This window comes from Bidens hawaiensis, unplaced genomic scaffold (assembly GCF_021521415.1).
Source record: "Bidens hawaiensis isolate Kalapana, Puna unplaced genomic scaffold, B.hawaiensis_p1.1 tig00032167_1, whole genome shotgun sequence".
Classification (NCBI taxonomy): domain Eukaryota; kingdom Viridiplantae; phylum Streptophyta; class Magnoliopsida; order Asterales; family Asteraceae; genus Bidens; species Bidens hawaiensis.
Window position 1 is genome coordinate 74049 of NW_027495472.1, and position 72089 is coordinate 146137.

Here is a 72089-nt window from a genome sequence, read left to right on the forward strand (position 1 = left end):
AATCTCCCGAAACGACTCGACAACATAATGCAATTTGGGTAATAGTGGATAGGCTAACAAAGTCCACTCACTTCATACCCATCAATGAATCGTACTCAATGGATAGATTAGCGCGTATCTATGTGAACAACATTGTTGCTTAACATGGAGTACCGTCGTCTATAATATCTGATCGAGACAGCTGATTCACGTCTCACTTCTGGAAAAGCTTCCAACAAGCATTAGGTATAAAGTTAAACCTTAGCACCGCCTATCATCCACAAACTGATGGGCAAAGTGAAAGGACAATTCAAATGTTGGAAGACATGTTTCGCGCTTGTGTGGTAGACTTAGGTGGAAGTTGGGATAACCACTTACCCCTAATAGAATTCTCGTATAATAATAGCTATCACAAGAGTATTCAATCCGCACCGTTAGAAGCGTTGTATGGTCGTAAATGTAGAACGTCCGTGTGCTGGTCTGAAACTGGAGATAATCAATTATTTGGACCCGAGATAGTCCAAGAAACCACTGACAAAATCTTACAAATCCGAGAACGACTTAAGACGGCATGTGATCGCCAAAAGAGTTATGCCGATGTCCGTCATAAGCCGTTGGAATTCAATATTGGTGACAAAGTTCTATTGAAAGCCTCTCCATGAAAAGACGTAGTTCACTTAGGCAAGAAAGAAAAGCTAAGTCCTCGATTCGTTGGACCTTTCGAGGTACTTGAAAGAATTGGTACCGTTGCATACCGTTTGAGACTTCCCGAGGAAATGCAAAGGATACACGATGTATTCCACTTCCCTAATCTGCGAAGGTGTTTAGCTGACGAATCTTTATCAATGCACTTAAAAGATGTAGAAATTAATGAGAACTTAAAATTTGTTGAAAAACCAATTCAAATATAAGATACAAAGACAAAGAAATTAAAAAAACGAACATTGAAAATCGTGAAAGTAAAGTGGGACTTACGAAGAGGCCCTGAGTACACTTTGAAACTCGAATCCGAAATGAAAAAGAAACACCCTCACTTATTCTAAAGAAGCAATCTCGAGGACGAGATTTATTTCAAGGTGGAAAGGATGTAATAACGTGAAAACATCGGATCGAAATTACCAAGTTTCCAAAGTCAAGGGACCAAAAATATCAATTCTAAACCTTAGGGTTAAAAATAAAAATTTTGTCTCCTTGGCCGATCGCGATACGTGACGGCCTTAGTGCCAAAGTCATCGCGTATCGCGATGACTCAATCTGACACGAGAGACACGTGTCGCCACGTGTCAAACGGTGGCATAATGTCTCGCCACGTGTCACCATGTGCCAACACGTCCGCCACGTGTCAACACGTGGCACAACGCCTGCCACGTGGCAGGTATATTGGTGACGACGCAAGCCTACGAAGCGATACGCGACGGGCTGACCAATGGCCATCGCGTATCGCGATGACCCTGCTGGTTTTGTCTATAAATAGCGGCTAAGGGCATCTCATTTCTCTCATCCCATAATCAGCTCTCATCTCTCTCTCTCTCTCTAAAAATCTCTCTATGCATCATAAACTATACTTTCATTTACCTTGAAAAACGTGCCCATATTCCTAGATTTCCGTGCCCATTTCCTCGATATTCGTGCCACATCCTGATGACGTTCCAAGGTGTTACCATCCCGACGTCCCCCTCGTAAAGCGTGCTGAAGTGTGGGAAAGATTGGAGTGCATCGTTTTGCGTGCCAAGGAATAAGTTTCAAGAGGAATGGTTGATCAAGAAGATAAAGAAGGCAAAGCGGTGTTGAAGTGCTGCTTGATCGTTTAATGTTATTATAATCCAACAAAGGTAGACATAATGCCTGAATAAAATAATAATAAAATTTTGAAAAGGCTTAAAACTTAGAGTCGAGGAAATACTTGATACCTCGATAAAATAAAAAGAGAATCTAACAAAGAAAAGAAAAGAAAGAAATATCAAATATATATATAAATATATGTATATCAATATGATTATATATATAATTCTTTGTTATAGATATTATTTAAGTAATAATGAATATTCTTAAATAATAAAGAAAAGAAAAGTATACGTTCTTTAGAGAAGAATAAACGTAGGGTTTTAAGGAAATAAGATTTAACTAAGGTTATCTTATAAGAAAATATAAGTTAAAAGAAAGAAAGAAAACTTTTTAACCAAGGTTTTAAAGTCGAGGTAAAGATTATAAAAGACTAAAGGTCTTAAGCCGGATTGTATATCCGACTAACAAAAGGTTATACTCGTACTATAGGTGCGAGATAGCAATGGGAACGACCCTCGGACAGTGTTCGAGGGGTAATCAAGTAAAAGAAAATATTTTAGCGTCAGCATATTCACCAGCATGTGTTGCTGATGTATTTTCTAAACATTTTGCAGGTGATAAAAGTTAGGGTTTGGGATGACGAAGTGGTCAAAATATATGATGGCTTGGATCTTTTTGTTAAACTTAATATAATATGAATGGTGGTTTTGTAATTAAACAAGTAACCTTAAAACATTTAAACAGGAACTTTTAATCCCGTCTTTTGTGAATGTAAATATTATAATTTAAATCCACATGATTTTAAAAACTTCCGCTTTTAACACGTAACTTTGATATAATTACAAATGTGATACCAGTTGTTGGTCATACGCCCAACCCTAAGATGGGGGTGTGACAATATATATATATATATATATTCTAGTGGAAACCCGTGCGATACAGCGGGACTCAATAGTGTCTCGCATTTAGCTGATGTTATCTTAGTGATTCGTCATAAAATATAATCCATATAATACTGCTTCAAAGAAGCAAGCATATGTAATCTACTAAAGTATTCCATTAATTGCAGTGACTCATGAGCATGACTGTTGACAACACAGATAGTTTGTAAAAGAAAAAAATAAATAATAAATAAATTAATGCTACTACCAATAGTAGTATCAAGTTTAGTAGTTTACTCATGTTGAACCTTCAAATGAAAATATAAACAAAAATGCCATCAAACTGGTAAACAATAAAGCTTAGTGCAAATTTGAGTTAAAAATACAACATAGATATATATCATAATACTTATAGTGCAAATTTCATTTATCAAGCTCGGCTGGCTCGTGAGCCCAAACGAGCTTACTATTTATAATTTTTATTTTTATATTATTTTTTAACATAATTTATAATATAATACTTAATATATATAAAATTTAAATAAACATAACTAAAAAATATATGTTATGTTATATATAAAAACCATAAATTATTCATTCAAATAACTAAGCCCGAGCTAGAGTTAAAAAAAACGGCTCACGAGCCATAAATATATTATCTTTACAATGTCAAATACGCCATAAATTAATGATGGAATAAACAAAATCAATTAGTTTTGAAGTTTAAGTACCTGTAATTCAGTTTCTTCTGACATTATAATTTCAATCGTTTATCGGGGTTCAATTTCTGTCTTAACATATATGTGACTCCTAATGTTCAGATTCACAGCAATCACTAAATAAATTTCTGCAAATGTATGTTTATGCAATTAGCAAGTATTTAATCATGCTTAGTTCCATTTATCCAAATTGGTAAGACCAAAACTTGTTGTTCATCAAAAAATGTATATTTTGGGTTAATTTTGCTCATAACCTGTTTAATAAACAAACGAACATGAACATGAAACCCGTTGAATTAATTATATAAACAAACATTTAACATAGGCTGTGTTCAGTCAATTGTGTTGGTGAACATTCGGTAATGTGTTCGTCACATAGTTCGGTACTGTGTTCGTTTATGTGTTCGTTAGTGTCCGTTTATAAAATTAAGAAACAAACATACACGAACACGAACAAAAAAATCCATTTGAAATATAAAGATATTAGGTAAATAAGATAACTATCGTACAAAAAAAAAACGAAAAAAAACAATGGCAAAAGTCCATCAAACTTAAGCTTCCAATAGCTATTTAGCTATTTGCAGCAAAATATCATCTTTAAGCTACTACAACATAAAAGGAACAGCATCAGAGTTGACCAAGAATTATATAATGCAAACTTTATTACCTTATCCCAATCTAATAATTTGACCAAATAGTCAAACCTGATCAACACCCCTTTCAGTAATGAGTTCCTCATTTACTAATAAATGTGACAGTTCAGCTTAATGAATCCATCCAAAGTGTAATATTTCTTTTTGAAACATGTTATTTTGTAATAAAAAAATGAATTGAAATGAAAACAAGTATTTTGGTGAAATTGTCTTCTGATGGGTCAACAAAACCATCATTTATTAAGAATTTATCAGTTTTGAGAAAAAAACAATATATTTGACTTTAATACCATATACAAACCTGAACTCGGTTATCAAATGTTAAATAGAATTAGCAAAATCTAACCTGTTTATGAACCAAAAATCAGCTTTTACGAAAACATGAAACCAAACCGTCGGTTCAGTTAGTTTGGTTTCAATAGTGAACACCGTTCTTATGTATACGCACATGATGCCAATCCCATACATGATCTTTACGTGCTTTCGGATGCCGGGGGCCGAGACCCTCCCATTTAAAACCACCCTTCAAACAAAATAAAGAAAAATACTTAAGAAGAACTGACATCTCAAAAACATAATACCTTAAACGCCTTACATATGCCACTGGTATTTGTCATTGGTCAACTCAAGCACGCAAAAATCAACCGTCAAATGCCCAGCCGGACCCATCACCCCCTACAAATATATTAAAAGCAAAATCATAAATTATGCATACATTTTCACAGTAAATTGTAAAAGTTATGAAATGCATTATATTTAACTGTGTAATCTAATACATTTTTAGTTCGGTTTCAGATTTAATACTAATCTTTTTCAATGAACTAAATTTGAAATCACCGCAAAATTAATACTCGCAGACATATGTATTGTAACTGCATATCCTTTTTCAAATCCGATTTTTTAAGAGTATAAACCACCAAACTAAGCTAAATCATGGAATAGTTTCACATAAAAAAATGTTTAATCATCAGCATATAATTGTTTCTCTACTTCATATTACCAAAATATTCAAAAATATAAAGAGTTTGAAAATAAGCAAGCCGAAGCTTGAGTACAGTTCTTCAAATGGCATTGACTTGATTGACGATTCGTCATCACATTCTTTGTGCCATATATTATATTAAAATTTCAATTTTATATGCAATAACAATACCAATATTTTACTGAAACAAATTTATGAGTTTGTCTAAAATTATATGCAATAGCAATATCAATATTTGACTGAAACTGACTTATGAATTTGTCTGGTGATTTAGCTCATTTGAAAAACCATAACCCTAAGTGACGCATTCATAAGTAAACTCATATTGAAAACTTACATGGAAGTAAATTCGTAGTCTTCATATTCATCAAATATACTGCCAAACATGTTGAAACAATAACAAATTAAAAAATAATAATAAACAAATGACTATTCAATTCATTGTCACATGAATTATAATGTGTGTTTGTAGTAAAGCTCTTTCGGGAGCCTGTTTTAGCCCTACTTGCACCGTATATTCCAGCAGCAACACACAATCTACCACCATCTTCATGTTGCAAGCAAATTTCATCAGATAATACACATAAATAATGTAATTTGGGGAAAGAGAAAAGGAATTACCTCCGGACATTCAGAGAAGCCAACGGTTTGTTTGGAATCTCCGGCGACTTGTAGATCAACTTGTTGTGACGCAGCCCGACACCACCAACAAACCCAGCTATTGTTTGATGGTATTGATCAGAGAGAGAGAGAGAGAGAGAGCGCGACATGTTTGATTGTAGAGATTGAAAGAGAGTAGCGGCGGGAAGATTTTAGGGTTTTGTGTGTTCCTACATTGTGAAGCCAGGAAACGAGGGAAATTGAGATGTTTTGAAATATGAATTTGATTTTATGCCTACAGAGTTGTACATTATGCTTCTAAATATATAAAACTCTTAATTTTAAGAGTTTTATGTGAAATGACTTCTTTTTCCTTCTTATATACATTTTAATATAGTATAGATATATGTATATATATATATATGTAACATCCTAAATTCCGTAATAATAAAGAAATAAAGTTTATGTAGCGTGGGTTAATATTTAATTAAGATTAAATAAAAGAAAAGCGTATGGACTTGGATAGTTAAAAATGGAAAAAAAGGATGGGTTGGGCCTTAGGTCCATGGGCTTAAGTGAGTATAAATACTCCCTTAAACCTCCCTAAAACCCTAAATCCTCATTTCCATCTTTCCATAATCTCTACACACTCAAACCACACACACACACACACTTGCTACGGCCGAGAGAGAGAGAGATAAGGAGAAGCGAGATCAAACGAACATTGATTCTTGGTAGATCTTTGGTGTACAAGAGAGATACAAGATTTAAAGTTCATAACCAAGCTAACCGTGACCTACCGAACACATAAAGGTATGTTATTTATTTTAAAGTTTACGTTTTATGAACGGTTGGCCTTGAAACTTAAACCTAGAGTAGATAGGGTATAAACGAACTATAAAGTAGCAAACTTGATGTTAAAATGGACGTAACGAACTAATGGATAAATACGGCCCGTTTAAAATAAACCTTACATCTAGTTTTGAACGTTTTACCATAAAGGTTCATGCTTTATGTTATTACCGGGTCAAGTATAAACAAAAACGACAAAGGATACGTCTATGAGTCCATACCGAGTCATAACGAGGTGTTAGGGTTAAAACGAGTGGATATATCGTTGATAATGGACCAAGCCGTTACTTAATAATTAAATAAAGTGCAGCTCAGTCGCTTACACTGATGTCACTCGCTTACAACTTGTAGACTCGCTTACAATCTTGAAATCGCATACATGTGGGTCGATTACAATGGTATTCGCTTACTTTGATAGTCGATTACTAACTGAACTCGATTACACACATTATGATCGATTACTTTTTGAGTTACATAAAAATGACTCGATTACATTAACTTGATTCGCTTACAACTTATAAAATCGATCACACTAGTACACACGCATACAAATATTTTACTCACATACATATACCCAATTACAATAATGAATTCGCTTACAACACTGCGATCGATTACATAGAGACACTCGCATACTTTAGACTCGGTTACTTGAGGGTTCGATTACATGCATTCGCTTGTATACACGGGACTCGCTTACAATACTACACCTCGCTTACAAGGCCAAAGTCGCTTACATGGTCGAGATCGAATACATTGTGTATATACCCGCATACATGGGTACTCGCTTACTTGTGTAATTTGCTTACATGATGAACCCGATTACACTGCTAACTCGATTACTTGGCCAGTCAATCACATTGAGAACCCGCATACACGTTAAGACTTGTATACATGTATAGCTCGCTTACAACACCTTGGTCCGATTACATTGTAATCAATCACAATAAGGACCCGATTACAAAGGGGGACTCGATTACAAGGTGATGCTCAGATACATTATACGTATATATATATAATCGCTTACATACTCACGATGGAATACACTTGGAGGCCCGCAGGCATGGTGAAACCCGTTCGTTATATATATATATATATATATATATATATATATATATATATATATATATATATATATATATATATATATATATATATATATATATATATATACGTGTACCCACGTCGTAACGCATTAAAAGAATAATCAGGGATAGGGTTAAAAAGGAAAAGAAAGAAAAGAATATTAAAATAATTAAATGCCTTGTACATTAGGGTTTATTGAATAAATATTAGACAGAATTACAGATATTGACCTTTATGTTTACACTGAATTTCATTGCTTGTCCTTTATCTTCAAAATTGATATGTTTTATCCTTTACGTTTCAAAATCCAACATTGTTTGTCCTTTGACACTAACCCAGTTAGTTTTTGTCGTTAAGTCAGGTCATGTGCAAGGCATGCAGGGGTACTTTTGTAATTTTACTTGATTAATGAAAAATATATATTAATGAAAAAACTAAAACATATATTATCTCTGTAACTCTTTCTCTCTCAACTCTCTCTCTCTCTCTCTCAAGACCACCACCGTCCAGCCGCCATCACTGTCCACGGAACATCGGTACGCCACCACCGTTCTAGCCACCGTCAAAAACCTCGATGCTTTTTTCATATCTAAAGTTTCGTGGTTATGGTTGGTGTTAAAAAACCGAAATCGCATATCTGAAAGATGATTGTGGTTAGGGTAACAGCCTCCGGCATAAAAATTGTTCATGGCTACTGTCATCTACTTCCCTGGAATCAACCCTCACCATCTCCCTCACAATAGGTTTTCCAGCACCAGTATCATGGCGACAAACATCCGACATCCACCGCCACCATCAACATCTCCGCCCCTACACCCTTCTAGAGGCCTTTTTCTTCATCAACTATAGAAATAACCAACAACCCATATTCACTACCTTATCTCTCTCTCTCATGGTAGGTCTCTCTCTCATCGATCCTTTAAATCTTCTCTCTCTCTCTCTCTCTCTCTCTCTCTCTCTATTAACGGATGGACCTGTTAACTCTAGGGTTCAATTTTTGGCTTCCGTTGTTTTAATCTCGATGGATCCATGAATCATGTTTACCCCTAATTAGGGTTAATTAAGGAATTAGGGAGAGAGTTAGAAGATTTGTGTTTCCTTGAATCAGTGGATGGATTTTGCTAATTGGACACAGGTTGGGTTTTCAACAGCCATTGTTAAGGTTTGTTATGGTCGCCGGTGGTGGTGGAACTCTGTAGCTGCAGTAGTTGTAAAGGGTTTTTAAGAGAGATGGAGACAGTTTTTAAAGGTGTTTTGGTTGCAGTGAAAGTGAGCGTTTGTGTGAGACGGTGAAGGCGATTGAGGGGGGAGACGGTGGCTATGGGAGGTTGGAGACAGTGTGGGTTGGGCTATATAATATTGGCGGAGGTGGCAGTTGGTGTTGGTGGGTGGATGAAAAGAGAGAGAGAGAGAGAGAGAGACGGTGATATATATTTTAATTAAGTCTTTTTGTTATTAAATAATGTTTTTAATTAAACAAGTAAAATAACCATTTTACCCTCATGTGCAACGTACATGACCAGATTTAACAAGAAAAACTAACTGAATTAGGCCAAAAGGACAAAATGTGTAACATTTAGAAACGTAAAGTACAAATTATGTAACTTTTAAAGATAAAGGACAACCACTGAAATTTGATACAAACATAAAGGACAATTTCTGTAATTCTGTCTAAATATTATAAGTAAAAGTAATCGAATATAAGGCCATTAGATTAGACCAGACTTAGCCATTTTTGGTTGCAATACAAATAGAACAAGTATTGATACGTGTAACTCATATATAGTTAGCAGAGCTCAATTAAAGAAGGGATTAACAGTTAACAGAGAAAGAAACAGGATCCAGGTGAGTTTCTAGCCCCATTTCCTTGTTATGTTTTAGGGGCTGTGTGCATACTAAATGTGAATGTTAATACACTTACCTTCAATGGTAAGTGTATGTCTTAATGATGAATGCGATAGTTATGTTTCAATTATAAATGCATGCTTGACAGTACATGAACAACCTTCGGGTATTACACATAATGTTAAGGAAAGTATAGTGTCGTGTGTATGATATGAGTATGTGAATAAGGAAGTATGTATGACTATGATATGTATGATATTATGTATGATATGAATGAATGTGATAATGGAGATGATAATGAAAGGTAAGGTAAAGTTAAAGGGTTACATACCCTAATAATAAATGCGAAGGATAAAGGGTTTCATACCCTAATAATATATGCGAAGGTTAAAGGGTTGCATACCTTAATAATACATGCGAATGATAAAAGGTTGCATACCCTACTAATTTATGCGAAGGTTAAAGGGTTGCATACCCTAATAATATTGCGAAGGTTATAGGGTGTAATGCTCTTTAAAACGTAAGGTATATGAAAGAAAGAAATAATGAAGGTAAGTAAGTATATTATAAACGTAAGTATGAAAGTATGAAGTATGTAAGAAAGTATGTAGTTATGAATGTGTGGTATGTTGTATAATTAACTAGAACTCACTCAGCGTAGCTGAATTTTAGTATGCACGCAGGTGAGTAGGATGTAGTAGTTAGTTTGAGCGGGGCACGTGGTAGAAGAATAAGAGGCTGGCATCTGAAGACCCAAGATGTTTTATGTTTAATGTTTTTTATTTGAAAGACAAGAATGTTTGTTTAAGACAAGTTATGAATTTAATATGTAATGTTTTATGAAAGTTTTAATATTCCGTGAAAGTTTTAATTAACTCTGATATTTAGAACTGTGTTAATGAGTAAATCCAACGTCCAAAGTAGGGCACCGGTAACGGGGCCTTACAAGTTGGTATCAGAGCAAAGTTCGAGAGATTTAAGCATCCTACATGCTTATACTCGAACAGAGAATGGGATTTAAGTAAGAAAAGAAAGAAGATGCCAGCTCAAGAAAGCCATGTGTCACTCAAGCAAGCTCAGTAAGGCTAAAGGTATGATTGAATAATGTATGTTAATGATGGGAATATGTGAATGTTTGAGATAGGAATAATTGATTATCTGATTGATTAACTGTTCAAAGGTAGAACTTAGCACAAATAGAATCATAAAGGGAAGTGTATAGGACACGGAAAGTAACGTGATCAGCTAATCACAGCTGGCCACTGTTATTACCTGTTATACTTACTATCCTTGTACTAAATATTTCCTTGAGTGATGACGTTTGTTTTTCCCCTTCCAGAATACGATGGTTGGATCTAGGGCAGTTTTTCGAACAGGAGGTCGCACTGGACGTCGTGGCAGGCCACGTACTGTCCGACCACCTTCTGTAGAAACAGCATCCAACACGGAAGACGAAGGAAGCGCCTCTGGACGAAACCCAAGAAACAACGACGGGTATCAACTTGACCCTGCAGTTCAAGCAGCCATTGTCCAAACTGTAGCCACTGCTATGAAGAACTTGACTCCTGAAGGGTTTGCTAGAAGCTAGGGAAGAGCTGAGAAGTTTGGGGAGAAAAGTAAGAAGGATGATGAGAAAGATAAGGAAGAATCAAGTGTGGCGAAGTCTGTGAAGGTTGATGATAGGAAAAGAGGCCGAGGTGGGTGAAACTATAAGTCCTTCAAAGGATGTGACCCGCCAAAGCTAACCGGTTTGGGAGACGCAATCGCTACTCTTCAATGGATAACCACCATGGACAAGGTTATCCGAATTAGCGAGTGTCGTCCGACCAAGCAGTAGGTTATGCCACTCAGTCATTTGGTGAGGAAGCTAGGTATTGGTGGGAAAGTGTGGAGCAAAGGAAGAGTCAGGAAGAGATTAAGGCAACGAGGTGGGATGATCTGAAAGAGTTGGTGGTGAAAAGGTTATGTGCTGACGCCGAAGTTGAGAAGGCGGAGATGAAGTTCCTGAAAAAGCGGGAAGGATGACACACCGGGAGTATACCACAGAGTTCAGCCGAATTTCTAGGTTGGTGCCCGATATGGTTAACACTGAGGCTAAAAGAATCAAGTGCTATGTGAGAGGATTGCCACAGAATGTTCACATACTAGTCAGGGCGAATAAACCTGGTACTTTTGACTCTACTGTCGAGCTCGTGGAGATGGTTTATGAAGACCGGTTGTGGATGATGTTGTGGTGGGAGAAGAGAGGAAAGATAAGAAGTGGGTCGCTCCTGTTAAACGACCTGGTACTCAGTTGTGGAACCCTAGGAACAAGCAGCCGAGAGTTTGGGAGAAGAGGTCGTGTAAGACGCATGGTGGTGAGTGCAAGTGGGGTAAATGATCTGATGTATGTTATAAATGTGGAAAGGCGCATGGAGGAGAGTGCAGAGTAGGGTCAAACTCCTGTTATAAGTGTGGAAAGGTGGGGCACTATGCTCATGAGTGCAGTGAGAAGCCGGCATGTTTCCGGTGCGGTAACACGGGCCACATGGCTAGAGAGTGTACTGAAGCTGGAGGAAGCGGGAAGAAGGATGTTGAACCATCAAGACCAAAGACCAGGGCCTACAAGTTAACCCAAGAGCAAGCCAAGTAGATTCCAGGTGTCGTGATAGGTACGTTTCTAGTAAACGGTATTTCCGCTTCAGTATTATTTGATTCAGGTGCAAACAAAAGTTTCGTAGCCATGCCATTTAGTAAATTAGCTAAAATGAAATGTTGCCGAGTGTCTGAAACTTTTATAGTAGAAACCGCTAGTGACACTTCGGTTAAAATATTGAAAATGGTTAAGGACTGTAAGATAGAGTTAGAGGGACATGAGTTCCCTAATACTTTGTATGTTATGACCTTAGAAGGGTTCGATGTGCTTTTGGGAATGGATTGGTTGTCTGAGTATGAAGCTCAGATAGTGTGTAAAAGTAGGATGATAAGGTTAAAGTACTCGGATGCTAGTGTGGTGACGGTTTTTGGTGATAAGGAATGTGTTGGGCTTAATGTCATTTCGATGATAAAAGACGAGGGTTTGTTAAGGCGAGGGTGCGGTGCCTACCTAGCGTATGTTGTAAACGCTACGTCCGAGACGAAAGAAATGAAAGATGTTCCTATCGTGCGTGACTACCCAGAAGTATTCCCTGAGGATTTTCTGGGGTTGCCACCAGAGCGAGAAATATAATTCCAGATAGATTTAGTACCAGGAGCCCAACCCGTCGCGAAAGCGCCTTATCGTCTAGCGCCGTCCAAAATGAAAGAACTGATGTCCCAACTGCAGGAACTCCTCGACAAGGGTTTTATTAGACCAAGTGTTTCCCCGTGGGGCGCACCAGTGTTATTCGTGAAGAAAAAGGATGAAAGTATGAGGATGTGCATAGACTATCGCGAGTTGAATAAGCTTATGGTGAAGAATAGATATCCTCTTCCAAGGATTGATGATCTGTTTGACCAACTGCAAGGTTCAAGTTGGTTCTCACAGATAGATCTGAGATCAGGCTATCATCAATTGAAAGTGAAAGAGGCGGACATTCCTAAAACAGCGTTTCGGATGCGGTATGGACTCTACGAGTTCCTCGTGATGTCGTTCGGTCTAACGAATGCTCCTGCAGCATTTATGGACATGATGAATAGGGTGTGTCGGCCGATGTTAGATAAGTCAGTTATCGTCTTCATCGATGATATTGATTTATTCAAAAAGTGAGTCTGATCATGCCGAACATCTGAGGGATGTGTTAGAAGTTCTAAAGGAAGAGAAGTTTTATGCTAAGTTCTCGAAATGTGCGTTCAAGTTGCGAGAAATGCAATTTCTAGGTCACGTGATTAATCCTGAAGGAATCACCGTGGACCCAGCTAAGATTGAGGCGATAACAACTTCGAAGACTCAGCAGAATCCGACTAATATACGAGGCTTCTTAGGGTTAGCTGGATACAATAGGAGATTCATCGAAGGTTTCTCCAAGATAGCTGCACCGTTGACTGGTATGACCCAAAAGTCGGTAGTATTCAGTTGGGGGAAGTTCCAAGAAGAAGCTTCTGAGTAATTAAAGAAAAGTCTCACGCAAGCTCCAATCCTTGCTTTACCCGATGGTGACGAGGATTTGGTTGTTTGTACTGATGCTTCGCATCGTGGGTTAGGTTGCGTGTTGATGCAACGAGGAACAGTGATAGCCTATTCGTCTAGACAGTTGAAAGTCCATGAAAGTACTTATCTGACGCATGATTTAGAGCTAGTGGCAGTAGTTCATGCTCTTAAGATATGGAGGCATTATCTGTATGGTACTAAGTGTACCATTTACACATATCATAAAAGTTTAAAGTACTTCTTCGAGCAGAAAGAATTGAACATGAGTCAGAGAAGGTGGTTAGAATTAATAAAGGATTACGATTGCGACATTAAGTACTATCCTGGTAAAGCTAATGTGGTCACCGACGCGCTAAGCCGTAAGAATGAGGAAGTCATTGCAACAGTGAAGTCATACCAGTTGATCATGAACTCAAGTCTATTTGAAGAAATCATCAAGGTGCAGTCAGAAGTGCTGGTAGATGAAGGGCTAATAAAGAAAGAAAGGATTTTCGGTCAGCAAGACGAGTTGATGGAAAAAACTCATGGTGTTAAGACTAGGTTTGACCGTATGTGGATTCCACGTCATGGAGATCTTAGAGGTCGAATATTAGATGAAGCTCATAAGTCAAGATATTCGATTCATCCAGGAACTACAAAGATGTATCAAGATCTGAAAAGAGATTACTGGTGGCCAGGAATGAAGAATGATGTGGTAGACTATGATAGTAAGTGCTTAACTTGTTTACAAGTCAAAGCCGAACATCAGAAGCCTTATGGGAAGATGCAACCACTTGAGATACCTAAATGGAAATGGGAACACATAACCATGGATTTCATAAATAAGCTACCTCGTACAGCTAAGCATCATGATACCATCTGGGTGATTGTGGACCGTTTCACCAAGAGTGCTCACTTTCTGCCTAGACTAGAGGCCATCTCGTCAGAAACGTTGGCAATTTTGTTCATTAAGGAGGTTGTGTCTAAGCATGGAGTAGCGTTATCAATCGTGTCTGATAGAGATACTCGATTTACTTCAAGATTCTGGAAGAAGTTCCATGAAGCTATGGGAACGAGACTGAACATTAGTAAAGCGTATCATCCTCAAACAGATGGACAGTCTGAAAGGACGATCCAGAACTTTGAGGATATGCTACGTGCTTGTGTTTTGGACTTTGGAGGAAGTTGGGATGATCATCTGCATCTGGCAGAGTTCTCCTATAACAACAGTTACCATTCAAGTATTGGTATGGCACCATTTGAAATGCCTTATGGTAGACGATGCAAAACCCCGGTATGTTGGGGAGAGATAGGTCAAAAAGAAATGGGAAGTTTGGAAGTAGTGCAAGAAACTTCTTCAAAGTTTGATTAGATCAAGGCAAGAATGAAAGTTGCTCAAGACAGACAGAATTCGTATGCTGATAAGTGGCGACGACTGATTAAGTTTAACGTTGTTGACAATGTGATGCTCAAGGTCTCGCCTTGGAAAGGAATCATTCGTTTCAGGAAGAGGGGAAAGTTGAGTCAGAGGTACATTGGACCGTTTAACATTATGGATCGTGTGGGTGAAGTAGCTTACAAGCTGGATTTACCCGATGAGTTAGAAGGAATTCATTCAACCTTCCATGTTTCTCATCTGAGAAAATGTCTAGCTGATGAAATGTCTCACGTGCCATTGATGGACTTCGAGGTTGATGAACAGTTGAACTACATTGAGAAACCGATAGAGATTGTTGACCGCAAGGAGAAGCAACTTCGTCACAAGATTATACCCTTAGTGAAAGTAATATGGAAACATTCCAAAGGGTCAGATGCTACTTGGGAAGCTGAGGATGAGATGCGCAAGTTTTACCCTAATCTGTTTAAGTAATAGTTAGGTTTCGGGGATGAAACCTCTTTAAGGAGGGAAGACTTGTAACATCCTAAATTTCATAACAATAAATAAAGAAAGTTTATGTTTGAAGCGTGGATTAATATTTAATTAAGATTAAATAAAAGAAAAGTGTATGGACTTCGATAGTTAAAAATGGAATAAAAGATGGGATGGGCCTTAGGTCCATGGGCTTAAGTGAGCATAAATACTCCCTTAAACCTCCCTAAAACCCTAGATCCTCATTTCCATAATCTCTACACACTCAAAACACACACACACACACTTGCTATTTACAGCCGAGAGAGAGAGAGAGAAGGAGAAGCGAGATCAAACGAACATTGATTCTTGGTAGATCTTTGGTATACAAGATAGATACAATATTTAAAGTTCATAACCAAGCCAACTGTGACCTAATGAACACATAAAGGTGTGTTCTTTATATTAAAGTTTACGTTTTTATGAACGGTTGGCCTTGAAACTTAAACCTAGAGTAGATCGGGTATAAACGAACCATAAAGTAAACTTGATGTCAAAATGGACGTAATGAACTAATGGATAAATACGGCTCGTTTAAAATAAACCCTAGATCTAGTTTTTAACTTTTTACCATAAAGGTTCATGCCTTATGTTATAAACGGGTCAAGTATGAACAAAAACGATTAAGGAAACGCCTATTAGTCCATACCAAGCCATAACGAGGTGTTAGGGTTAAAACGAGTGGATATAACGGTGATAATGGACCAAGCCATGACTTAATAATTAAATAAAGTGCAGCTCAGTCGCTTACACTGATGTCACTCGCTTAAAACTTGTAGACTCGCTTACAATCTTGAAATCGCATACATGTGGGTAGATTAAAATGGTATTCGCTTACTTGGATAGTCGATTACTAACTGAACTCGATTACACACATTATGATCGATTACTTTTTGAGTCGCATACAAATGACTCGATTACATTAACTTGATTCGCTTACAACTTATAAAATCGATCACGCTAGTACACACGCATACAAATACTGTACTCACATAAATATACCCTATTACAATAAATAATTCACTTACATCAATGCGATCGTTTACAATGGGCATATCGAGTACATAGAGACACTCGTTTACTTTAGACTCGGTTACTTGAGGGTTCGATTACATGAATTCTCTTGTATACACGGGACTCGCTTACAATAATACACCTCTCTTACAAGGCCAAAGTCGCTTACATGGTCCAGATCGAATACATTATGTATATACCCGCATACATGGGTACTCGCTTACTTGTGTAATTCGCTTACATGATCAACCCGATTACACTGCTAACTCGATTACTTGGCCAGTCAATCACATTGAGAACCCGCATACACGTTAAGACTTGGATACATGTATAGCTCGCTTACAACACCTTGGTTCGATTAAATTGTAATCAATCACAATAAGGACCCGATTACAAAGGGGACTCGATTACAAGGTGATGCTCAAATACATTATACGTATATATATAATCGCTTACATACACACGACGGGGTTAAAAAGGAAAAGAAAGAAAAGAATATTAGAATAATTAAATGCCTTGTACATTAGGGTTTATTGAATAAATATTATAAGTAAAAGTAATCTAATATAAGGCCATTAGATTAGACCAGACTTAGCCATTTTTGGCTGCAATACAAATAAAACAAGTATTGATACGTGTAACTCATATACAGTTAGCAGAGCTCAATTAAAGAAGGGATTAACAATTAACGGAGAAAGAATCAGGATCCAGGTGAGTTTCTAGCCCCATTTCGTTGTTATGTTTTCGGGGATGTGTGCATACTCAATGTGAATGTTAATACGCTTACCTTAAATGGTAAGTGTATGTCTTAATGATGAATGTGATAGTTATGTTTAAATTATGAATGCATGCTTAACAGTACGTGAACGACCTTCGGGTATTGCACGTAATGTTAAGGAAAGTATAGTGTAGTGTGTATGATATGAGTATGTGAATAAGGAAGTATGTATGACTATGATATGTATGATATTATCTACGATATGTATGAATATGATAATGGAGATGATAATGAATGGTAAGGTAAGGTTAAAGGGTTGCATACCCTAATAATATATGTGAAGGATACCCTAATAATATATGCGAAGGTTAAAGGGTTGCATACCCTAATAATATATGCGAATGATAAAGGGTTGCATACCCTACTAATTTATGCGAAGGTTAAAGGGTTGCATACCCTACTAATTTATGCGAAGGTTAAAGGGTTGCATACCCTAATAATATATGCGAAGGTTATAGGGCGTAATGCTCTTAAAACGTAAGGTGTGAATATGAAAGAAAGAAAGTATGAAGGTAAGTAAGTAAATTATAAACGAAAGTATGAAAGTTTGAAGTATGTATGAAAGTATGTAGTTGTGAATGTGTGGTATGTTGTATGATTAACTAGAACTCACTCAGCGTAGCTGAATTTTAGTATGCACGCAGGTGAGTAGAATGTAGCAGTTAGCTTTGAGCGGGGCACGTGGCATAAGAATAAAAGGCTGGCATCTGAAGACCTAAGATGTTTTATGTTTAATGTTTATTGTTTTTGATTTGAAAGACAAGAATGTTTGTTTAAGACAAGTTATGAATTTAATATCTAATGTTTTATGAAAGTTTTAATATTCCACGAAAGTTTTAATTAACTCTGATATTTAGAACTGTGTTAATGAGTAAATCCAATGTCCAAAGTAGGGCACCGGTAACGGGGCCTTACAAGTTAATCTGTAACATCCCAACTACCACCGCACCATAATATTGTCCGCTTTAGCCGGGATGTACCACCATCGCCTCACAGATTTGCTTTTGGTTGCCCAGGTGGTCACTCATCCTCATACTACTCCCACCTGAGCACGCTTAACTGTGGAATTCTCCTCACATCCACTACCATTAAGCGCCCAAAACGTGTTATGATGGGGAAGGTATCCACCTCGTTATAAAGAAGGATTAGCTCTCATACCCAACCGAGGTTGGATGTCACAATCCACCCCCTTAGGGGCTCAACGTCCTCGCGGGACCTGACACCACCGGCTCAGCCCTGGCTCTAATACCATTGTAAGAGCCCAACTACCACCGCACCATAATAGGCCGGGACGTACCACCATTGCCTAACGGATTTGCTTTTGGTTGCCCAGGTGGTCACCCATCCTCATACTACTCCCATCTGAGCACGCTTAACTGTGGAATTCTTCTCTCATCCACTACCATTAAGCGCCCAAAACGAGTTATGATGGGGGATGTATCCACCTCCTTATAAAGAAGGCATAGTTCTCCCCCCCAACTGATGTGGGTGTCACAATATATATATATATATATATATATATATATATATATATATATATATATATATATATATTAAATAATTATAATAGAAATGTTCAAATATATAATTCATAAAATACACATTTTGGAATCTTTAAGGAAAATCAGATGGTAAAAATATAGTTAATATGTTTAACATGTTTATTATATTTTTTAAAAAATAATATATAAATATATATATATGTACACGAAACTGATTAAGAGATTGATTGACAAGAAAAAGTCAACTTAAAGATGTCGGTTTAATATAATAATGTTTATTTCATATTTAATATTACTTATCATTAATTTATAAATCATGTAAATAATCAAAACATATAACAAAACTAAATTAGCCAAAACTGGGTTGACGGCTTGAAGTTGCGCCTTAGCCGGCTTAATGTCTAGAACACACACACACACCAGCCAACTGGGCTGGTGTGTTGTAACATCCCGAAATTTCCATGAGTAATAATAATAAAATATTATTTTCGTTGGAGAATTAAATTGAGTTAGTAGAATAATAATAAAATAATAAAGATAGAAAGATGGTAGGCTAATTAGATGGAATTAATTATGGACTTAAAGAGGAAGATAGGCCTAAGGTCCATGAGCTTAGGGAGTATAAATACCCCCTTAAATCCTAATACTTTCCATCTCCATCCATTTTACACCTTAGCCTCCACCATCAAAAACACACTTAAGCCAACCACTCTCTACTATATTCTATTCAATGATCCAAGGCCAACCGAAGGTAAGAAACCATTTTGTCTCAGCTGACACAACATAGTAGAACCCGACACCGCATCCCCGGGATGCTGAATGTTCCGTTTGAATCTAGATCTAGATTTATTCATGTGTTTAATCAACCAAAAACGAGCTTACGGGCCACCTTAGCTCAGATCTGGACACCCCGAAGCTACCTAAGTCATAAACGATCAAACTCCGGCCCACCTTGGTGGTTAACGGTGGCTGACGGCGCCGGAATCAAAGATAAACCCCTAAAACGCGAATAAAGGAGCTGAACTGGACTTATACAGGCGTATAAGTATATATACACTGTATAAGTCTGAGCAACGCATATGTATGCCCATATATGTATGCAGCGTGTAAGTATGCATGAAGCGTGTAAATATGCATGCGGCGTGTAAGTATGCATGCAGCGTGTAAGTATGTATGCAGTGTGTAAGTCTGTAACAGCGTGTAAGTATGTATGTAACGTGTAAGTATGTAACACATATGTACGCCGTATATGTATATATAACGAATATGTATATGTATGGCGTATATGTATGACTTATGCGCTAGAAGGACTTATGCGTTCGAACGACTTATACGCTGGAACATCTTATACGTTGGGAACAACTTATATGCCAGAAATGTCCTATGCGCTAGATGATTTTCCAAAATAAACGAAAGATAAATAATGTATACATACACAGCGATAGATATGGACTTATATGATGGTTAAGATAAGAATAAGTAAAGAATTGATAAGGAAAGGTAACGTACAAACGGTAAATGACCTAGAAAGAAAGACCGAACTTCAGTTTCTGATGAGGTTTTAGTAAAGACTTATTAATGAAAGACAGAACTTCAGCTTAACCCCAGCCAGGGGCTCTGCCCCTTGGACCCTTCTAGGGGCTTCCGCCCCTAGAACCCCGCTACCAGTGGCACTGCCCCCAGACCCTCGTAGCTTGGGGTTACAATAACTTAGAAGTATGGTATAGCTAGAAGTAGTTAATTGATACTATGATTATTGCACAGTTAGCCGTACACAACTTAAGAAGGGCGTTACTATAAATTCAGAAAGGAATCGCTTGCAGGTGAGTTTCTGTCCCCATTTCCTTGTTATGTTTTCGGGGCTGTGTGCATACTCGATGTGATTAGTTAATACACTTACCTTAAGTGGTAAGTGTATGTCTTATATGATTTATGTGACAGTTATTTAGGATATGAATGAATGCTTGTCGGTACGTGAATGATCTTAGGATATTGCACGTATCTCCAGGGAATGTGATCGTTAGAATATGTGATTGTTTTATATATGATGTATTAATGATATACGTATTTTATTTGAAAGATTGAAAGTATGTATGAAACTTTATAAATATAAATATAAAGAAAGGTATGGTATGGTTGTAAGGTAGAAGAGGACTGAGCCCTAATAATACTCGAGCAACAAGGGACCGGGCCCTAATAATATCCAAGGTAGAAAGGGACCGAGCTCTAATAATACTCGAAGAAGAAAGCAGGGCCGACCATAAGGTGTGGCCGGGTAGTCGACGGCCACAGGCCCGACACCCTGCTAGGCCCGAATATTTATTTTTATTTTTTAAATTATATGCATTTTTATTAAAACAATATGTATACTTAGTGTTTAAACTCAATTACATAACCATTAGCTTGGTTTAATGGCAAATGGGTACTACTCCCAACCCAAAGGTTATGGGTTCTACTCTCATTTGAAAAATGTTTAATCCAATTTTTATACAAAATTTTTTTACACAGCCAAATTATAACCAAGTAAACCCAAATAAAATTAAATTGTTTAAACCCAACAAAAAAAAACTCCTTTTACTAAAGGCGCAAAAAAAATTTCGCCTTTGGCCCAATTTTTTTTTTCTTTCTCGGACTGACCCTGGAAGAAAGGACCGGACCCTAATAATATCCGAGGAAGAAAAGGGACCGAGCGCTACTAATACTCGAGGAAGTAGGGCATAATGTTCTTTAAAACCGATAAGTATGTAAAGTAAGATTATATATAAAAGAACGAAAGAAAGAAAGAAAGAAATAAGGTATATATTTATGTATGAATGAAAGAAAGGTAAGCAGGTTAAATAATATGTATCCTCGGATGCGTATATATAAGTATGTGAATGTATTGTATGTTACCTGATTAACTAGAAATCACTTAGCGTAGCTGACTTTTAGTATGCACGCAGGTTAATAGATGGAAACAGCTGACTTGAGAGAGAGACACACATGACATGATTTGAAGGGACTGGCATCCAAAGAAGATTTGTCATGATGTTTTAATAAGCTACTTTATGCTATGTTTTAAAGACAAGTATTGAATGTTCGTAATGAATGGTTGACTTTTATTATTTCCGCGAAAGTTTAAATTAACTCTTTTATTTAGAACTGTGTTTATGAGTAAATCCAACACCAATGTAGGGCACCGGAACGAGGCCTTATATGTGTCAGTTGATTAAATTATGAAAACGAAAAACTTAAATACAGAAACTGATTAAACCCCACATTTATTATAAACCCTAGAATCTACAATCCATCAATCCGCTATGTGTTTGTTTAATTAATTTTAAGGTCATTGTTATATGGACTAAAACGAACATGATACATAGTTCAATTACCTGAAAGGATGATGAATTAAGGGATAATGACGAAGTGACACCGGTGGCCTAATACGAGTTGGTTGTGATGATTGCAGAAGGTTTTAAAAAATTACTCTTAGGGTTTTGGTCGCGAGGTCAAGAAGAAGATGCAGGCGAGTTTAATTAAATTGTTATGATTTCTAAATGGTATAATACTAATTTAGTAAAGACGGTTTGTTATTCTCGTAAATCTGTATCAAATTGATCTCGTTTTCCAAATTAGTTGTGCCAGTGTAGTTGTAATATACGTATAAATGATCTTCCAAGATAAATTTTGATTAAGCAACGAAGATTAAGGATCAAGTGTAACATTCCCAAAATTTCGATCCAAATTTGACAACTTAGGAAAGTTGAGGGATCAAAAATAATATCAAGACAAGGCATGAGAAAATATTAACTAAGGAAATATAAGAAAAATAAAGAAATAAAAATATTTCCTAAGTTAAGTTTTTCCATATTAAGAAAATGGGAAGGGAAACTCCATCCCACATGGAAGGATGTAAGAAATTGGAAGCACTTTACTTGGGTATAAATAAGGAATATAAATCTCATCCCACATGGAAAGTGGTAAAGAAATGGAAGCTCTTTATAAGGAAGAGATTTTCCATAGAAATATTCTTTTATGAATATCATGCATCAAGTAGTCCTAGTGGAGGGTGCGTAGCACCCGACGCGCACGAGCACGCGCTCGGGCTCGGGCAAGGACGAGGACGAGGACGATGGCGATGGCGAAGGCGACGGAGAAGGGCGTTGAGCGCAATGTGACGCTTTGATGGCGCACTTTGCACTTCGCACGCTTGAGAGCCGCCTTAGTATTTTTGGACAATGAGAACTAGACCTAGATATGACAAGCTATCAAAAGACAAGGGACTGAAAATGAAAATTTGTATACAGGGACCCATCGCGATACGCGATGAGTCCAAGGAGACGGCCATCGCGTAGTGTGATGGGCCATGATGACGCATCACACACGTGTCACACTCTGGTGACACGTGGCAACAGGGCAGGACACGTGGCAGACGTGTAAGACCATGTGGCAGACGTGTCAGGCCACGTGGCGACACGTGGCGCGAGCTCAAAAAGGTGGGCCGCGACGCCGTTGAAAAAGGGGCCCATCGCGTACCGCGATGGGACACGAAATCAGCTATAAATAGGGGAGGCTACGGCTCATTTGCACACACACCTCCCATACTCTCTCTAACAACTTTCTCTCTCTACCTCGTTTTACGTGACGAAACCGAACCGGCAATCATTATCTCGTAATCCGTGCCAATTACCCGGTGTTTTCCTCGAAGTGCGTGCCACCCAAAAGGTAACCCGACATTCCGCCTCGAAGTACGTGCACGACCCGACGACACGTGAACATCGCTTCGATTTGCGTGCCAAGAAAGGTTGATCAAGAACGCGTCGATAAACGTGCATATAGAGTAGAAGTGTTGCCCGCATAAACTTAGGAATATCTAACTCCAAATATCGTGCGAGGTAAGGGGTTCTGCCTAAGTTATTATTTTATTGTTATAAATGGCTTAGACCATAGTCAAGGGTATAGCCCAAACCTTGATTACGATTAGGAATAATATAACTATTCTTAACGAAAAAATTATAGTTAAAATAGTATTTCTTTTGATTAAGAAATGTAATAATTATACAAGAGATTAATGCTAAGAAATTAATGTTTCTTCTTGAAGAAGAAACTCAGTATAGACGTTCCTTCTTGAAGAAGAAACGTAGCATATAATTGGTAAATGAAGAAAAGGACTAAAGGTCCAAATGTTTTATATAAACAAATGATTTTATCAAGGTTGAAGTTATACCAAAATAGACTAAAGTTCTAAAGCTAGATCGATGATCTAGTTATTTATACAAATGTTATTCTCGTACTATAGGTCCGAGGTAACAAAACAAGAAGAAGAGAACAGAAAACAGGAATCAGTATCAGAAACTGATTATAAACCGAAAAGGTGAATACGCCCTAAACCTTTTATATTGAGTCAGAATGTTTACATAGGATTTACGAATCCTTAAAAACTTTGTGTACAATAATAAGAAACGGACACTCTTATTAAGAGTATACATGTGTCTGGATCCAAACATACATGGTGACTCGGCATTTCCCCGAGGCCATGCATATCATTAACATGCCTCTGAAGGTCTACGGGACTGTTCAAAGAAATGATATTGTGTATATAATTAATTGTACGTGGTACTTAGGGTAATTTGATCCCAATTTAGTTGGGTGCCTAATGAGTAGTCACAAAGGTATTATTGTTGGTTTCACAAAGGTATTGGAAAGATATTTTTAGAGTCAGCGTCATTCACCAGCTGTGTGCTGACGTATTTTCTAACCATTTTACACGAAAACAAGAAAGGTTAGAACAGACAAACAAGAAGGAATAGAAGATTGGAGTTATAGTCATTAGATGCTATTTGATGGCTCAGATATTTTTATTTCAAAATATTATAAAGAGTTATGTTTTATAAAGAAATGTATTTGAAATATCAAACGGGTATTTAAACCCGAGTTTTTAATAAGTTTTCAACATAATAATATTTAACTAAAGACTTCCGCTAAAATGAAACCCGCAACTCTGATTTATATACAAAACAGGTACCAACTATTGGCCACACGCCTAGGCCCTAAGATCGGGGTGTGACATCAAGAAAACCAAACGGGTTTACAGGTTGATTCTAATACATTTTTTGGTTATGGGTTTGGATTTATAATATAATATATATTATTAATCAGATTTGCAATAAGGTCCTTGAAGTTCTTAGGTGGATACAATATGGGATAAAACTAAGGTTTATGATGAAAATTGTATATAATTTAAAGATATAATAATAAATAAAGAAAAAGGAAATATAATGTAAATAATTTGAATATTTTTATTGATCACACTACCCGAAAACGAAACGTGTCGGGTATTTGATGCTTATATAATAAACGAAAAACCAAGTTGTTACAGGCTCTAACCACACGTCAAGGCCTTTTAAAGTGGTTGTATGGAAGTGTAGTCTTTTATCCATCACACCCACTTGGTCTTGTTGGGACCTCACAGACTATGAGTAGTCTTAGATGGTTAGAGGTAATATTGTACGAGTCAAAGTCAATCCTTTTTTACTTTGACTGAATTGGTCTGTAAACGAATCGAATGAACACAAACATGGAAATGTTCGTGTTCACTCATTTTATTTTAAACGAACATGTACACAAACAGTTAATTGAACAAACATTTGTTTTCGCTTGTGTTAGTTAGTTCGTTCGCTTAAAAAATGCACATTTCGTATTCACTTGTGTTAGTTAGTTAAAAATCTAAATGAACGGTACGTAAACGAACAAAATGAACATAGGTAAACAAACATAAATGAACAAATGTAAACAAGCACAAACAAACATAAACTAACACAAATGAACAAATATAAAATATTAACTACATGATTAAAATATATGTGTTCTTACTTAACATAATTATTTATTTTAAAATTTTACATGGATAAATGAACATAAACAACCTGCCTCAAATGAACGAATATAAACCAACGTTCACGAGCGTAAATTAACGAACAAAACATGGTGTTTATGTTCGCTCGTTTAATTAAATAAATAAAAATTGTTTGTCTTCATTCGTTTATTTAATAAATGAATAAAAAAGGATGTTGCCAAATGGTTCGCAAACAGTTAACCAAAATTTTGGTTTGTTTACATGCCTAATTTTGAAGATAAATAGAATAATGCAAGTTAAATTTATATAAGTTCATGGTTTTTATAGGTTTAGTTGATAGTGTTGAAGGTTTAATTATGGCTAAACCCCTTTCTAAGATCTTTGTTAAGCAGTCAACACCCTAAAAACTCTAGATAAATTATTTTAATGTTTAAAACTAATCAAGGAATCTAACACAGAATGCTTTAGTATATCTAATCTAACCTCTCTAATAAAATTGTACACGTATCCTTTTAATAATCACCCATTTTTTTTTCCCGCCCATGTCTTGTTCTCCACGGGTGATTAATATTGAAAATTGTTTCTATTCTCTAACACCGTCTTTTTCACAATTAGGGGTTCATTCACAAATCAATCTTTGATTCTTCATCATCGTTTTCAATTTCAAGATCAAGCCCTAATTCTTCTATATGCTTTTTTTCTCCGGATTCATAATATCGGAAGGATAAGTTCGGTTCAATTCAACTAATGAACACACAATAGCCGAAGGTATGTTATTTACTCTGCAATTTTGTTAGTTAAGATGATTTCATTCAATAGTGTTTCACCGATTTTCCCTGTTAATTCGGATAAAACTTATACTTGGAATACTTATTGGCTTGATTTGTGACTGCTTTTTGATAGAAAGGGGATGGGATTGGGGTTCTTTTATTTTTAATTTATTACGATTTGAATTGTAGATATTAATAGGAATAATTTTATTGCTTTCCTTTTTCAATTGTAGCTTTAATATTTGATGATCTTAAAATTTATTAAGGAGAGTGGATTACATCTCAAATGAAGTACCAAACCATATTGATCCATCAAAGGCATACAAACTAGCTTAATTTTTTTCATACACTTAGTTAAGTTTTTACAAATATTTATTGTTATTTTTCTTATACTGAAATGACTTTATATGTGTAGGTTGAAGGATTTGTAAAGCAATTGAAAGGTGTTGAAGATCATGATATAAGTAACTATAAATTTCTATTCACTTAGTTTGGTGCTTGCTATAATTATTATGAGTAACTAGCAGCCCAAAAGTTTTAAGATTTTCTATACTTCTTTCTGTTTATGTGTTGTTACATTATTGATTTCTGTATTAATCCTTCATATCTAAAATCGTGAATCTTAGTATATAGTATTACATGCCCCCAAAATATTAAAGCCCATTACTTTTATTTTAATAAAATTCATTTGAAATTTGTACCTATTCTCAATTTTTTTGAAATTACCGTATTTACCCAATATTCTGACATTTCTTTTTCTATAAGAACTTATATATTTTCTTTAAAATGAACTCTCTCTAAAGCTTATGTCGACAATTGTCTAACCTGTAAAAGCAAGAATGTGTTGACTCACATTGATTTTCTGCATTTTATTTATAGGGAATTAAGTAATCCAAACAAGAGGAAGTCATATTTGCCATTTGATAAACAATTTTTTATCACTAGAAATGGTAAATTGGTCATGCCTTTTGGAATTAGATTTTATATCAATATATTAGAAACGGTATAATTACATCTCATTAAGTTCTTAAACTTTTTTTGTACGAGCTCTTTGACTACTTTATAGTGAAGACAAACTGTATTTTTGTGTCTGACACTAAGATAAATAGAACTTTAGTTTTGTGACCTTAAAATTATGGACGGATTTGTACAATAATATGTTTCTAGCAATCTTTTTAAGTTTAATACAAACTTTATTCAGTTCCTTGTATGTGAAGAGTTGCATCAATTTAAGAAGAGTGTGAAGCTATCAATGGTGAAATATTGCTTGATGATGAAGATAACGATGGATGGTTGGCAACTTACAGGCAGCCAAAAGGTATGCATATGAATACATCCATCTAGAGATCTTTGTATAAACTTTTCCAGTATATATTTTGAAGTTGGTTTAATTTTTTATTATTCTTTATAGACAATTAGACACCAAGGGTGATGATGAGGAAAATGTACCTTTAATGTTTTTTCCTTATAATTAGCTTGGATGATATACTTTTGTAGCGATTAAATGCTTTATGGGTGAGTATTTCATTTTTGATGTTTGACTTTTGTGGTCAAACAAACCAATAACCTCTACTCTTAGTAAAAGGGTCAAACTTATAATTTTTAATAAACATGTCAAGCTCATCATTTTTAGTAAACGAGTCAACATCTTTTTAGTAAACGAGTCAAAAGTACCATTTTTAATGAACAAGTCAAAATTATAATTTTAGTGAACGGATAAAAAGTATTTGGGTCAAGAAAAACATACTTTTGACTATCTTTGAATTGTTAAATTTTTTCCTATTTCTTTCTTGACATATAAATTTTTGCCTACTTTTTTCTGTTTGTATTTATTAAAAGTTTGCATGATGAAACTGAATCCCTTTTGGTCCGTTACCAATAAAATGGAGTGAAGTTAAAAGTCATCATTTTTACCCGTCTTTTAAGTTCTCTCTCTCTCTCTAACTTATAACTTATAATTGTTGAACATGACCATTTGATTCATGGTTAAGTTTTAACTGATTTGGAAGTTATACTCTTAAGGTTACTTTTAACTAACCAATCAAGGTTAAATTTGGGATAGTATGTTTATTTTTAAAGTATAATGACTTTTAAATTTAAACAACCAGAAAAAGAAAGACTGTATGCCCAATTTGTAGCTTCATTTTCATGGCTACTTAGTTGACATTTAGTTATACTATTTTCTTATGCTCATGTTTATTATGGTCATATATCACATTTCAAAACCAGCATGGTTTTGACTTTTGGATGTCAAAGTGACTTTTTGACTCAAAATGAGTTAATTTAGTTTAGACTTTAGAGTCAAATGACTAAAGTTTTCACTTCAAAATCAACATGGTTCCCGGAAAGTCTTAGTTACCGTATTTGAACATCACGATACGCATCCATTTTGAGAATATTGAGGGGTTGGTTTTTGCTATATAACAACTATTCTGTATAGTCTTGATATGAAAACATTTTTCATTATGATATCTATTTAGATTTTTTAACATTTTGAACTTGAAGGTACTATTTTGAGCATAAGTTTGTGGACGACCTAGCGAAACAAAATCTCCAACAATGTTTGTGAGGTGAAGTGGTGAACAAAGTTTGTGAGGACATGCAATCCATTAGATTTTTTTGTGAATTATAATTGTAATAACATTTTTCCTATTATATATAACTTGTAATATAATTTATAATAAGGAATTACAGATTTATGATATATATGTTGTTTTCATTATTCAAACGGTGTAATACACTGACTATACAAAATATCGCAATGTCGTATACAATAAAATCTTAGATTTATGAATTGTTTATATGTTTGTGAATTATAATTGTAGCTTAACATTTTATTTAATTAATCTAATATGATTTTGATTTTTTATAGAGTTAAAATTGTTCAACCCGTGTATTACACGAGTACCTAACCTAGTTATTTGATAAAAGAAAACTACATAATGGAGCAACTTGTTACTGTTTTAAGAGAACGTAAATCATCTGAAATTCGAAAAGGAAGCCCAAAATGTTGATGTTGAAAACAGAAGTTTTGATGTGAAAAACATATTCTTCTAATCTTTAAAAATAATCATTTTAAAGGTTTAGGTGATTTCCCTATAACAAAATCAGAATAATAAGATATTATGTATGTATGTTATTTATATAACTGGAAGTTTATAGCTACTTTGCTCACTAACAACATGTATCTTTCTATTTCTCTAGATACAAAGAGTTACACATCGACAAAGAAAGGGGTCACTCATAAGCTTGGTTTGAAATGGTTGCAGAAATGGGTGTGTTATTACATGTTCTAAAGCAAGATTTATTTAAAGAATCTTAAAATTGATTGCTAAAGGGTCATATTTTAAGTTAGATTACATTTTCTTTAATAACTTGCAATTTGTATTTTATTTGTAATAAGTGGATTATAACTTGATTTTTTATTGATAATACGACTTATGTTTATAATCCATAATGTTAAATTTTGATGTAATTTATTTAAGTTTGTTTTATATGATATGTATTTTTTATTTATTATTATTATTATTTTTTTGATAATACGACTTATGTTTAAAATATTTAATGTTAAATTTTGATGTAATTTATTTAAGTTTGTTTTATATGATCATGCTTATTAGTTATTACTTTCTAAATGTTTGTAACTAAAGTTTTAATAGATTCCAAAAATAAATATTCTAAATGTTTGTAACTAAAGTTTTAATAGATTCCAAAAATAAATATTGTAACTAAATCAAATATATATTAAATAAATTCAATACTTTAATTATTAATAAAGCCTTAAACAAATTTTTTGTATGTTAACATGTGATTTATTATTGTTTGATGAAAGTAGGAGTAACAAAGCAAAGTTATAGCACATTATGTCAAACTTTTTCCAGTAATATGATCGTTGCACTCATGTATAGTAAACATGATGATTAATTATCCTTTTGTATATTCATAATATTAGTATAATACTAACAGTCTAGCACAACCTCACGCTGCAACACACGGGTAAAAAACAAACCTTTTATTTTATTATTATTCGAATTCACTTTTATTATATCTATTAGCACACATTCTAGAATTAGAGCTAAATATGATTTCAAAATTTCAGCGGTATATGGGTGTTTTAATAAAGATTTTCAAGAAATATTTATGGCAAACCTTCTAAACAAATATATCTTGCGAACATTAGTAAAAAGGGAGACGTTAGGGGTGTTCTTCGGGTTTGTTTTTCAGGTTTCGGGTTATTCGGATTTCAAACTTTTAAATTTAGACCCGAAATCCAGATTTCAGACCAAAAGAACCAACTCGAATTACTTCAGTTTGGGTTAGTCTTTTATCGGGTTTGGGGTTTTTGAGTCGGGTTTTCTTGGGTTGGCTTTCAAGTAAAAGTGACAGCTTTAGGATACGCGGACTTCTATCTGGTGAACACCGTAGTAAATTGAAGTTGGTGTTCACGGAATATAAAATGAAAAATAGAACCAACACACGTGTCCAAACAGTTTAATTGACTTACTTGGTTACATGCTAAAATGGTTTTTATAATTTCATTATCATATTTATTAATCTGTTTTAAAAAAATTTCAATCTCAAACGGGATATAAGCTAGTTAATTAAATATCTTAAAAAAGAAACAGAGGTCGTTGTCATAAAAGGGTGATCCCAACTTTTTTGAACCGTAAACTTCTATAAACAAAAGCTGAAGCCACGATACCCTCCACAACTTGGAGGATAGCCAAGCACAAACGAGAGGAGACAATTACATCAAGGAGAATTTACACCAATAGGACCACCTAATCGACTTGTAACTAGATCTATGTTTAAACCAAAGAAAACTTGAAAACCTATTATCAAATAATATCTTCAATTTTCGTCCCCTTCCCTTCATGTATCTTAACATTTCGATCTCATAACATCATGGATTGTTCACTTTTAAATTCTAGTTAATCGTATTAAAAAAAAGGATCACTGACAACCTTGTAAAACATGAGTTTAGTCTACGCTACAGCTTGAGACCCGTGACATGCATGTGATACAATGTTTGTGCCATGTCATCACCTTTATTCATCTTCGTTTTCTCGTAGGTTCCACCAAATTATGACCCAAAATCTCTTGATAACGTTGTATTCTTGATAGATAAGTTAAGGAAAATGACTAATGCAGTCTATTTGACCACACAAATTTTTGACTAACCCCTTAAACTAAACAATACCCAAAATGACAATTTTTAAACGGAATGATCCATCATAATAGAGCTCACATCCGAAAAATCTATATGACACACTTTCGTTTTTGAATCAACCACATCTTGACACGTATACACTTAAACAGTCGAGCCCGACCGCTTTTAAAAAAAACGACCGTTTAGTTTTGGCGGCTTCCGTTTATTAAACAGTTGGTCTGACGGTTTAATAAACGGTCGGCCAACGGATCTATTCCGCCGGGCCTTCATATATACTCCGTCGACCAACATATCTATTCTGGCAGCCTTCACATCTATTCCGTCTGGACGAAAACTAAATGGTCGGGGTTTCTAAATGACCGACGTCAAATCTAAACGGTCGGTTTTTAATAAAAATGGTTGGTTATGAGTGGTTGTGAGTATAGGAGAGAGAAAATGTTATACAACAAAGTTAGATTTGGGGATTCATTGTACATACCATATAATTTTTTTACTATTTTTTGTAAGTGGTTGTGAGTAGAAAAAAAAAAGAAAATATAATGATAAATGTATAAAAAGTATTATTTAATTAAACATGAGAGAGAAAATGCACTGATTTTTAGTGTAATTATATGATATATTTGGATATATGATAGAGAATGGGCTGGGAATGTGTATTAATTAATTTGTAAAGTTGGTCAAGGAATTTGTGTGGTCAAATTTTACATTTTGGTCATTTTTCCTTGTTTAAACATTTTATTTTAAACATTAAATCTAATAAATGTGTCGTTTGACTTTGTTAGTTGTATTATATTAGGGTTTCAGCTCATTTAGTTGGTTAAAGCCCATTGACCTATTATTTGTTGTAATTAGGGTTTAGCTCTTGTATATATAGATGCTCAACCCTTTTTAATATTTACTTATTTAATAAACACCATCTTTTTTACATGGTATCAGAGCTAAGGCTCTTGGTATAAATCTGAATCATGCTCCTAGTTTTCATCTTTTTTTCTGTCCCGGCACCCGTTTCCGAATTTGTTTCAAACATGTCCAGCAAGCCACTACTTCCTATTCCTGTCCAAATCTATTAGCAAGCAACAAATCGGTCATCTACAGAATCACTATTCACCTGCCTAAGCACTGTTTCACGCGGGGAGTACTGTTCATGACAGAAGTACTGTTCACCGAAAGTTACTGTTCACGCGCGTAAGTACTGTTCACATCGAAAATCACTTTTCACCCGGAAGTACTGTTCACGCGCGGAAGTTACTGTTCACGGCCGAAGTACTGTTCATTGCCGAAAAGTTACTGTTCATTACCAGATTTGTCTGTGTTCCAGATTTCTCTATCGTTCTGTATACTACCATGGGAGGCGAAAAACACACGTATACATTTACCAAAGAGGAGCATGGTCTAATTCAACGGTTTCTTGCCTCCCAATTGAATCATCCTCAAGCCAACTCAGCACATCCGGGTAAGTTTTCTAGCCTCGACTCATCGTGATTTATCGATTCTGGAGCCACAAATCACATGACTGGGAATCGAGGTATTTTATCCAACCTACACAATGTTAATCATTCACCAGTTCGTGTTGCTAGCGGATCTTAATGCCCCGCTCATGGAATAGGATCCATAAGTAACTCGAAAAACCTAAACTTGTCTTCTATCCTATTTGTTCCTAAATTTCCTACTAGCCTTTGTTCAGTTAGTCAGATTACTAAGCAAAACAACTGTTATGTAACCTTTTACCCAACTCATTGCGTCTTTCGTGAACTAGGAACAAACGGGGTAATTGGTACCGGTTTTGAATTAGGAGATCTCTACCGTATGTCCCCACTGTCACAACCTATAGCAAACTTATGTGATTCCGCTGTCAGGGAGGCTCATTGTCGGTTAGGCCATCCTTCTTTAGCGGTTTTGAGGCAAACGAGACCGGATCTTTCTGTTTCTAATGACTTTCATTGTGAGTCATGTGAGCTTGGCAAACACAAACGGCGTTCTTATCCCCCAAAAGTGTCGAAACGAACCGATTTTTTATTTGAACTTGTACATTCTGATGTATGGGGTCCTTGTCATGTTAAATCCACATTGGGTTTTAGTACTTCATCACTTTCGTTGATGATTATTCTCGCGCTACTTGGGTTTGTCTTTTGAAAGCTCATAGTGAAATTAATTCCATTTTTCGTGAATTTCATTCTTATGTCCAAAATCAATTCAACACATCCATTAAAACCCTACGCACTGATAATGCAACAGAGTATTTCTCTAATGAATTTTCTTACATACTTAAAAGCACATGGCATTGTTCACGAGTCTTCTTGCCCGTACACATCTCAACAAAATGGCGTTGCTAAACGCAAAAATCGCCACTTATTGGATATCACACGCACACTCATGTTTCAGTCTCATGTTCCTGACAGATTTTGGGGTGACGATGTTCTTACAGCTTGTTATCTCATAAATCGCATGCCTTCATATGTACTTGGTCAAACCTCGTTTTCTGTCTTGTTCCGTAAAGGAACTCCTTTTCCACTCATGCCTAAAATTTTCGGGTGTGTAGCGTATGTGTATGACCATCGTCCGGGTCTTAGTAAACTTGCACCTCGAGCCATTCGTTGTGTCTTCCTTGGTTATTCTCGTGTCCAGAAAGGGTATCGGTGCTACAGCCCTTCTCTTCAAAGATACTTTACCAGTTCTGATGTCACCTTTTATGAGTCATGTTCTTACTTTCTCGAGTCCTCCACTTCAGTTTATGATTTGTTTCCCGAGACTGATACCCGAGTCACAAATTATCCCCACTGTTCCTGTGTCAGTTCCCTCTACCGATCCGGTCTCTGAAGCCACCATTCCGGTCTCTGCTGATTCTGACCCACGGACAGAACCTCCGCGATTACTTTTCACATATGTTATGCGGGTAAGGGTAAAATAATAGAGACACTTGATTTACAACCAGGCCATACCTCTGAAATGTCCTCAGATCCTCCGCTTGCATCCGAGCAATCTACACCCCTAACTGATACATCCTTACCCGATACTACACCTTTACCAGATACTACCCCCGATACACCTGTCTATGACCCTCCTAGTGCACCACTACCCGATATACCTATTGCTTTTCAAAAAGAATCACGACACTGCACCCGTTACCCGATTCAAGATTATGTTGCCTACACCCATCTATCTCCGAAATCTCATGCCTGTCCCGCTACCCTTGATTCCTACCCGATTCCCATAAATGTGACGAGCGTTCTCGCTCACGCAGGATGGCGACAGGCTATGGAAAAAGAATTGGGGCTCTAAGATCCAATCATACATGGGATCTTGAAACGCTATCTAATGGAAACGTATTGTTGGTTGTCGTTGGGTGTTCATAGTTAAACTACACCCGGATGGCTCCTTACACCGCTTAAAGGCCCGGTTGGTAGCAAAAGGGTATTCTCAGGTATATGGCATTGACTATGATGAAAATTTCTCGCCGGTTGCTAAAATGTCAGTTGTCCGTATTTGTATTGCCCTTGCTGCCATTAATCATTGGCCGCTCCACCAGCTTGATGTCAAGAACGTTTTTCTTAATGGTGTTCTTGAGGAGGAGGTATATATGGAGCAGCTACCAGGGATCATTGTTGTGGAGGAGGCCTCGAAAGTTTGCAGACTACGTCATTCTCTATATGGTCTTAAACAATCTCCCAGTGCATGGTTTGGTCGATTCTCTAGTGTTATGGACAGTTTGGGATGACTCGTAGTGCATACGATCACTTTGTCTTCTTTAGACACCAAAAAGGGAAAATGATTATTGTAGTTGTTTATGTGGATGGCATTATAATCACAGGCGATGATGAGATTGGGATCACCAAACTCAAACAGTTTTTTCAGACTCAGTTTCAGGTCAGCGACTTAGGTCGATTGAGGTATTTCCTTGGCATAGAAGTATCTCTCTCCCCACAAGGAATACTTCTCTCTCAACTAAAGTATGTCTTTGATATGTTGACTGGATGTGGCTTGCTGGGTTGCAAACCAGTTGATACCCCAATGCATCCTACAAAGAAACTCCTCCTAAATGAAGGGGAGCCGATGAAAGATCATGAGCGATATAAATGGTTGGTTGATAAACTTAATTATTTAACCTTCACGTGACCAGATATTTCATTTACTGTCAGTGTTCTAAGCCAATTCATAGTTGAACCGTACACTAGTCACTGGGATTCGGCTCCTCGTGTCTTAAGATATCTCAAGGCCTCACCAGGCCTTGGCATCCTATATTTTGATCAGGGTTATTGTCGAGTGGGTGCTTTCACGGAATAAGGAGATGGTCGGATATCAGGTTTCTCAGACGCAGATTGGGCAGGTTGTCCGATTTCACGACGATCTACCACTGGATATTGTGTGTTCGTTGGAGGAAATCTTGTATATTAGAAAAGTAAGAAATAACACACGGTATCTAGATCGAGTGTTGAATCGGAGTATAGAGTCATAGCAGATGTAACATCGGAGATGATTTGGATTCATCGTATTCTCATAGAACTTGGGGTTTTTCTAATGACTTGATGTGGTTATACTGTGATAATAAATCAGCTATCCATATAGCCAAGAATCAAGTATTCCATGAGATGACGAAACACATTGAGGTTGACTTCCATCTTATCAGAGACGAGATAGTAGGCACACAAGCAGGTCCTCCATCCATTAAAACAATTCATATTAAGACAAACTTTCAACTTGCAGATATTCTCAATAAACCTCTCTGGAAAACTCAGATAGATTTTATTTGTAACAAGTTGGGCATGATTAACATTTATGCACCAACTTGAGGAGTGTTAGTTGTATTATATTAGGGTTTCAGCCCATGTAGTTGGTTAAAGCCCATGGACCTATTATTTGTTGTAATCAGGGTTTAGCTCTTGTGTATATAGATGCTCACCCCATTTATAATATTTCCTTATTCAATAAATACCATCTCCTTTACAGACTTTTTATTAAAATTGAATAGTTACCTTATTTTCATCGTATACATACTCAATTTTAACTAGCAATATATAAAAAAGCTAATGAAGCTGTTGAATGGTGTGTCACAACCCATTATCCTTTTTATTTGATTTTGAAACAGTTATTACGCTACAATAAGTCAAAATTAACACTAAACTAGTTCAAACACCAACACCTAAAACAGATTAGTGTAACTTTTAACACATTACAAATCAAATATCATTAACATAAATACCGAAGTACGTTTGACACTTTGCATTTATGTTAATCACATCATAATAAAATCAGTGTTTAATTTCTTGATCAAACTTACTATTACTTTTTTGATCTTGAAACCCTTCGAATCAAGAACACAAAACAAAGGACACGATACAACACAAAGAACCCAATCAATATATAAATGTTAACCCATCTCTGATTCTCATGCAACCCTTTTTTCTGCAACACGTCAGCACCTGTCATCATGCACGTTTGACTCTTCTCATCGTACCAAATCATACACTTGTTGACCAGACATGAATACTCATTAATCAACAGAGCATCAAGTGCGTACTTGTACATTGACAAGTAATGCATGAACAACCAGTATTTTGGCATGCTTTCTTTTGATATGAAGTAACCCGAAAAGAGGAAGAATCCAGCGAGAAGTACGGTTACTAGCGAAGTTCCGGTGATGTAGTTCGGTGCAATGGAGCTTAAGAAGAGGATGAATGAGTTGGCCATTAGTACGATGACCCAAATTACTAACACGAAGTAGGTGAATGCTTGCCATGTGTGACATAGACCGACTAGGAAATAAACACAAACGGAGTAGACGATCGTGATGGCGAGGAGGTACGGGAAGAATACGAGGGTGTTTGCTATGAGGTACGATGATAACCTGTACGTGTTACAAGTAAATCATAAGTTTATATCGGTTACATATATAAGTTATAACAGTTACATATATGTAACTTTGTACGTGTAGTTAATAGTTACGCATATGCAACTCTTAAGTTTTGGGACGGATAATTTGTAAACTAGAAAACAACAGAAAATAGGAGTGTTTGTTGCAAAAAAAAAAAAAAAAAATTGAAACAACATAAATAGATCAATAGGAGAGAAGTTATGTAAAATCATAAAATTGCCATTTTCTGTCGGATTAATTTGAGAAATAACCCTGACTAATTTTCATCTCTTTCCAAGTATATCATTTGACTCTTTTTTTTTTAAGTTAAGAAATTGGTTCAGCTAACAAGAATTCTTAATATGGCACACTTTGAAGTAGGATAAGCTCTGTATTCTACCGGTACCGAATTACCGATCCCAAAAATCACAAATTTTGGTACCGGTACCGGTATTGAAGGTAAAAATTAGAGAGATACTGGTACCGTACGGATCCCGAAACTTAAAACTGTGATACTGATTCGGTAACGTCGGTATCAAATCGGTACAGATTTCGGTACCGGTACTGAATTTGTTCATCCCTGCTTTGCAATGCCGATCGAGACAGAAAATTGCAGGTAAATAGAGCCGTTGGGCCAGATAAAAATATGTTACGCCACGATTAAAATCTGTTTCCTCAAGAGAAATTTGTTAAAACATTGATTGACAATTTTTAAATATCAGACTACCTTATGTTGTCTAAACCTGATGAGCTCTCTTCTCCTTTATTAAAAAAAATTAATATTAATGTTCTGTCAAAGTGAGGGTTACATTAAACTCTGAATATTTTATGAATTAATTTTAACCGGTTTTAAATATCATCTTTTACACTTGTATTAGAAATTAGAAATATATACGAGTGCAGAATAAGACGTGAGTACTTTAGCTATGAGATCACCTGTAAACACCACCGGAGGCTTCCCGGAGGAGAACCGGCCGCTCATTAATAAAAATCGGCAGCGTTTCAGTCGTGGACGAAAGCAGAAACGTCAGCGTAAATGCGAAAAGCCCGAACCTCTTCTCGATCCCAGTCTTATCAAACTCAATATTAATATAAATCGTCCCCAAAACAACCCCCACAACTAACGCCTGCAATGTATTTGTCAAAAACAACTGCTTCGTCCGGTAAATAATCTTCCAGAATCGCCCGTACAACGCCACTATCTCTGACACTCTAGAGCTCCGGTAACGAACGCTGTCATGTTTGTTACGAACAGCCATCGGTGTCGTCGTTGGATCGGTTGGTGTGTCGGGTTTGGTGACGTGTAATTGTGTTAATATTTCCATTGCGTATTCCAGTGAGTTGAGTTGCGGCGGGAGTGTAAAACCGTTTGACTGTAAATAGTCTTGTAGGGTAGGTAGGGTTCCATGATGAACCACTTTCCCCTTTGGATAATAATAATATCTTGTCAATGGTGGATAGGATTTTGAAGCTTGGTTGGTGGATTGATAATATGACGGTTCTAAGGCGAGAGGTTGCAATGGTTTTTAGGGTTTGCATGATGTTATAGGCGGACGTGCTGTCCAGCCCGGACGTCGGTTCGTCGAGGATCAAGACTCCCGGGTCGTGTAAGAGGCTTAAACCGATGGAGACGCGCCGCCTCTCGCCGCCAGAGAGGCTGTGGCCGAGGCGTGTGTGGGCTACGTGGGTCAACTGGAGTTGGGATAATAATGCGGTGACGATGGCGGATGCTTGGGAGGCGTGGAGCAGGCGGGCGGCGAAGGCGAAGGTTTCTGCGATGGTGAGGGCGGGTAGGGAGTAGTCGTGCTGCGGGACGTAGGCGGAGAGCTTGCGGAAGGCGGAGGGGGTGAGGGGGGTGGAGTTGAGGTGGAGGGCGCCCGTGGTGGGGGCGGTGCGGGTGGATAAGATGTCGAGGAGGGTGGATTTGCCCGCGCCGCTCGGGCCGACGATGGCGAGGATTTGGGAAGGGTGGGCGGTGAGGGAGATGCCTTGGAGGATGGGTGGTGGTGGGGTGCATGGTTTCAGGAGGAGGAAGGATGTGAGTGTGGTGGTGCTTTTGGTGTAGGAGATTGCGGTGGCGGTTAGAGTGTAGGTTTTGATGGTTGGCGCTGGTGGTGGTGGTTGTTCTTCCATGGTGGGTGTGACTGATTATGGAGGGAGAGATTAGGAAAGATGGTGTGAGGTGACTTGTTATATAAATACCTGAAATTATATTTTAATGTATTTAAATTTTAGATGTAAAAATTGAAGTCCCGACCGCCTATACAACGTGTATATATATGTAGCGTTTACGTGGTTGCCATTTCCTATTTTACACCTCATATAACGCATAAAGTCATTTAAAAATACCTGTAAAAATAACTAGCTTTAACTTAATATGTTTATAAACGAATTGAATCGAGCCAATGCAAGCTTCTTAATTTGTTTGTCTAACTTAAATGAGTTAGGCACAAAATTTCCTGAAGTTATAACTCATTTACGTTTGTAAATATGTTTTATAATTATAAGCACACCCAAGTCTATGAGTCACTAACACCACATTGATGTTAATTTAGTGTAAACTTTGATATTATTATCTTTAATTAAAAATGTTAGTATAATTATTGCATACTAAATTAAATTCAAATGAGCTGACTCGTTAACGCATGGCATGAGTTGACTTGAACTTTTTACAAAACCATCTCAAACTCAAATTTAAGATTGTTAATAAATAATAATCGACCTTAGTTAATTTGATTCGTTTAACTGCAATGTTAAAGGCCCTATCTGGATGTCTTATAGTACTCGATGATTTAATTAATCAGTAATAAAATATAAATAAAATTAAAAAAGGGCATAAGAAAGAATAATGGTTTATTTATATCAAATTTAACCCGTGACAAGAAATAATAAAAAAAAAAAGGTGACATAATGAAGCATGGAATGACAAAATATGATCACATGGGTGATAACCTAAGAGGGATCCGTGAACAAAAATCATTCACCATTCCCAAACAAAATTTGCAGACAAATGCCACTAAAATACAATTCTTTTATCATCCTCTATTTTTATTTGACTTTTATCAACTGTCAAATATTACAGGCACTATTAATGGTGAATTAATATATGTTATTTAGCTCCCTCTTTGTTGATGGTTTCACGTCAATCATACACGCATTAACTGGTCTAGATCATCTTAAGATAGAAGAAACAAATTATAGTAGTACTGCAAATCTTGTTTTGATTAAAAGTAAAGAAGTTATTGACCTAATGTGGATTGAAATGGTGGGAGGCGTGGCACATTAGACTGGTCGCTATAGGGCTCAAAAGGCTGAGCTGGCGGGCGCAGATGGGCACCGAACACCGCAGTGGGGCGCGGTTCTTCGTTGGGCGCCGATGAGGCTTGGATGGTGGGGGCCCTCTCTCTCTCTATCTCTCAAACACACATACATACATATATATATATATATATATATATATATATGTATTAAAGGGGCTTCGAAGCCCCCTGCACCATAGAGGGGCATTTTTCGGGTGGGGCTTCGAAGCCTCCAGTGCCTACGTGGCGCTGACGTGGTACTACTGGGAGGGGCTTCGAAGCCCCTCACCATAACAACCGGTCTTAGTGTTGTTCAGATAGCTCGCTGCTTACAAGTAAACTAAATCATCTCTTAGATATATGATCCCAGATGTCTTGTTTAAGTTAGAGAGCTTGTTCGATTGGCTTATTCAAGTTATGTTATTCAACACAACATTTATAGTAAGAAAATAATAATAAAAAAAAAACTCTCCCTTCTTTGGTCTGCCTCCTTTTTATCTATCCTTGCATGGAAGAAATTTTATTTTATTTTGTTTATATCTATTAATATATGCAAGAAATAAATAAAAAAAACTAAATTTAAAATTAACGAGTTTATTTGATCTTTATCCAAGCCGAGCTTGAGCTAAATCTATAAGCTCTTAAGAGTTTCGAACCAAGTCAAGCTGATTCATTTAACTTTGATCAAGCTCAAGCTAGCTCGGCTTAGCGTGCTCATTAAGCACCACTAACGAGAAATGAAACACTCAAAGCAAAGACTGAATGCTCGTATTTACTACGGTTACAAAGGGAAAACTTTAATGACTCTGCTAAAACTACGAAAAAATAAAACATGTCTACAAGGATTGAATTTGTAAAACGTGATTATCATATAGACCTTAATTCGTAAACTCTTATATTGGCTAAAAAAATATTGTAAATTTTAATTATCTGCAATTTTAATTATATACAAAAAGTTATGTTAACAATATTAAAAATAAATAAGAAATAAACAGATCTATATTATGCGATCGATTGTTGTATATTCCTTCTTTAATGACACCAATTTTTACGAGAACACACATAACATCCATTTAATTTTGATAAGTGGTTCATATTTTCTAAATGTTATATATCTTGCATGCACATTTATAAATTTTATAAAAACAGTCAAATTAATATTTATCTTCTACCTATACAATTGTATGTTATATACATAAACAACCAACTAAACTAATTTTGTTTATATTATTTTCTTGTACTTCTTTTTTTTAACGATCAACGAATAAAGTTTGGCTATCCGGATAACTCAATCACAAAAGACAACCTTATGCACTTGCAAATGGCCGCAACAATCACATACACCGTTAGATAGCTTAAACCACCATCTCCCATTTCTTGGATTTCAATACGTGTGAGAAACCATAACAATTTTAATTGGATAAGTTTGATACCCTAGATGAATTCTTGAGTTTTTGAATACTTGGAGAATGATTGATTAAGTGACATGAGTGAATGTATGAATGTATGAATCTTATTCTTAAACTGAATCTAGTTATTACAAGCATTGATCCATCTTTCTTATAGGAGAAGAGAGGATGGGAATTACATATAGTATAATATTGAGATCCTAGGGTGAGAGATATTTCCTCTTGTCACATGTCTTTTCCGTTGAACAATTCTTTTCCCCCATATATCCATAGTGTCTTTCATTGAGCCCAGGAGACAACACTCCTTGGGCCATTCACCTGGACCAGGCAACAGTGCCATCCTGCAGCTATGATGTGACCATTCACTAATTTATTCTTTATTCTACTCCATCTCTATTAGGCTTGGGCTTTCCTCTTGTTTGGGCTGCTTTTATACATTCTTTACGGTGCTTTCTTTATTCTCCGAAGGTGTCCGTTGATGTTGTTTTCTCCATTAGCTCGATTTTCGTGTACGCTCAAATAGCTCAACACTTCATTATGAACCTTTTAAAGACATTTGTCCGTCTTCGAACTTTCTTCAAAAGGTTAGTGCCGATATCCTTTGTCGATATCACCATAATTTCAGCGATTGCTAGAGTGAGAATGCTATTCTTAGGCTTGTTTCCAGGGTAGCTTCCTCAAGTCTTCCCCGTCTATTATCCTTATAACTTATGATAAAGGTAATGGAGTGAACCCTCGGCCTGACTCATCCTTATCTTTCTTTGATTTATATTATCAAATCCCCTTTTATCTTTTCAGCCCATTGCTGGCCCACACATGAACCAACGACATTATTGAAAAAGCATCTCATGCTTCCCTCAAGATGTCATGATACCTTTAGAACTGTCTGCTTTCTCTTATCTGTTGGCTCCCTTTTCCCACTTTCAAATTTACATTTCCTATCTCCTTCTTATCTGATTGGTAGGATGTTTGGTTGGAGTAACTAGTACTCTCCATGTATCTTTGTTTCTCCTAGGCTTTCTTGACTTGGTCCCAATCATAGGACGGAGACCCATTTTCATAGAAGCTTTACAAGCTCCCTAGTCCTTATTCTTTATGATAAGGACAAGAGACTAATGTAGTCATAGCCCATATTTCTCATCACATACGGGATAGGTTTATCCCTTTTAGACCCATTCATTGGGCTAGTTTCGGACAAGATCCTCTTTCGATACCTGGCTGAGGTAGATGATATTTAGTTCCCATGAGCATTACCAAGTTCTCTTGGTACTTTAAATCTACCATGATATAAATACATGGTTCCTCTTCTATATAATAAAGGATGAGTAAGCTATATACACAATGAGTTGATTCCATTTTGACTCATCAAATTTGGACCCAGTACGGTTGAGATGACGAAGTCATGGGATGAGAAAAGCCAAGCATTATAAGCTCATCCCCATACAATGGGCCCAGTTCTGTAATTGTCTCTTCAAGTCCCCCAATCCCTTATGCTAATTATTTATTATTGGGATAATGGACTTTGAACCTGAGTTTCTTTAACATAACCAATAAAAGGTTAAGTTTTCTTTCTTGGGTAGCTATGTTGGTTGTACGTAATCTCTTTCTTCTTGTTGAATAACCCTCCCAAAGTTGTTAGCAGCCAATTAACAGACTTTAATAATGATCATGCTATTCCTGCTTTACTAATGTTAGACATAGAAACGAAGACACAAACAATTTCCAATGTGATAATATATGATGAAAATGTATCAAACCACCGACATTAATCATGATGATTTGAATTATTTCTATATATTTCTCCTGTCGGTAAATATGAATAACTAAAGTTAAAGATATTAGTGGATATTGTGTTTGACTAAAGGGTGCATTTAAACACATTTTGGGCTATATGGTTCACCTCTTGCTTACGGGTGTATCATGATGTTTTCAATTTGTATACGGATAGATTATAAGGTTTCCAACATGTGATGTGGATGTACTAGGTTAGCTATCAATATGTATTGTTTTATTTGTAACTTAATTATTTAGATTATCGTGTGTGTTACATGGGCTCTAAAGCTAGTACGTATAATATAATAATAATAATAATAATAATAATAATAATAATAAAGCTATTATTTTACTAAAAGTTAAGCAAAAAATGACTTATCCCTACCCTTCTTTTGCCATTAACATGGTTTTCGTTGAGCTTGCAGGTATAGAGATTGGAAATACAGAGATCCGAATCCTAAATTAAACGGCCACCATCACCATCTCCGACCACTCCCCTACTCCTTTTGTTCTTCAGCCAAACCATCTCAATACCACCATCGTCATCCCCCATCATCTTCTTTTCATCTCCAATTCTGTAAAATATGAACAACCGCCGCCCCTCAAGAACCGTCGTTCACGATGGTTTTATTGGAGATGGATTTTATGACGATAGTGGTGACACGATTCCAACACTGAGAAGTTAAGCATTCGGGCCCTGGGGATAGATTTTGCGACTGAAAACTATGGCGGGATTGTTTTTTGACACCGGAGAACGATGTTATGGTAGATGTGGATGCGGTGGTACTGCTGAATCTTATGAAGGTGTTGCTGAATTTCTTGGTGATTGTCGGGGAGTGCTGCAAGTGTTGGTGCTTCAATGAAGAAGATGGATTATTTATACTATCCACTATGATGACCATTTATCACAACGAGTTGCAAGGTGGCACAAAAAGACAAAAACACATTTTAATTAAAAAATTGAAATTTATTTTTTGTCCACAACCGGTTACAACGTAGGTTGTTCCAGCAACCTAAGTTTGCAACCAAACTTTTATATATAACTTGGTTTTTTTCATGAAAATTACAACTTTTAACCTTTTTTTAAAAAAATTTAACGACACGTTTTATTTATAACAAAATATTTAACATTTTGATATAAAATTTATACAAAATAAGCACTTTTATTTAATAAAATATTAGTTTAGAGTGGTTGTGAATTGTGATAGTGAGTAAAATATTAAATTGGGTGGGGTTGTATAGGTGAAACTATGGAAGAGAGTTATTTTTTAATAAATGGTTGGGTTGGGTTGTGTTATGATAGTGGATAGTCTTATAAGTTGTTTTTTACTTAGGGTTTTATTTGTTAAATAACAAATAGGTACACTGACTTTTTTGCCCTGAGTTAAAAAATAAAGTTAACGAAGTTAGTGAGTTGGACGTAATTGACAAGAAGTGGGAAACATCAATGGTATATGCCAAAAAGACATTTTTTGGACGAAAAGCGCATTATTAACTAAACCTCAATGACGATTTTGGCACTTTACTCTTTTTTTAAACGATTAACAAATCCTTCAAATTGGCTACTGGCTAATTCATGATCACGTCGGGATACACTCGGCTTCGATTCGGGGAAAACTCTCACCAATGCCAACTCCCGTGAACACTTGCCCGAGGGCACGGAAGTACGGTGATATAAAACTCGTGATTCAAGGATCCAACTAGTAAACCTCATGTTAATCGCTTTGTCTCACATCATCACCCAGGTGCTGATGAAACTAAATAATGGGGGCAAGAATCAAATTTGGGTCACATGAAACAGGTATCTTCATTACCACTCCACCACTAGTTCATTGATATAAATATATATATATATATATTAAATGAAACAACTACAAAGTAAGAAAATTGTTTTTACCAACAAAAAAAGTAAATGATACACGATACCCCACTATGTTCATTTTTTAGTACTTGTATAATTTTATTTTTTTCGAGAAGGATTAGATAATTCTCAAACGTGTTTATGAGTTATGACTTTACACAACAATTTGTCATTCCTCCCTCTCCATCTTGTAAGACACACAACATGGAAGATAGATAAGCTTGTACGTACTCGACTCAAGCTCACCAGCAAACGGTCAATTGAGCTTGTTAGCCAGTTTTGTAATTTGTTAACAACTCGAGCGTTCTACAAGTCTATTTTTAAAAATTCAATTAAGAAAATCGACCGATTGCAATATAAGACAGATATATGAAGAAACTAAACAACGTTTTATAATAATAATAAAAAGAAAAGAACCCCCCCCCCCCCCCCCCGAAGAACTAAGAAGGCGATAATAAAGTCGACCTCAAGGTTGCATTTGCATGGAGTTGTGAGAAAGAGGTTGACAAAAACTGGCCATTGATTGAATTTTGTTTGGTTCGAACCTCACGTGAGGAAGGTGAACACATAAAAGTAGTGTGTAGGGTGATGTGTGGGTAAAAATACATGCTTTAAGTGATTTATATTGCGGGTTTTACTTGTTTATATTTATCGAACACAAATACTTTGATAGGTTTTATGTTTACAGGTGTGCGGAGCTTAACGGAGCTTAAAGAAACTAACTTGGAGCATTCATGATGGAGTTAAAATGAAAGTAATGATGTATGGGATGATAGAGAATTGAAATACGAAGACGTGGCCGCAAACGGGGAGGAAAACGGAGTTAAAACGAAAATTTTATGAAGAAAACAGTTTTGGCCCAGCAGGACCGTAAGGCAGAGTTGTTAGACCGTAAGCTACGGTCTGACCGTAGCTTATGGTGGCCAGACCGTAGCTTACGGTATGGTCTGACGAAAAAAGAGATTTTGGTGATTTTTCTTCCATATTTAAGGCCCAAAAACCCTAATATCGAATTATCCAATCATAATCAGTTTTGGGACTTCTTGGAGGCCATCATACACCATCCTAACACCTACCACTCACCACAATCATCCATGTTATCATCATCTCAACCAAGAATCAAGATCTTCAAGATGCATAAGCTAGGCTAATGCTTTTGTGACCATCTCCGGGCGTAGGGTTGTGTTTGTGGTTAGACTTTTTGGTTTTGAACCTTAATATTGGATTTGGATTTGGTTAATCATTCGGTTAGTTGAATCTTTACATTTGTTTATGCATTCAATAGTTTTTCGTAATTAAATGTTTTGTTTTTTTATCAGTTTATTGATTTGTGGTCATCAACTTTTAGGATTAAGTTCATTGTGTTATTGGCCCGTTTATCATTTACCATTAAATCACTTACATTTATCAAACCTTAAAACTGGTAATCAATTAGGTTATTATTCATCCAAACCAATTGTTCAGATTAAGTTCTGTCAATTAGTGAGGTCAAATATCTAGTCTTTTGATTATAAGTGTAATCAATCGAGTTTTCCAAATAGGTTTAACAATTGGTCTAGTCTGCTTCACAACCTGAAACCTGGAGTTTGGTTACTTTTCTCAAATTGTTTACAAACAAATCATTATTTAATCTGCTTGACATCGTTTGTCCACCTTAATATAATAATTATTAGTTATGAATTTTACTTGCACTTACCACTGATTTCCTGTGGAGACGACCTTACTTGCCCTAGCTAGTAAAGGTATTTTTATAAGTGTTTTTGATTGACCTTTCGACATCGATCATAGAGATTTACAGAAAAATAAATAAAGGAATACATATCCCACATATAGTCACAAGTTGTTAAAGTCTGACATACTTAAACTCTTCTTGTATACAATTTCATCGGTTTAATGTTTATTTGTGAATATTAGTATTTTTTTTTATATTGAAAAGTCGGTACTCTATTAAAAACAGTCCTAGCAAGTAGCTAGACATAAAAAATAACCTTAGATATATAAAAGAGGTTTTTTAAACCACTCGATCCAAAAATTATTGTCTTTTCGATTTCTAGTAATATACCACAGGTACGGAAAGTGTAACACCTAGACTTACTAATAATTTGAAATAGGGATGATCGTGGGATAGTCCTTGATCCATACCCGTACCTGTACCCGATTGTACTCGTATCAAAAATCAATAAAAACCCAAACCAATACTTGTACAAAATTTTTCGGTATGGTACGAGTACGGGTATTTCAGTACAGTACCCTTTTTGTACCACTTTGCTTTTTTATTTCCAAGTCGTTGACGATCTTGAAACCAGTATCGGTACAAATAACAAACAACCTGAATTAGTCCGGGTATTGATACTTGCACGCAAATTAGTACATGTACCAAATTGGCCGTTGATTTAATGATAAGATAGTTTTGAAGAACCCTAATTCGGTCGCCGACTTTAAGTGATTTGTTTGTTGGTTCGAGTATTGGATATTATATTATTTAATTTTGAGAAACATTTGGTATTTGTTCAATAGTAACAAGGTTGGAGAATTTATTTTATATATTAAATATGAATAATCCCAATTAAACCTTTATATACTCCATACAGGTACAAAAAATTAAATGTACTCATATTTAACCCGTACCTATACCCGATTATCCATGTACAAAAATTTTAAAAAAATGAGTACCAATACCCATAGCGTATAAGTTGAATCGGTACATGCACGATACATATACGAGCACGAGTATTTGGAACAAAATGTTCATCCCTAATTTAAAAAGCTTGCTTCTTAGACTCACGTGAAACACTTTTGTAATTGGTTTTCTTTTAATATTATTGTCTCCGTATATTCTATTTCTAATTACACAAACTTGCTTTTTTATATTTGGCTAAAATGTCTAAAAGGGTACATTTTATGGTTCATTGTCGGCTGACTAAATGGGTTTAGTCAATTTTTCACGATTGGATAAAGTTATCGAAGTCCACTAATTTCGATATCATGAGGGATCTTTTGGAGTAAGGATGAGCAAATTCGGTATCAAAGTTTTGAGTTTCGGGATCTGTATGGTACCGGTATTTCGCGAAATTTACCTTCAATACCGGTACAGAACCGAATATTTCGGTAGCGGTACCGATACCAAGAATTTGTGATTTTCGGTATCGGTATTTTTGGTACGGTACCGAGCTCATCCCTATTTTGGAGTATCCTAAAAAGCATAAATTAATGTGGTTGAAAATGAATGGACCCAAGTAATTTTATTAGTCACATGCTGATGATTTGGAAGGCTTAAAATGATAATATTTGTAATAATAATTCTTGGTGAGCAATTTGGTGTATGACATCAAGACAACTTCGTTTCTTTGGATCAAGCATAGGAGTAAACATGCGGGATTAGAGTGGGAGAAGTGGTGTATGTTTAATTTCGTTGATTTTACTATTTAAGCGGCTGTATAAGGTTTTTGCCTGGTATTTTTGTCATTTTCATTTCCTTGTAATTTTAGGCATCTTGCGACTTGCAAATGGTTCTCTTTTCATTTTACAATATCGAGCCTTTATAAAAAATCAGAGGATCGCTAGTACGTTATCTACCTATTCTAATAAAAGAAAATAATTGTGCACACTTGCCGCTTTGTGATTATATATCAAGCTCTTTTCCCTCCTAATCTAATAATCCTATCATAGATCAGTAATTATTCTCCTTCTATTTACACTCTAATTATATACTTCATCCATCCCTCTACAAGTGTCATGGTTTGAAAAACACAAAATTTATTTGAATGATTGCATTTTTTGCTTAACAAATGACTATAATGCCCTTGATATACATAAAAAAGACAAAATTTAAGAAAGTTTGAATGATTGCATTTGTGTAAGGGTCAACTTGGAAATTAATTAATAAATTTTGAACGTGGACATTTATAATGGGACAAACTAAAAAGGAAATATGGACACTTTCAAATGGACAAAGAGAGTAATATTTTTAACATGATTATATTATTCGTTTTCCTTTAAACTCTCTCTATATTATCTATATATTTTTATAAAAATATATATTTAATAATATATATATATATATTCCAAAATATACTTGGTGGAATCTAAAATCAACAACAAACCGTGTTTTTCATGAATGAAAAAAAATAAAAAAGTCAAATGTTATCATTGAGATATTATACTATGTATATCGTTAAATATTATAAATTAAAAAAACTCGAATATGCTTTCATTTTTCGGTTAATTTATAAGTAACTATATATATATATATATATGGATAATTATCACTTTCATATATAATAAAGTTTACCATATTTAATTTCTTGGTTTTTTTTATCAATGATTGTTTTGGGTTTTTTAGGGAATGTAAATTTGATTGTTATAGGTCAAATATTGGTAAATAGATTATTTGATACAAGTTAACAATATTTGGCTCAAAATATGTTACGTGTCAAAAGAGTAATATGAGTACTTTATAAGTTTGAGTAGATTTATTGTCAAATTTGTTACGAGTTCAAAGTTTTGAGTTTTGACTTGAAAATGTCAAACAAATGAAAGTTAAAATTTTATATGTGATTTGGGTTTCGAATTTAATTTCAATGACATTTTTGGAAATAATGAAATGATTCGGGATTTGACAAATTGACTATTTTTACCACGACTATTAAAATTTAAGAAAAAAGATGGCGAGCACTTCCGACATGTCACCTCCAGGCCTATCAATGCTTCTAACTTTTATCAAATTTGAAGCATTTGTGTTAACATTGACTTTTCTGTTAATGGTGATCAGAATATTGTATGTGAAACATGACATACAAAATTATGCTCTAATGAAGCAAAAAATTCACAAATTGAACGGGTTAACGCGTTATTTTTATGTGTTGTCATTATGGCAAAGTCGAGAAGCTGACCCCCTCAAACTTATCAAAAAAAAATTCATGGTGTAGCTCAGAACTATTATTGTATGAAAAGTCTTCTCCAAAATTGGTTTATAACCAAAATTCTTTCATTATGGACAGAGAGAGTATTATTTTTAACATGATTATATTATTTGTTTTCCTTTAAATTCTCTTTATATTATCTATATATTTTTATAAAAATAAATATTTACATATTATATATATATTCCAAAATATACTTGGTGGAATCTAAAATCAACAACAAACCGTGTTTGTCATGTATGAAAAAAATAAAAATGTCAAATGTTATCATTGAGATATTATACTATTTATATCGTTAAATATTATAAATTAAATAAACTCGAATATGCTTTCATTTTTCAGTTAATTTATAAGTAAGTATATATATATATATATATATATATATATCTTACACGTAAGGATAATTATCGCTTTCATATATAATAAAGTTTACCATATTTAATTTCTTGGTTTTTTTATCAATGATTGTTTTAGGTTTTTTTAGGGAATGTAAATTTGATTGTTATAGGTCAAATATTGGTAAATAGATTATTTGGTACAAGTTAACATTATTTGGCTCAAAATATGTTACGTGTCAAAAGAGCAATCTGAGTATTTTTATAAGTTTGAGTAGATTTATTGTCAAATTTGTTACGAGTTCAAAGTTTTGAGTTTTGACTTGAAAATGTCAAACAAATGAAAGTTAAAATTTTATATGTGATTTGGGTTTCGAATTTAATTTCAATGACATTTTTGGAAATAATGAAATGATTCGGGATTTGACAAATTGACTATTTTTACCACGACTATTAATATTTAAGAAAAAAGATGGCGAGCACTTCCGACATGTCACCTCCAGGCCTATCAATGCTTCTAACTTTTATCAAATTTGAAGCATTTGTGTTAACATTGACTTTTCTGTTAACGGTGATCAGAATGTTGTATGTGAAACATGATATACAAAATTATGCTCTAATGAAGCAAAACATTCACAAATTGAACGAGTTAACGCGTTATTTTTATGTGTTGTCATTATGGCAAAGTCGAGAAGCTGACCCCCTCAAACTTATAAAAAAAAAATTCATGGTGTAGCTCAGAACTATTATTGTATGAAAAGTCTTCTCCAAAATTGGTTCATAACCAAAATTCTTTCATTATACATATATGATATTAGGAATGAAATTTCAAATAAATAGAACGTTCTCGGGTATGTTTTTGCAATTCCATTATTATTATTATTGTTATTATTATTATTAAGTTCATATAAAATAAAAATTATTTTGTGATATAAATAAAATCAATTTAAGTACACATAGTATAGATACAAATAAAAATGTAATATATATTTTTATATACAATATGTACTTATTTATTTTATTTGTAATTTTATTATATGGATCATCCCATGTGTTAAAGTACGAGCTCTAAAGCCAATAACTAATAAATAAAACAATTGGAAATTAAGATTTCAAAATGGAATTATAACTTCACTTTTTCAAAATAATTGCTAGAAGAAAATCAAAAATTAAAATATTATACTGTAAACCCATTTTAAATATCCATTTCCAAAATATGAATAAGAATTTCAAATAATTAAAACATCTTAATCTGTTAATCTATTCATTCATTAATGAGTCATGTTCGGATTGACCTATTAAACAAGTTGTATTAGTCACCCAAAGTTGGTTATTTTTGTATGGTGTCAGGAATTATCATCCCTATCAACAGTTGAACATTCTTTATTCAAGCGACACAATAAATGACCTCACATCAACTTGAACTTGAGCCAAAAATTTTGTGCCAGCCAGTTGGCTCAAGCCAAACAATACCGGGGTACGTACGTTACACAAGCTGTTTGAACAACCATGACATACCCATATAGCTTTTCTACCTTTTTTATTTCATTAGTTAATAAACACACCACCATATAGAATTAGGTAAAAGTAAAAGAAAAAAAGGGAAAGGGTAAGAATTGGCAAGGTGAAGTTAAGGGTTCATAATAGATTTATTCAGTTAGATCTATTATAACCGTGGTGTCTATATGAAACAAACAAAAATGAGAAATTTGACATATCAAGAGATGTTCGACAAGAATGTCCCGGATAGAGATCGAGCATAGAGTATTTTATTGATACTGACTATTTTTCTAATAAAACAGAATTTTATCTATACACACATTTATCCCACAGTTTATATATATACTTCACGTGGTTTCCTGGCCGTCCGTGACTTAATTATGTGACCCACTTGTTGCATTATTGCTTTACTAGCTAGTACTCGATCTACTTGGTAACTCCTACAACACTATCACTTTGTTTAACGCATAGCTCTTGTTAACTAAAATAATAGTAATAAATATAAAGACATAAAGTAGATGTAGGGTTAAAACTTGTAATCTTGTATAAACGTGTGTATTATGGTTGTAGACTTGTAGTACAAGTTCGTTTATTTCTTTACAAAAATTACGCATACGATTGATAGTGTCTACTGGTATATATAATCCATTTGAATGTTTTTTACACAACAGCATGTGGTTTTTAGAGAGTAATTGTTGCGGTAGAGGTTTGGTATAATACGCGCATTTGAATGTTATGAACGTGAACGTCCCCCTCCCTCAACTCGCAGTCGAGTTATTTTTATACTTGACACTACAATGTTCTAATTGAGTTTGAGAAGACCGAATACATAAATCAAAGAGTTATATCATTCTTTCATGGATACTGAACACATATATACATTTGAGTTATTGTACTATCAAGACTCTTCACCTGATTCTTTTTTCAGTGCACAGGTCAAACAAGTTGAGGTTCATTAATTAAGGCATAGTTCCACAGAAGTTTTCCACACACTAGCTCAGGTTACATAAATCAAAGAGTTATCTCTAGCTTGATGCATGATCACTTGGAATCTAAGTAAAAGGGTTGGTGTACATGTCTTTTTAAATGATTTTGGACTATAAAGTCGGAGATGGATGAATAATGACCATTCATGTAACCTACTATATTTAATATTAGATAGTGAGGTACCCACATTTTTTTTTTGTCCCTTGGCGGCCTTGGCCATTTGTTGATAAGTACAAAGGCCCACTCTTTATGTCATTAACAAAACCATGCAACGTATAAAGTAAAAGTGTATTTAGTTTAGTTGCATATAAAACTACAAAGTTAAGCGCCATTTAGTTATTGTTTAAGGAGTTTAACTTCGACAAGGGATTGAAATTGATTCAATTGAATATTTGAATGATCACTGGCAAAATTAAAAAAAAAATAAATAAATAAGAAAAAAAAATTGGGATGTAAAAAGCTTAAACTACAAAAATCCTCTCGTTCTTTTGATCACTTGTACGTTCTTCCTACTCCCAGATGAAGAGGGTGTTTTGGATTGCTTATTTTCACCAACTTATAACTTATAAACTTTTTGAAAAGTAATAAGGTGTTTGGGATTGCTTGTATTGTGAGAGAAAAAGTTCCATAAGATGCACTTTTGTAACTTATCAACTTAATAAAAAGTTATAAGGAGGCAAAATAAGGAATCCCAAACACCCCCGAAGATTGAAGGATCCCCTCCTTTTCCATGGTGACTTCTAGTCTTCGAGTTATTCTATCCGCCAAAACGATAACTTCCACCAGTTTTTCAACCTCCTTTGTTTATGTGATTGTTGGAAATTGGCCCTATGCTTTTTCCCCTTGTCTTCACTCATCTAGGTTTCAATTTGGTTCTTCTTCATCTTTATCGATTGTTAGGTTCGATTTGGTTTATCTTTGTGATCACATATGGAGGTTGAATGTGTGATACCGAATTGATTTGACTCTGGGAGACAAATGGAGGTATCAATTGAAGCTTCCAACATTCTTGAAAGCCTATACGATGGTTCATGGTTTTAAATTGGAAGTTAGAGAATCTCAAAATGTCCTATTAATAGAGAGATATTTCATTCTTGTTCCCATACATAAAAGTTCCAGAAATGTCCGATAAAAACACGTATTTGACATCGTGTTAGGCCCAAGGTTGCAAAAGTTACTAGGTGAACCCTAAGCGGTCGACTGGGGAGTTGGGTGTACTCGGAGTACTCGGACATGGTAAATATGAAGAAAATTAATTTTTGAATCTATAATATATATAAACGAAAGCTCAAAAGTCCTACTGTCGCGATGTGGTCGCTCCCCTTTTTAGGGAAGCGACCAGATTGCTTGATTTTTAAATGGAAGCTTCTCATGCATTTGACCCTAATTCACGGGTATATGTCTTACCAAACCTAGGCAGTCCTTAAACATGTTATAAAGTCTCACTGAATTAAAAATCAATCTCACCAAATATTTGATATGAAAATCATATAAAATAGGGATATACTAAAAGTTATTATTTTTATTTTTTTTAAATATATGATTTATAATTAAGAAACAATTTTATATTAAAAAAAAGCGGGTTATGGGTTTACCAAACCCATATAACTTTTAAACCGGGTTATAACATCTAATTTATTTTTGAAACAATTTCCATCATCAAATCTTAAGTATATAATTTTTAACTTCCTTATAATACATAAAACTAAAATTATATATATATATATATATATATATATATGTGTGTGTGTGTGTGTGTGTGTTTAAGTTCAATAAAGAAATGATATTAATGCGAGAAATTAGAGAAGTGAATGTGAGCCACTAGTTTTATTTTAGGTTTTAAATATTTAAAAATAAATAAAAAAGATGTAAATGTAACAATAAATGCACTCTCTCTCTCTTTAATTAATACAACTAATATAACCATAATAAAATTTGTACATGTGACGCCTATTAGATAACTATGTACAACACATGTTCATAGTCCCAATTTCCAACACGTTTGTAGGAAATCGGTCATAGGTAGTTTATGATACAAATACGGTACTATTAGCTAACTATGCACATCACCATGCACACAGTCCTGGTAAATAACCGGTCATAGACCACTTAAATCAAGATAATAAATTGTGTAACATTAAATAGTGCACTAAACGACATAATAGGAATAATTGAGAGATTGAATACCATTATAAATAACCAAAATTCTCATTCATAAAAAAACGGGAGATTTAATGAAGTTAATACATTATATTTAAATAAAAGAAACGTCTTTTGCGTAGCATGTCTTCATAAAGGGTTAGGCCTAAACTTGGGAACCGTTGATGTAATACACTTGTCCTTGAGTAGCTTGGTCACTTGAGGTTGATTGGTTGATCGGGGTTTGGTTGACTTGAATTGGTTGAATGGGTTGGGCTTGAATTGCTTGGATGGGTTAAGCTTGGATTGGTTGGAGTTGATTTACTTGGGCTTGGTAGGCTTGATATTGAGTGGTTTGAGTTGGGTAGGATTGAATTTGGTTCATGTGTGCGAGTCTTGGGCATGCATTGCGAAAATGGCTAGGGTCTCCACAATTGTAACAAGCTCTAATAGTTGAGGGTGCCTGAGTAAACGGTTGAGCATAAGGTAAAGTTTGGGGTTGGGTAAGAGGTGAGGTAAATGGTTGCATCATGAGTTGGTTGCGATCACGGCATGTGGTAAAGAGGTGACCAAATCAATTGCAATGGGTGCATTGTCGACACTTGAGGTTAGGCGAATGGTGAAAGTTACACGTATCACATAATGGGTGGGGTCCTGTGTAGGGCTTCTTGGTGGGTTGGGCTTGTGATTGGGCCAAGACATAGTTTTGGGAATTGGACTTTCTTTTATTGTTGTGGTAATGAGGAGAGTTGTTGTGCTTAAAGGATTCAGGCTTAGGATACTCGGGCTTGGGAGATTCGGGCTTGGGTTCTTTGGTGGACTCGGATGCAGACTTATCATTGGGCTTCTTGGAATTTTTCCGCGTCAAGGTCCCGGCCTTAACGTGGTTCTCGGTGAGGGTACCGGCTAGGGTGATGGCATCATGGAGCGTTTGAGGGTCACGACTTAGAACGGAGTCTTGGATTTCTATAGGCAAACCCGAGATGTACTTGTCGATTGCACGCTCAAGTGGAGTGACCATGTGGGGAATGAGAAGGCTCAGTTCATGGAAACGATCATTGTAGGCGATGTCATTACCACTTTCTTGTTTCAAATTCCAAATTTCCTCTTCCAACTTTCGAATCTCATGTTTCGGGCAGAACTTCTTGAGCATAAGTTTCTTGAGATCATCCCATGGCAAGGCCATGGCAACCTCAGCGCCAAGCGTGCGCTTCTCACCATTCCACCAATTGAGGGCATTCTTTTTAAGCTTGCTCGAGGTGTAATTGGTTTTCTTGTCCTCGGGACATTTACATTGGAGGAATATGCTATCCATTTCTTCGAACCATTGGAGAACGGTAACACCGTCGATACCGTGGTATTTGGGCGGGTTGGCATGCTACGTATAGGGACCCTAAGCATGCTACTAGGCCGTTATATCTAACCACCTATCTTATAGCCTTCGGCTCTGATACCAATCTGTCACACCCCGACCAAAGGCGGAACATGGCGGGGCGTAACGTATTGATTGGACAGTAGCTCGAAAGACACTAATTAAAGTGACAATAATTATTTAATTCATTAATATCAAAACAAGTACACAAATTCAATAAACAGAACAAAAATTACATCATGTTTTGTATTTTTAATAATATCCTAAGGTAAAACTAAATTCTTCCATCTTGAACAATTTAAATTACTTGTACCTGTAGCATGTATAAAAATAAAATTTGTCAACACGAATGTTGGTGAGAATTAATGTGTGCGTACGTGTGCGGTTAAATATAAGAGGTTGGATGATTTGCTTTTGCACAAGATCGTGTTTTAAATTTATAAAAGTGATTTCTACAAATACTAAACACAGACAAAATAGGCAAGTGTACCTATCGTATATGTAGAATAGTATTGGTAAGAACCAAGTATCGATCCGTGAACACAAAGGTTTCTAATAATAAATCGTTGTTTTGCTTTAATCGGAGGTTTTAATCATTTTGGGTTAATTTTTGAACTTTTATAAAATATAAATACTTATATATAATATATAGGTGACCAAGACAAGAGATTCTAAACGAGTTGTTCAATTAAGCGAAGGTTACCATCTAATATCTAGAATCCACTCCATTGTTCCTTGATGATTAATATTTAAACATGTGATAGACTTGTCCTATTAATATATGATAGAATTATGATCCTCATTTTTGAATGAACACATTCTATGAAATAATGAATAATAGCATGCATATTTTCAAGTCCATCCTATGCTTAATAGCATGCTACCCCGAGAATGTCAATTTAAGTAGACAAGCAGTTGGTAAAGTAGAATGATTAGAATTGACTTCGATTTCTCAAATACCAATCCTAACAACTTCGAGTGGTTGTAGTTAACTCACACAATCTCCCCTTGGTTGATTTATGTAGGTTATAATTACACATTCCGTTAACATATGATTTCTTTAACTAGCATGATATCCTAAGCAAAGCCATTTTTGTATTACCAAGACTTAGAGAAATACATCATAACTTATATCTCATCATTTCTAAGTACAATATAAGGATCCATGTTTCGATAATGTATCAAAGTATTTCTATCTTTCAAGAACATGAATCGATCATGAACGATTGCCAATATAATTGACAATCACCAACTTTGAATTAGTATTTTAAGATGGTGAAACATTTCTCATCAAAAGATAATTGTAAGATAGCCATGTACTTTACCAAACTAAACCACATGTTTTATATAATCATCAAGTAAACAAAGCTTCTTCATAGATTTTAGATGGTAAATTGAGTTTAGCTCATAATGAGCATAATGATGAAAATTAAGATGAATGATGATAACAAATACATGATTAAACTTGGAATGATCTAACCAAATGTAGATGAATCTTTCTTCTTAATGATGGTGATGATGGTTGATGATGATGGTTGATGGTGGTGATCTTCAAGCCTTCAAAATCTTCACTAAACCTTCTATGTGAGCGTTAGTGTGTGTTTTTATAAGTGAAAACCGGATAGAACTCTTTTCAAGGCACACCAAATGAGTGAAACATGAGCCACTATTTATAGGCAATCTGGATAGTGAGGCACGGCTCCGTGCTTGATGAGCACGCCCCCATGCATTTTTATGACATGTGCCAGATTTGTTTTGTCTTTTCTGTGACGTGACCACGGCCCGTGGTTGGTAGGCACGGTCCCGTGGTTTTTAGTGACATGTGCTCAATTCTTTTTATTGTTTATGAAAGGTAAGCACGACCCGTGCTTCCTGAGGCACAGCCCCATGTTTTGCTGTTTTCTTTGGTTTTTCTTCGGTTTTTCATTCGTTTCTTCATTTGAGGCTTGGATTCACCTGAAAATATATTTTAACATGACAAGTAGTTATTTTAACAATATTATACGAATGAAGTTGCAGTTTTTAAAGATTATTTGATGCTAAAAAGATGTATATTTTTATATACATCAAACAATTCCCACACTTGAACCTTGCTTGTCCTCAAGCAAGCTACTTATAAATATTCTCTAAAAATAGCAAGTTAGGACTATAGCTTAAATATCCCAAAAGAGTTCCAAGAAAATGGGAACAAAATAGCCAACCTTAAATCATAGGAATATATGTAGTGATATATAAAAAGGTGATTTGTTTTTATGAGCTTCTGTTTATGCAAAACGTCACATTCTCACAATGTTCACTCACACTCGGTTTTATATATGATAATACCTGTGATGTATGTATGTGAACACTCATAGCCAAAATGTGACCTGTGATAAATAAGCTTGTAACAAGTTCAAATCTCCACCTTTGTGAAGGGTTGCATAGATCAGAAGGTAATATGGGTTTGTTTTGTGTGAGTAGGGATTTGGTATTTTGTGGTGGTTCAAGGGTTTAGGTTAACGAGGACGAGGACGGTAAATACAACTTCTGCTGTTTGTCGGGAGTCTAAAGATGTTTTCAACGGTTAGCTCCTTTCTCCCGATTACTAAACTTTTTTTTTTAAACAACCCTAGTGACTCTTTTAAGGTCAGATCGTCAAGACCAGTTTTGTCGAGGATGTGGATCAGTTATTCCTCAATCCTGCTCTGAACATAACTCCAACTCTAATGGATCGTTCGGCTTTGAGCCTAATAGCCCCACCCTCATTAGTTCGGTATATTCATGTGAGACTGAGTTTGACTTTTTATACATCTTCCTTCGTGGGACCAGTTTCCGCAGCCTAAGCATCGTTCATATCCTTTTGCACTTCTTTTCATTGCGTTTTTGGAAATTCCACAGAATGGTGGCCTTTGTTCATCTTGGCGCCACTTTTTCATCACCTCAATGATAAAGAGAAAAAATTCTCTCCCTAAGTTCTGGAGGCAACCTAGGTTTTGCTAAATGTATGCAGCAAAGGAAATTGAAATCGAAAGAATGCATTTCCAGTTCTTTAGGATCTGCCGGTAAAAGACCAGTGTTGTATTTTACCGGTGAGAGGGATAAAATGGTAAGGTTTTGGTTTAGGATTTTTTGGGATTTGTAATTTGGAGAATGGTTTGAGTGGATTGTAACAATATTACCTTCTTTCTTATACTACGCTTCGTGTGGTCTTGAAATGAATAATTGCGACAAGTTCTAAATCACACGAAACATATGACTCACTCATTGCTTCCGAAAAAAATTATATAGGGCATGAGGATTATCTCACAGTAACTGAGGGATTGGGTATAAACGCCATACTTTGCATAAATTTGTTCTCAGTATTACAAAACTTCTTTTTACTTTTTCACTTTTTTGGTTATAGTAGATTTATAGTTGGTTCTTTGAAAAAAAATTCTCTTGGATTTTCTTTTGGTTTTGTTATAAAAATAGTCTTTATTTGCTACAAAAATTTTGTTATTAGAGAATCTTATAATTAGTTGAGCAAGCAATTGGTCAAGTAATTCCCCTCCCCACACTTGAATCTCACATTGTCCTCAATGTGAAAAGATTCATAAAAGATTAATAATAAGATTCATATGAAGTATGGAGGGTAAAATGGAAAGAAACTTCCCTACGGGCCAACGAACTTTTGACAGAGCGTCCCTTGTTGTTCGTCCGTTTTCCTGTAGTGTACCTATATAAAAACTACATACGACCAACAAGCATAATAATACTTAAAATTATTATTATTATTATTATTATTATTATTATTATTATTTTATTTATTATATATTCTTAACCTTATTTCAATGCCTAGTTTAATCAGGGTCTTGGCCAGACCCTACTTCCAAAATGTTCATTGATCTGGGTGGAGGATTAGTACCTCCTAGACGGTCTCGAATGGTCCATCGATGTATGGTTTTAATCGATGCCCATTAACTTTGAACTTCTGGCCTTCAGAGTTTGAGATCTCGACTGTCCCATAGTCAAAAACTGATTCAACTATGTGTGGACCTGTCCAACGAGATTTCAATTTTCCTGGGAAAAGACGCAAACGTGTGTTATATAACAGTACACGATCGCCAACTTGAAATTTTTTGTTTCCTTTTAAATGGGTGTCGTGTAAACGTTTAGCCTTTTCTTTGTAAGACCAGGAATTTTCATATGCCAGTGCTCTTAGTTCTTCAAGCTCGTGAATTTGATCCTCTCGGTTTTTACCGGCGGACATTAGATCAAAATTCACAGCTCTCAGAGCCCAATACGCTTTGTGTTCTAGTTCTACGGGTATATGACATGCCTTCCCATAAACAAGTTTGAATGGTGTTGTTCCTATGGGGGTTTTGTATGCCGTCCTGAGGGCCCACAAAGCGTCATCTAACTTTTCTGTCCAATTTTTGCGATTCATTCCTACAGTTCTTTCTAAAATCCTTTTAATTCCTCGATTTGAGACCTCCACCTGCCCACTAGTCTGAGGGTGATATGGTGTTGCCAGTCGGTGGTGAACTCCATATCGTACTAATATTTTGTCCATTAAAGGATTACAGAAGTGGGTAACTCTGTCGCTGATTAGGGCCTTTGGAGTGCCAAATCGTGAGAATAACTTTTTCAGAAATCGTACAACTACTCGAGCATCGTTAGTGGGAAGAGCTATTGCTTCTACCCATTTAGATACGTAGTCGACTGCTACAAGGATGTATTTATTTCCCAAAGAGTTAGGAAATGAGCCCATGAAATCTATTCCCCATACATCAAAGACCTCACAAAATTGAATGCCTTTTTGAGCCATCTCATTCTTGGCTGAGATGTTTCAGCTCTTTGACAAGCATCTCATGCTTGGATCAAAGCATATGTGTCTTTGTATATGGTGGGCCTATTGAAATCCTGCATCAAACACTTTTCTGACCGTAGTGGCGGTACCGTGGTGCCCACCAGTAGGTCCTTCATGACAGTGTTTGAGAATATCTAAGGCTTCCTTTCCTGATACACACCTACGAACAAGCTGATCGGCCTCTATCCTAAACAAGTATGGATCTCCCAAGAAGTAGAACTTAAGGTCGGAGAAGAATTTATTCCGTTGTTGATGAGTTAGCCCTTTTCTTAGGATTCTACAAGCCAGATAGTTTGCGAAGTCGGCAAACCAAGGATTTTCATCCTTTTCCTGCATGACTGCTTGGATTTTCATGAGAATTTTGTGCGGAAAATTATCATCGATAATTTCTTTGTGAAGTTCTTTTGGATTTGGACATTCTAAGCGTGAAAGATGGTCGGAAGCTACATTCTCTGCCCCCTTTTTGTCCTTGACCTCGATGTCAAATTCTTGGAGTAGTAGGATCCATCGGATGAGTCTGGGTTTGGCATCTTGTTTGTTGAATAGGTAACGTATTGCGGCATGATCGGTGTAAACTATGGTTTTGGAAAGAACTAGGTATGATCTAAATTTTTCAAAGGCAAATACTACTGCTGGTAACTCTGTTTCTGTTGTGGTGTAGTTTTCTTGTGCATCATTAAGAGTTTTACCTGCATAGTAAATTGGGTGAAAATGTTTTTCTTTGCGTTGTCCGAGTACGGCTCCAACTGCAAAGTCACTCGCATCGCACATGATTTCGAATGGAAGGGTCCAATCGGGTGTAGTCATGATTGGTGCATTGACGAGTTTGTCTTTTAATATATTGAATGATTCAGCACATTCTTTGGAGAAGACGAAGGGTGCGTCTTTCTCCAGAAGTTTGGTCATAGGTCTAGAAATTTTGGAAAAGTCTTTTATGAAACGGCGGTAGAATCCTGCGTGACTTAGAAAACTTCTAATGGCTCTGACTGAAGTTGGTGGTGGAAGTTTGGATATGGTTTCTATTTTGGCCCTATCAACTTCTAGTCCTTCTTGGGATATCTTGTGACCTAGAACGATGCCTTCTTTGACCATAAAGTGGCATTTTTCCCAGTTGAGTACTAAATTCACTTCTTCACACCTAGTCAACATTTTGTCTAGGTTTTTCAGACAATGATCGAAGGAGTCTCCAAAGACTGATAAGTCGTCCATGAAAACTTCCATAGTGTGCTCGATCATTTCATGAAAGATGGCCACCATGCAATGTTGGAAGGTGGCCGGAGCATTACATAGTCCAAATGGCATTCTTCGATAGGCGAAGGTTCCATACAGACATGTAAAGGTTGTTTTCTCCTGATCCTCAAGAGCAATGGGAATTTGGAAATATCTGGAAAATCCGTCAAGAAAACAGTAGAACATTTTTCCAGATAGTCGCTCAAGCATTTGATCGATGAAAGGAAGTGGAAAATGATCTTTTCTTGTGGCGTCATTAAGCTTCCGGTAGTCAGTGCAAACTCGCCAGCCTGTGATGGTCCTCATTGATATTAGTTCGTCCTTCTCGTTCATTACAACAGTCATTCCTCCCTTCTTGGGTACTACTTAAACGGGATTAACCCAAGGTGAATCCGAGATCGGGTAGATTAATCTGACATCAAGCAGTTTGATTACTTCCTTCTTCAACACATCTTGCATGTTGGGATTGAGACGTCTCTGATGTTGGACCATGGGTTTGTATTCTTCTTCCATGAGAATCTTGTGAGTACAAAAGGAGGGATAGATGCCCTTGATATCCATGATCTTCCATGCGATAGCCTTCTTATGGTTTTTGAGGACCTTAAGAAGTTCGTCTTTCTCTTCTTTAGAAAGGTGAGATGAAATAATTACAGGGAGTTGAGAATCTTTTTCTAGAAAGGCGTATTCGAGATGGTTTAGTATTTCTTTTAACTCTAAGGCTGGTGGTTCTTCGATTGATGGTTTTGATCTTTCATTGCATTCAGTGATCTCATATACTACTTCTGATGCTTCCTGATAGTTATTCACAGTATTGAGATTATCGTTTTCTAAAATGGGTTTGGTAATAGTGTCAGTTAAGATTTGTGTTTCTAATGAGGTATTAATGGAAGATTTCCGCACATAGCAACTCACGATAGAATCGATGATGTCAACATAATATAATGTGTCATCGTGATGTCGCGGAAATTGCATATATTTTCCTATGTCAAAAGTGATTGCCTCGTCATTGACCCTGAGAGTGAGTTTGCCGGTGCAAACATCAATAATAGCCTTTGCGGTGGCTAAAAAGGGTCTTCCTAAAATCAGAGTTACACTTTTGTCTTCCTCAATGTCTAGAATCACAAAATCTACTGGGAAAACAAACTTGTCAATTTTGACAAGCATGTTTTCAACAATGCCCCGAGGATATTTAATGGATCGGTCAGCTAACTGAATGTTCATGCATGTGGGCTTTGGTTCTCCTATACCTAGTTTAGCAAAAACCGCATAAGGCATTAAATTAATACTAGCTCCTAGGTCAGCCAGGGCATTGCTAACAGAAAAATTTCCTATGAGACAAGGGATTGTAAAACTCCCTGGATCGGTCATTTTCGGTGGCAGCTTGCTTTGGAGGACAGCTGAGCATTCTTTACTCAAGGTGACGTGCGAGAGTTCCTCCAGCTTCCTTTTGTTTGTCAGCACTTCTTTGAGTAACTTGGCATATTTTGGCATTTGAGCGATGGCTTCGATAAAAAGGATGTTGATGTGGAGTTGTTTGAAGTGTTCTAAAAACTTCCCGTACTGAGCTTCCAATATCTCCTGCTTCAGCCGTCCAGGGTATGGAATAGGTGGAGTATAAGTTCGGACTGGCTCCGTGGGTTGTACGGTGCCCGTTGGGATCAGTCTCTCCTGTGTTTTATCAGGGGTTCCTTTTCCGTAACTGGTTCTGAAGTTGGTGAGGCAACGGTGGTTGTGCCACTTCTTAATGTAACAGCGTTGGCTGCTGCATTTGGGTTTGTTATAGTGTTGCTTGGAAGAGCGTCGGGCGGTCTTTCTGACAATTGTCGGGCAATCTGTCCGATCTGAGTTTCTAGATACCGCAATGATTCTTGTTGACTTTGTAGGTCAGCTTCATGTTTTAATAATACTCCGCTAATATCAACAGCTCTTGAGTCAGCCTTCTTCTCTGCTTCATTTGTTTTCGTCATGAGTTGGATTAGCATTTCTTCGAGTTTCGAGTGGCTTGGGTTTTGATGGCTACTAGAACTTTGATCTTGAAATTGGGGTTTAGGCTGGAAGGATTGATTCATCGGTCTTTTTTCGAACCCTGGTAAAGTTTGAGAGTTACCTCCGTCTTTCCTGCTGAAATTATGGTGGTTTCTCCATCCTGGATTGTAGTTGTTGCTGAAAGCGTTGTTCTGACGAACGATGAAATCGACTTCTTCCATGGCCATAATGACTTGTTTACAGTCACTTGCTTTATGACTTCCTCCACAAGTGTCACAGTTGGGTCTGGTTTTTGTCAGCTCGGCTTGAAGTTGTTCGAATTTTTTAGAAAGGGCTTCAAGCTGTGCTGTGACAAGAGTGTGAATCAACGTGGTGTATTCCTTTATGGGTAGGTGTAGATCTTGGTGGGTTGTAAGCGAAACTCTTCTTTGCGGCCTTCTCCAGGACTTCAAATGCTTCGTTAGGTGATTTGGATCCTAGGTCTCCACCAGCGATCTGGTCGATGGCCTGTTTGTTTTGACTGGATTGTGCGTCAAAGAAAGTTTGAACTTGTAACCATACGCTCAGTCCATGGTGTGGACATCTTCTTAGAAGACTTTTGTATCTTTCCCATACTGCGTGTATAGATTCATCATCATCGGTCCGGAATCCGGTAATGCTGGCTCGGTATTTGACAGTTTTATCCGGCGGAAAATATTTAAGGAGAAACTTTTCAACCATCTGGTCCCAAGTGGTAATGGAACCAGAAGAAAGAGATTCTATCCATTCCAGGGCTTGGCCCCTCAAAGAGAAATGAAAGAGTTTGAGTTTGATTTGATCTTCTGAACAGTTTTGGATTTTAAAGGTTCCGCAGATTCTTAGGAATCGAGATATGTGAGAAAGAGGGTCTTTGTCGAGGAGACCATGAAATTGAACTGAATTTTCCACCATATGAATGGTGCTAGATTTGATTTCGAAGTTTTCGGTATTTTCGGGTGGAGCCACTCCATTGCCGTAGCCTTCGAGAGATGGCTTGGCATACTAGCTCATGTTCGGCTCATTGTTCTGGGCCGCCATCATTTCTTCGGTTTGATTTTCTCCTGATGTGGTGGCGTCTACTGATTCGTCTTTGACTGCTTCGGCGGTTTATGCTGTCCGTTTATAAGTTCGTCGACGAAAGAGTCGTTCCGGTTCAGAAATTGGAGAAACAAGCTCAGGCTCAAAAGTAGAGGACATACATGGGACTAAGTCAAAAGTAAACACTAAAGTAAAAGTTAGCTAAAGTTAAACTAAAGGTTAGTCTAAGTTAAACTACGAATTAGGCTAGGCTATTCTAAACTACCTAAGGTCTAAGTTAATTAAGCTAGAGTAAGGTAAATAAAGGTAAAGAGTAGGCTAGCCATAAAATTATATATTTTAATATTTAGTAAAAAGAGTATAGATAAAATAGAAGTTTTTTTTTCAAAAAAAAAAAATTGTACAATTATAGACAAAGATTAAATTAAAACTTGGATCGTTTTTAGAAACAAACCGTGTCCCCGGCAACGGCGCCAAAAACTTTGATGTGTGCGTGCACGTGCGGTTAAATATAAGAGGTTGGATGATTTGCTTTTGCACAAGATCGTGTTTTAAATTTATAAAAGTGATTTCTACAAGGACTAAACACACACAAAATAGGTAAGTGTACCTATCCTATATGTAGAATAGTATTGGTAAGAACCAAGAATCGATCCGTGGACACAAAGGTTTCTAATAATAATCGTTGTTTTGCTTTAATCGGAGGTTTTAATCATTTTGGGTTAATTTTGGAACTTTTATAAAATATAAATACTTATATGTAATATATAGGTGACCAAGACAAGAGATTCTAAACGAGTTGTTCAATTAAGCGAAGGTTACCATCTAATATATAGAATCCACTCCATTGTTCCTTGATGATTAATATTTAAACATGTGATAGACTTGTCCTAATAATATATGATAGAATTATGATCCTCATTTTTGAATGAACACATTCTATGACATAATGAATAATAGCATGCATATTTTCAAGTCCATCCTATGCTTAATAGCATGCTACCCCGAGAATGTCAATTTAAGTAGACAAGCAGTTGGTAAAGTAGAATGATTAGAATTGACTTCGATTTCTCAAATACCAATCCTAACAACTTCGAGTGGTTTTAGTTAACTAACACAACCTCCCCTTGGTTGATTTATGTAGGTTATAATTACACATTCCGTTAACATATGATTTCTTTAACTAGCATGATATCCTAAGCAAAGCCATTTTCGGATTACCAAGACTTAGAGAAATACATCATAACTTATATCTCATCATTTCTAAGTACAATATAAGGATCCATGTTTCGATAATGTATCAAAGTATTTCTATCTTTCAAGAACATGAATCGATCATGAACGATTGCCAATATAATTGACAATCACCAACATTGAATTAGTATTTTAAGATGGTGAAACATTTCTCATCAAAAGATAATTGTAAGATAACCATGTACTTTACCAAACTAAACCACATGTTTTATATAATCATCAAGTAAAACAAAGATTCTTTATAGATTTTAGATGGTAAATGGAGTTTAGCTCATAATGAGCATGATGTGTGTATATCTATGCTCTCACAACTAAGCCTTAAATTTATTAAACAAAATCCCTAAAGAAGCCACACAAAACCGACAAGTGTACCAATCACTAATTGTATAGCACTTAGGAAGTCCGAGTGTCGATCACAAGGACACGTGAAAACGTATCTAATACTTAACCCTAAATAAGACTCACCTAATATATTTTAAATGTTTTTTATATTATTAAATATTTAACCTAATTTAATTTAATTAACTTAAAAGACTTAATTTAAGAAGACTAAACGAAACTGTGCAAATACGATTTATCAATGGGAAAAACGTCTACCTAGGTAAGAATCCTATTGAAGGTATAATAAGGGAATGGATTGTAGAATCTCACGGCACCGGTATCTAAGGATTACACAACTAAGGTTCACTCAGGAAGCTAGATTACCTCTCGGTCTCACTAACAAACTCTAACCTACCCTTAATTGATTTTAAGAACAAAACCGGATGACAAACTGTTAACGTGCTCTAATGCCGACTCTCCTCTCGGTCTCACCGACACACTACCCTAATGGAGACGAATACTACGCAACCAAGGATAGAGAACAATTCAGTTTAACTTAAACTGGGTTAACTAATCGCTCACAAACCCAAACCCGACAAGAACCGAACCCGCTCTCGCACGATCCTAATCCTAACAAGTAAAACCTATGAGACGAGTTTACTTCCTATCACCTCTCAGTCTCAAGGAAGGCGTCTACCCGCTGATTATATTAAATTAATACACTCACTTAAACCTTACGGTTGATCACCCCGCAAACAAACCCTAAACACTAAGTAAAGAGTCCTAACGAGCAACAATCAATCAAAACTCATTCAATTAATTAAAGAAAAAGGTTTATAAGTGTAATTAACAAATTCACAGCCACTAAACACAACCTAATTCAATGTTAAACCAAACTTTACATTAACAATTTAATCCATGATCATCAACAATCCAAACTGCTTACTAAAACCTAACAATAATCATCTAACCTAGGTAGAACTAACTAGTTTAGCCTAACATTAAGTTTGGACAACATCAATATATCAAATTAAACATCATATAACTCAACATAAACATAATAAAACTCATTCAATGATCAAGAACAATCAAACACACGTCAATCTCTAAGTTACTTGCAAAACATTCCAACAACATGATCAAGTTCAACTAGTTAGGGTTCTTGAACAAGAGATAAAGTTTATGAATGAATACTTATGATTTATGGCTGAGATTATGAGTTTAGATGATGCCTAGCAGCTGCACAAGACTCTCCTTGGTGTTCTTCTTTCTCTCCAGCCGTCACAACCACCAAACCCTAGCCGCCACAAGCTTTTCTTCATTCTTCTCCCTTGCTGCCGATCGCAAATATGGGCAGAATTGGGGCTGCTGAATTTCGGGATTTTAGGGCTGTTAGGATTCTTTTTTCTTTTGTTTAATTAATATATTATGCATGTAAGGATTCTAACTTGTGGGCTTGGGTCGGGCCTGGAGTTGTAGTCTTCAAAGTTGCTCAAATAAGCCCCTAGAGTCTTCAAACTTGCCACTTTTCTTCATTAAAACTTATAACCTACAAGTAAACATCCATCTTTGTAAAATTAAGCAAAAACAAGCTATACCTCTTAATAATTAAACTAAAAAGCAATTAAATCATGATAAAACGATAAGGAAAGTAAGTGTGTTTTACAACACATCAAACATCCCCACACTTAAGTCTTTTTCGTCACTGAAAAAGTAATCTACACAGGATCATACACAAGTGAAAAACAACAAACTCTCAGATTATTATCGTTTTCAAAGCACAAGAAACAGCCTGACATATTGACCGCGATTGCCGATATCGTTGTCCACTTAAACCCAGCTACCAGCCAATCAAGTCCCCCTTTTGCATTAAACGTTTTAAGCTCAAAAATTAAGGCTACACCTACCCCATCTCAGACAAAGAGAGCTAGAAGACTAGAGTCGAAGCAAACTGGTTCGACAAATCACCATAAGCCAAGGACTCATTGATAATACTAATTAGATGCACTCGGTGAAATTTGGATGGATGAATGTTCATGTGGAGGTCGTACGAGCTATTCCTAAATATTATTGGACTTTGTCCTATAAATTCCTAATTTCATATTTATTGACTAAGAACCTTCGAGCCCCAATAGTGTATCCTCAGAGTCACCATCGCCAAGGTAACACGTAAACTCTAAGTCCCGTCTAGTATGTGCATCTTTGGCCTCTTTTTCTAACTTTAAACAATGCTCATTTGGCATTTTACAATACATAACTTTCTTCGTAAGCATTTTTCTTGTCTTGTCTTGAACAACTTTGGATAACACAATACATAACAAACTTCAAAACATACTTTTTTTTTCTCTTTTTTTTTCAATATTTTATATCACCCTAAAATATATAACTATTTCTAAGCTCGTAAAAGATGGACATGTGGTGTGTGCTGTTTTGAGTGCATTTAATTCTTACCATCTCAAAGTTTTCAGATTATGGTAATCCTCCCTAAGCATCGAAATTCGGTTTCACCGTTTTTAAATTATTATATATAAAAAAAAACTTGCTAAAGAGGACTATCAAAGCTAGTTGGGCCTACCGACACATCCCAAATCAGATGCGCAAACCATCCCTTTTATTATTATTATTATTATTATTATTATTTATTTCAAAAGTTCCGAGAGTTCGTTAGCACATTGGTAATAATATCATTTCCTGCTTAACGTAGAATAAAAACAATTTTCAAGGGACACATTTTTTTTTAAACTTTTTATTTTTATTTATTTATTTATTTTTTTCTACAACTAATTAAAATAAATTACCATCCCCACACTTAGAACGAAATCGTCCTTGATGAGAACAAGGAAAAGAAATAAAATAAAATAAAAACTGAAAAATAAAATTAAAACTTATCAAAAAGTAAAACGTAAAATAGCATAAAATAAAATAGAGAACGGGTTACTCCCCTGGTTTAGATGCAGATTCTTCATCAGTTGTGTATGAATCGAATGACCGTATAGCATTTCATTCGCGGCCGCAACCTCGTTTGAACCAGTTCCAAAACGCCATCAGAGCTACCATGCGCATAATAATACCTGTAAAAACTCAAACTCGCTCGCATGTAGCGGCGTACAAAACAGAAAACAAAAACATAAGAAATAAACATATTTTTGTGTTTTGTATTTTTTTATTAAATATTTATTTTTTTTGTATTTTGGAATTTTTTTTTTAAATTTTTAAATAACAAAAATAAAAGAAACAAAACTCTAAATCTCGGGTTGCCTCCAGAGAGCGCTTAGTTTAATGGGTCCTCAACCTGACCCCAAATCTCAATGTTAATCAGGTGGCTTTTCCTTTATCCGTTTCCCACTCGACCCGTTTCGTTTTATTCGTTTACTATTAGTTGGGAAATACTCACTAGAAAAAAATGGAGAGATTTTGAAAAACCGAAACGGGTCGGACCACCAAGACTTATACTTACCCGGACCAAACTTTATACGAGTTGTGTAATGAAGGAGGATGTCATCTTTGCTGTGTGTCAACATTTTATGTTGTTTCGTATGTTGTATCCTCACCTTCAAGTTCGTTTGATCCAAGTATACATGTTCCCTCTTCTGTGGTGTCTCTCTGAAAATTAATCTTTCTATTCTTTCAATGTCACCTCCCGGGTCACATTGCGTATCATCTACTTCCATAGAGGTATCCTTCATAAGCTCTTCATGACAACCCTCAATATCCAAGACAACCACATTCGCTTATTTAATCAGTTCAGACTTTTGATGTTCTCCTTCTAAATCCTCAATCATATCATTCTTACAAGACAAGTGTGATGCATCAAATGGATCTGTTTCATGGCCGGGTGGATTCTCACCTTCTTCATCCAATGAGGACAAATGCTCCTCCTCTATCTCTTCCCATGTTCTTGAATCCTCAATCTCACTTAGGGGTTCAATAAGCGTTTGACTCGGAGGTGGAACATATACCGAGTCATTCACAATAGCATGCAGTACATCGCCCATTATTGCCTCCAATTCCGGGGTGGGCTCTAACATATTTCCCAATGAATCCCTATAACCTAAGAAGTTCCCCATCAGATCATATGCGAAATGGTATGGAGGTTCTACCCAAAGTGATTCGAAGTTAGCCTTTTGTGCCTCGGTTTCTATCCTCCTTCGCTCATAAGCATCATGTACCCAGTGATCTCCGCCACATACTTTGCACCATGGCGTTTCAACGTGTCGTCCGAACATATTTCCTTTAAAGAACACTCAAAAGAAAAAGGATCACGGGCACCAGATAAAAATAGAATAAAATACTTAAAATAAAATTAAACTAAAACTAAACTAATTAAAATAACCAATCTAATCTAAATATACGAAAATACAATTGGTAAATCCTAACTCGGGTCGTTCTCAATACTCCTCTAACCGTGTCCCTGGCAGCAGCGCCAAAAACTTGATGTGTGTATATCTATGCTCTCACAACTAAGCCTTAAATTTATTAAACGAAATCCCTAAAGAAGCCACACAAAACCGGAAAGTGTACC

General features: G+C 35.8%; 1 pseudogene across 1 annotated transcript; it reads right to left on the minus strand.

The window, feature by feature from the left end:
- Window positions 1-36711: 36711 nt before the first annotated feature.
- Window positions 36712-39465, minus strand: LOC143583208 (ABC transporter G family member 8-like; annotated as a pseudogene). Its single transcript, XR_013144121.1, has 2 exons — window positions 38232-39465; window positions 36712-37289 (listed from the first exon to the last, which is right to left on the minus strand). The product of XR_013144121.1 is annotated as an ABC transporter G family member 8-like (transcript).
- Window positions 39466-72089: the final 32624 nt, after the last annotated feature.